Source organism: Dipodomys spectabilis, unplaced genomic scaffold (assembly GCF_019054845.1).
Source record: "Dipodomys spectabilis isolate Male_0828 unplaced genomic scaffold, ASM1905484v1 ptg000227l, whole genome shotgun sequence".
NCBI lineage: Eukaryota > Metazoa > Chordata > Mammalia > Rodentia > Heteromyidae > Dipodomys > Dipodomys spectabilis.
In genome coordinates, this window is record NW_024870904.1 from 3,550,812 (window position 1) to 3,622,900 (window position 72,089).

The 72,089-nt window shown below is 39.2% G+C and overlaps 1 protein-coding gene and 1 long non-coding RNA gene across 2 annotated transcripts; both read right to left on the bottom strand.

Moving 5' to 3' along the window:
* Positions 1 to 20,871: 20,871 nt before the first annotated feature.
* Positions 20,872 to 47,476, bottom strand: LOC122123248. Its single transcript, XR_006150359.1, has 3 exons — positions 47,441 to 47,476; positions 39,769 to 39,858; positions 20,872 to 20,896 (listed from the first exon to the last, which is right to left on the bottom strand). It is a non-coding gene; the product is annotated as an uncharacterized LOC122123248 (long non-coding RNA).
* Positions 47,477 to 68,133: 20,657 nt separating this feature from the next.
* LOC122123326 (zinc finger protein OZF-like) lies at positions 68,134 to 69,747 on the bottom strand. The gene is given in 1 exon segment (XM_042697679.1): positions 68,134 to 69,747. A coding segment is annotated over 1 exon segment (1,614 nt).
* Between the last annotated feature and the right edge of the window lie 2,342 nt (positions 69,748 to 72,089).

A 72,089-nucleotide genomic window follows, 5' to 3' on the forward strand; every position in this document is an offset into this window, starting at 1 on the left:
TTTTAACTGGGTCTTTAGCAGGTCTATGTGATTATCAACATACATCACTGCTGTTTCTAAATCATAAAACATATCACAATCATTTTATCCATTCCTATATGCATCCCAAGGTACCAGAAATGTTTCAAACTAAAGTATTAACATGTTGTGCTGTATATATTGTCTCTGCAAGGATGATAGGAGAAGCAGGAGCACTAGCAAGAAGAGTCAGGGTAGCAATAATGAGGGCAACCAATATTCCCCAAAATCTGCAGCAATGGCTAAGAGTCCTCTAAACCTCAATAGCAAACAGAGACCCAAACTTATTAAAGCATAGTTCTATCAACTGAACATGCAATGTAAGTTAAGGGGATTGCACAGTAAGCTAGGATTACTCATGCAGTTATTGAGAACATAATTTTTCCTGCAAAAGGCATGAAACACCACCCCACCCTTGAAAACCATACCCAGCCCAACTACTAGCATGTATGGATACATAACACAAGCTTGCACAGTAAATGATACAAAACCATGAAACAGGACAGGTCTCTGAAACAGAGGTAGGGGATGGTCAGAGGCATTAGTTCAAATAGGCTTCATGGCAGCAGTCAGGCTCAAGTTGTCAGGGTGAGCTTGTCCACACAAACTGACAAACATGGGAGCCAGCAAGGTACCACTGATCACATCACTCCTCTGAGACCAGTCCTACCTTCCATACTGGGAGACTCCTACCACCAGACCAGTGGACAAGATGTGAAATCCACAGGCCCTCCAGGACGATGGATTATCACAACCATGGGAATCGCTGGGCATAGTGGAACCCAAGAGGGATGCACCACATCTCCTGCCAAAGAATTTTTGCAAGTGTTATGCTTAAGCTCCATCTTTTTCCATTGTTTCACCTTTTCTTTCAAAGGAAGTCAGACCCATAATCTATCCCTGAATACCTTACATATTTTTACCTTCTACCTCAGGATCTGCAATAGTCAATAACTGTGATCAATGAAGTAAGAGGATATAATATTTGTATAATAATGAGACACGTCTGTGAGCAATGAACAATTCAAAAATAATGTAAGAAGTAAATTCTATTTATACTAGTACAATAAACATAATACTTAGAAATGAATGTTTGAAAAATGTAACCAAGAACAATGACAACTATGGGACACAGCTAGTCTAGGAAGCAGCTATTTTTACCTGATCCTTATGTCCTTGCCTCACAGGAACTTACTTTTAACTTTTACAGAAATAAAGAATTATTTTTCAAACATATTTTATGGGTGCTCCAGTGTTGCCATCTATACATCCAAATGTGCCTCATGATCTCCATTTTCATGAGGAATAGCTCAGGTCCACTAAAAGAGGGATGGAAAACCCTTACACTGGAGGACTGAATATCAGGCATGAAAATTTCCTACACAATCCTTCCCAGTCATGATGTGGGGAAAGGATCATCAACAATCACACCAAACCCTTAGGAGACAAGCTTAGGATGTCTGTTATGAGGGAGGGAGGCAAAAGATTTATTCCACAGTGTAATGGATGCAGTCTGGGAAGACAAGTCTGAGGACCCCTAGATATGTGGCCTAGACTTGCTGACAGGAACTTCTAGGGTCAGAGAAGAGGTAGAAAATCAAAACAAAATAGGATATGCAAAACAGAAAAGTAAAAACAGACTGCATTGGAGCAAGTAATCAAGCTTCACATGAACCTGGACCTGCCCTGAACTCTACCTCTTCCCACATTCATCCTGATCTTCCTAGACAACCATTTTTTTTTAACAGTCTTGGAGGAGGAGTACCATTTTCTAAGAAACCCCTGGGAGGAAACTTTTCACGAGTCCCCCGAAGCAATTATTAAAAGAAAGGCAAGTAGAGCACAGCAAATGCTCACAGACAGTGCCCAAGCTTTGAGTTCAAGCCACAGGACCAACAACAAAATGAGGGAAAATCTTTATAAGGAGAGGCAAATTTCAGACACAAATAACCAAACACTCCTTAAAATTTCATAGATGGAATTTGGGAGTTTCTGGGAAAGTAATGAGTAGAATTTGACAAATCAATTTAATTCAAAGATTATAAAGTATATCTGTCTTTAAATTCTGTTATTTTATTCCAGAATATATATTAGAGCAGGGGAAGATGATGCCAGAATCAATCAGTTACTGTCTGCAAGTACTTTATTTTTTTTGGTCGATCTTGTGGCTTGAACCCAGCCTGAGTGCTGTTCCTGCGTTTTTCAGTTCAAGTGAGCTCTCTACCACTTGAGCCACAAGCCACTTCCAATTTTTTGGTGGTTAGTTGGAGATAAGGCTTATGAAATTTCCTGCTCAGGCTGGCTTTGAACGGGGATCCTCATATCTCAGCTTCCTGAGTACCTAGCATTACAGGCATGAGCCATTGGCACCCAGCTGCAAATACCTTTGTAAAGTGAGAGGGGAGATATTCAAAACTTTAAGAAGAAACAGAGACATAATTTACATTCAGCAGAACGTACTTTTTGAACAAAAACAAAAATAAAATCTATGTGGATTCATAACCTCAATTATATTAAAAGAACTAAGAATTAAAAAGCCAAATTATACAATGCTTCTAATATATTTGTGTTTTTAATTGGTCTCACAATATTTCTGTTGGTAAACTGAATTTTCAAGAAGAAACTCACCTAAGTTCCCTCAGCTGGGAGAGAAAGGTTCCCATGCATCCTTGCACACTTAGGACCAAGTGTCTTGTGCAAGTCAAAACCCTGTAACAAGCCCACTTCCTCTAGGTGAATTGTGCATCACATTCTGGGAATTGTAGTTTCTATCGGGGCATAGATCCTTTGAAAGTGTGTGGGGGGATGGGGGATTGGGGGTTGGGGGGGGCAGAGGTGCCAATGCCTCCTTGTCCACTGTTTGTGTTTTTAGTTTACAAATTCGGGTTACTTTGCTTTTGTTTTGCTGCTGGAAGGGCTCTGAAGTACAGCTTTGCACACCATAGTCAGAGCCAAGAGGTAGAAGCCCAGATTCTCTTTTTCAGGGGAACTTGAGAGCTGAAACATGAAGGGATCTGAGGCTCCTAGCAAGAGTCTGCCCTTACCATTTTTCCCCAGGCTGGAGTGGATGATATTTTAGGGCTCATAGGTTTGTGCTGCCATTGGCACTTGTTCCTCCAGGTGCCAGAAAGTGGCTACAAACCTCTGATTTTCAGACAAGGAGAGTCAGGAGTTGTGCGTTTATATTCCTGAACCTAGAGATTCTGGTACTCACCCAGGTGACTTTATTAACTTGCTTTTTGTGAATTGAAGCCAATGAATGGTAAACATTCCTTGAAAATGTCTTATATAAAAATACTGATCCTCTTTTCATCATCTGAATTTCCTATGGCTTTTGAAACTTTCAAAATGCTGCTGGCACAGATATACTCCAATTGATGTGTCTGTTCTGACAAATTACAATTTCTCTACTAATTTAATTAGCCTATTTTACATCACTTAAAATGAGAGAGACTGGCTGGGCAGGTGGTTCAGTGGTAGAGTGCTTGCCTTGTGTGAATGAAGCCCTGGTTTGATTCCTCAGAACCAAATAAGCAGAAAAAGACAGCAGTGTACTGTGGCTCAAGTAGTAGAGTGCTAGCTTTGAGCTGCAGGTCAGAGGGACAGTGCCCAGGCTCAGAGTTCAGGCCCCACACCGACAAAAAAAAATGAGAGAGATTTCCTATACATGTATACCAAAAACAATTGTTAAAATATAATTTGAATACAATAAAATGCCCTTGATATGTGTCTGCCTGTCCTGATTCTTGAACTCAAGGTCTGGAACTGACCTTGAAATTATTCCGTTCAATGATAATGTTCTACCACTTAAGCCACATTTGCACTTCCCACTACTTTGGTAGTGTATTGGAAATAAGTCTCTCAGACTTCCATATCCCTCTGGCTTCAATCTGTTATCCTTGTAGGGTTCCTTCATGTCCTTCCCAGGGGACCACAAGCAGGCACAGGAGAAAGATTAGTATAAGGTTTATTAGAAGGATCATATTTCCTAGGACAGGGAGCACAAGCATTTGTCCCTCTTCTGGTTGCAACAGGATCTGGGGGGCAGGAAGTGAGTTAAGTACTTGCTCAGGTGAGTCTGAGATGAGAGAGGGAGTGGCCAGCTGTGTGGAGGGAACTCTAGGTCTGGGAGGAGCTCAGGTCTGGGTGGAGCTGAGGACTAAAGGTGAGGATAATACTAACTTTCCTCAGATCTCAGCCTTCTGAATACCTAAGATTACAGCTCTTAAACATGATAGCCCACTTACAATGCTCTTTTTAAAATTCAGATTATATTCTAATGCAATAATATGAAATAGAAAACTTGAAATTTTCAAGGCAGGATGATCAGTTACTAAGGTGTATGAGGACAGTCCAAATCCCAAAACACACAAAAAATGCCCCCACCTTGAAATCTGTAACACTCCTGATCTTAAGTATTGTGAATGTGAACACTTAGTCTATAATGAATTCTTTTAAGTTTTTCAAAGTAAGAAAACATTCTTGTGACAATAAAATGCAGTAGTAATGTGCAAGTATTGCTTTTAAAGGATTCATAGTGTCTTTCTGAGCAAAAACAACCTCAATGATGTATACAGAATAGATTTTCACTTTTTGTATATGTCACTGTAAAGGTCATGTATTTTATATTAACAATTACCTTTCTAAGTAATTGTAAAAACTACATCACTACTCGATAACAGAATATCTTGTGTAATCAACCAATAAGTACAAGCAAAAGCACATAGGGATATAATTTGTTGGTTTTAATTTTGATGGATCTACATTTTGGGGTGTTTTTTCTTTTAATATTGTGTAGTAACACATAAGACTTCAATCTACTGGTGCCTTGGCTGGGGATGGTTGACTGGGATTTTGTCACTCCTCTGACCAGCATTTTATCTTGCATCTTTATTAGGCCCTGTATCTCCAGCAGAATGGACATGATGCTTAATATGACTACTTAGGAAAGTGAGGGACTTCTCAATCTGTGTTTATGTCATCATTACTGATGTACCTTTGGCCAAAGCAGGTTCAAACTCAAATTGCAAGTCATTGTACAAGGTATGCTAATTATTTGCATAAAGGGTAATGTGCCATATGACAACCATTACTGAAACATTATAAAACAAAAATATGTGTTGTATATATTTTATCTCTGTAACTTTGTGTGAAAATACTGTTCATAACATACATGTGTTTGAATATGTAAATAAATGAGGTAGAGTACAAATAATCAATGGATTCCTAAGATATCTTTACATTAATAGAAAAATAGTTTACATATCCCTAGGTGTATTTCAGTGATAATTACTTTTAGTGAACAAGTGACATGTTTTCCTTTTTTGGGTTCAATTTTTCAACAATCTTTTGTAGGAGCTTTAGGTTTTTTTTCTGTTCTTTTTTTGGGGGAGGGTCTGGTCTTGGGGCCTGAACTCTGGGCCTGGGCCCTGTACCTTAGCTCTTCAACTCAAGGCTAGCGCTCTACTACTTGAGCCACAGCGCCACTTGCAGCTTTTTTCTTTTTTCTTATGTGGTGCTGAGGAATCGAACCCAGGGCCTCAGGCATGCAAGGCAAGTGCTCTACCACTGAGCCACCTTCCCAGCCCCCATGCATATGTCTTTAGTGGACACTTTAATGCTCTTCTTAAGACAGGAATGATTCTTCTCCCATAGGAAGGCTCTTCCAGCCCACATATCATGTTTTGTACAGGAACATCTAGGGTAAAATCACACAGGTTCTTTTCTGACTCCCTTATTTGCCTTCGTTCATAGACATGGTTCCAGAATCTTTATTCATTGTCAACAGCAAGAAAGCGTGAAAGGATCTCTAGTGAGATTCTTTTATTTTTCACTTTGTTTGACATTCCATTATGAACCTAAGGGTGTCCAAGATGAAGAGAAAAAAAAAAAAGATTCAGCTTCAGGAACATGTTTCTAAAAATGCTAAAGATGTAGCCAGGCGCGGGTAGCTCACACCTGTAATCCAAGCTACTCAGGAGGTGAGAGCTGAAGACCAGGGTTCGGAGCCAGCCCGAGCAGGAAAGTCTGTGAGACTCTTTTATCCAATAAACCACTAGAAAAAGGGAAGTGGCTCTGTGGCTCAAGCTGTAGAGTGATCACCTTGAGCTGAAGAGCACAGGGACAGCACCTAAGCCCAGAGTTCAAGCCCCACAATGGACAAAAAAAAACAACAACAACTAAAGATGGCTTGGAGATTTAGCAGATTATAAAATCTGGCATTCCAAGTTAAGTGCAGATATGCTTGTTTGTTTCTACATTTTCTCGTGTGAGAGAAAGTTGTCCCACTAGTTATGTGATTCAGTGACACCCAGGAGATGACTTCTCATAGAAGGTGAAGGATGGCTAGCAACTGCTCAGACATCACATCCTCATATGGAATAGTAAACTATCCTAATGAAATTTTACTGGATTTGCTGAAATAGTGTGGTCAAACATAACTTCAAATATTCTACAGGACTGAGTGAGCTTTAAGTACTTCAATTAATCTCTGTAAATACTCATGGACTGCTTTGTGGTCTTGGTTTTACTTGAAACTTAGGCTGAGTTTGATGGTATTTATAGAAATCTCTGTTTTTCTCTATGGTGCTCTCATAGGAGTTCTCTTACCTATTTTCCCAATTCATTCTATTTTTCATGTTTTTAGCTTTCTTTCTTTTGCATTACATTTATTTATTGTGAAAATACCATACAGAGAGGTTACAATTACATGGTCAAGATAGTGAGTACATTTCTTATCACACATTGTTGCCTCCTCCTTTGTTTCCCTTTACCATCCCTTCTTTCTTTCTTTTTTTTTCAGTCGTGGTTCTGGAACTCTGGGCCTAGGTGCTATACTTAAACTCTGCAGCTCAAGACTAGTACTCTATCACTGGTGCCACATCATCACTTCCAATTTTCTAGTGGTTAATTGGAGCTAAGAGGCTCACAGATGGTCCTGCCTGGGCTGGCTTTGAACCTCTATGCTCAGATCTCAGCCACCTGACTAGCTAGGATTGTAGGCATGAGCCACCACCATGTGGCTTCACTAGTTTTATCTCTCTCTTTCTTCTCTCATTGTCTATTTCTCTCTGTGTCTCTTTTTCTCTTTCATTCTCTCTGCTTCTCTTTCCTCCATTTTTCTCTTAATTTTACTTTTCTTCAAATGGTTTATCTGGGAAGTAGATTTTCTTACTGATCAGTTTTCTTTTGGTGACATGGCTCTTAAAATTGACATTTTTCTCACTCATTATACAGGAAAATTGTTGCTAAACATAAAATAATTTGAGTTTCCCAGATTCTATTATCTTTCTCTGGTTTAACCTCATTTGATGTGGTTCCTGCAGTTTTCCTTTTTCTTCTTGTTCTGCTTGCATATTTGTGTTCACTGACATTATAAGATAGAAGCTGGTTGTGAAAATAAACAATACAGTGACTATGGTTTTCATATTTGAAATATCACTAATGGCAAAATCTGACATACATTTGCTAAGTAGTAAACTTTAATCTTTGGAATGTCAATACTAAATAGCATGTGTGGCGATGTATCCTTGGGAATCTAGTGGGAGAAATGGTTCAGGAATATGTGACACATTTGAGCAATAGTCAGTGAAATCATCTGCAAAACCTACACAGATTATAATAATTTGTATTTTTGTCCATGTGTGTTTGTTATTAGTGCTATTTGTAGTGTGTATTTCCAACTAAACACTGTTTTAGCATGTGCTCAAACACTTTCAGTTTGTTTGTTATTTTAGTAGGTAAAATAGATATGTCTGTCACCCATATGTCCTCACACAATCCAAAATTTGATTTTTCCATGTTCCTTTTGATGACAGGTCTTGCTATGTAGTGCAGCAAGCTCTTTTTTGTTAAATAAGTTTATTTATTGTGAAAATACCATACAGAGGGGTTACACATACATGAGCAAGGTAATGAGTACATTTCTTATTAAACATTGTTGCCTCCTCCTTCTTTGATTTTCCCCTACCATCCCAGCGCTCCCAGCTCCTCGACTACACTCTCCTACCCACCTCCAGCAAGCTCTTCATCTTCTTATGTAGCCTAGGCTGGCAACTAACCTTTCTTGAGTTTCCCAAGTCCAGGGAGAATAGTTGTGTTTCAGACTGTGTGTGGCTACATTAGCCATTCTTATGTGTACAGTTCATTGATAAAACACTGGGCCACACTGTTGTGAGGCCATTCCATCCATCCATCTACAACACTTTTCATCTTCCATCTGTGAAGTTGTTTAATCATTGAATAGGCAGCTCCTGTTCCTCTCTATCCCAGTGTCTGGAATCATCCTATATTTGGGCTCCACAAGTTTGTCGGTCCTTGAAAGGTCAGTAAGGGAAATTATACCATGGCTGTTCCTTTATGACTGGTGTGTTTTATTTAGCTTATTTTACTTAAAGTTCATCCCTGCATTTGAACATATTTATAGTTTTACATGCTTCGATGTTTTGCTTATTGTGAGTAGATTTTGAGAAGTGATTCTCCAAGCATGTGTTGTACTCCCTGCTTTATCTGCTGTTGCACACAAGTGTAGAAATGCTGGACCATATTCCTATATAATTCTATATTCAGTTCTTTTTAGGACTCTACGTACCATCTTTGATCATTTGTTTGTTTGTTTGTTTGTTTGGTCGATCAAGGGGCTTGAACTCCAGGCCTGAGCGCAGTTGCTCAGCTCTTTAGTTCAAGGCTAGCACTCTACCACTAGAGCTACAACACCACTTCTGGTTTTCTGGTGCTTGTATTGAAGATAAGAGTTTCATGGATTTTCTTGCCCATGCTGGCTTTGAACCGTGATCCCCAAATCTCAGCCTTCTGAGTAGCTATGATTACAGGCATGAGCCCTGGGCACCTGGCTTCATCTTTGATAGTTTTACATACCTGAGAGAAATGAACCAAGGTTCACATTCTTTTCACATCTTTCCTAGGTTTTTTTAGACTTTGGGAGTATTTTTGTTTTTTTTATTTAAAACTATGTCCATACTAGCATGTGTAAAATAGTTATTTTAATGGAATTTTGATTTGAATTTTTCTCATGACTACTGATATTAAACTACTTTTATATTTTAATGTACTACATGTGTATGTCCTTTTTAGAAAAGTCTCTTCAATCTTTTTCCCATTTTAAAATTAGATTTTGTTGTGTGTGGATTACTTGAAGGATTTTCTTTATATTTTATAATTCATATTGGTTAGCAATCTATTTAGAGTTCTGCAAGTTCTCTCATACCATGCTATTTTTTCTTTGTTGGTAGTGTTTTTCAATATACACAGTTTTCATGTGTTTTATTTATATATTTATTTATTCATTCATTCATTCATTGTACGTCATGGGGCTTGAACTCTGGGCCTGAACACTGTCCCTCAGCTCTTAACTTCAAGACTAGCACTCTACCACTTTGGCCACAGCACCACTTCCGGTTTTCTGGTGATTTACTGGAAGTAAGAGTTTCACAGCTATACCTGCCCAGGCTGACTTTGAGACCCGATCTTCAGATCTCACCCTCTTCAGTACCTAATATTACAGGTGTGATCCACCAGAGACTCACATTGTTTGTTTGTTTCTTTGTTTTTTCCAGGAGGTACTTTTGGAGTTGAATTTCTGGGGTTACAGTCAAATCTTTCTTTCGTTTTTTTTCTTTATTTTTTTTTGCTCACACGGGGGTCCTGAACTGTGGGACTGGGCACTGTTGCTCAGCTCTTCAGTTCTACGTGAGTACATTACAAATTGAACCAAAGGAACACTTCCAACGTTTTGCTCATGTGGTGCTTAGGAATCCAACCCAGGGTCTCATGCATGCAAAGCAAGTACTCTACCACTGAGCAATCTTCCCAGACCAGTTACTGTCAAATCTGATGCCATGAAGCTTTCCTCCCCTCCTCCCTCCTTCTCCTCAATTCCTTTTCCCTCTATTCCCTTCCTCTCCACGACTCTCTTGTCCTCTCTTCTTCCTTCTTATTCCTGACCTTTTGTTTACCTTCTTTCCCTCCTCCACTCATCTTCTTTTCCCTTTATATCTGAGATGAAGACTTGCTAGTATCACTACAGTTAGGTTTCTAACTTAGAAACACAGTAATACACATACTTCTTGGTTTTCTTGAGCTACTATTGGAGCTTGAACTGCAGGTCTCACAGTCAGTCAACTTCCTCACTCACTGTTGGTACTAGAGCCATACCTCTAACCTGTTCATTAGCTGCTTAGTTTGAGTTGTCTATCCAGGCTGGCTTCCAGACCTCAGTTTCCTCCTTAGTAGCTAAGCTAAAATGACAGTCTTGAGCCAAAAGTACTTGCCTTGGTTTTTCTTACCTCAACATTTAACATTAACACCTACTTGGATACTACAATGAAACAGTTCATTGTTACTGGTTTATGTAGAATTAATATTCATCCTAAACTGAAATAGTTTATCTTTCAAATTAAGTGTTGTATTGTGTTTCTAACAATTGTAACTGTTCTAACTGTGGTAGATTTTCTTCACTAAGCAAATCATTTATGCTGGAGGTATTGTTTTATAACTAAGGTAATTTGATGTTATTATAGAAGTCATGTATACAGAGATTATAATGACATGAGTCAGGTAATAAATACCTTTCCTTTCATACAGTGTCTTCCATGTTTTCACTCCCCCAATCCCTCCCTCCTATCTCTACTCTTGAGTTGTATGCTTCACTTTCATCGCCCTCTTTCCCTCACATTCTATGGCTCTGCCACACCCACCAGAAGATATTCATATGAAAACACCATACATAATTGAAAGCAACTGTTTTCATTTCGCAAGTGAAGTAAAAATGTAGCTCCCTTTAATATTGAATAAATCACAATGAGAGCATACATAAATTTTTACATATTCATTCTAGTTTCCTTCTGTTTGTTTTACTGTTAGATTATTAGAAACATATTGTTGGCTTTTATCCTGTATTTATATCATATTTATTTGTCATACTGATTTCTAGACAATTTCTCTTCAGATCTATTCTCAGTGTGTCTGTCTTGGTTAATATGACAGCATAGTGCTTTATAAACAGCATTTAGTAAAGATAATGCTATCCATGTGTGTGTTTCTACTGACCGTTTGTCTAGTTATTCAGACATTAAGAGGAGTATTAGTTCTCCAATCATAATGACAGATTAAACAAATTATCATTCTTTGTCCTTTTAATCATGTCTTTGGAGACTTTACTTTTCAGAATAGAACTTTTGTTCTACAGATTTATAATTTGCCTGTTATTGTCAATGCTCTGTGTCTGTGGTAACACAATTGGTGCTGAGGTTCTTTTGCTTTCATATTATAACTATTTGTATTTTTCAGTATTCACTGTTGCTTATGGTATTTTTATATTGATTTATTTTTATTTCTTGATAATTAATGTATGTCTTTTTGGCTTATTGATTTTCTTGAGTATGTTTTCTTCTGTTCAAATCAGACAGTACCTGATATATTTACTATTTTTATATTACAATATTAATATGGTTTCATTTTAGTGATTACTTTACTATTTATTATATTTGTCTCATCTGATGTATATTTCTTAGTTTGCTTTCATGTAACCTGCACACATCGTTCTATACAGTGCAAATCACCTCTAATATAATCTCCAGGCAATCTTCTATACACTCTAAATCACCTCTGATACCTATTACAATTTAAATCCTACTAAATAGTTGTGACAATGCATTGTTCATAGGATAATGCCAGTTTTTTCAAAGACTGCATGTTTACTATGGGTGCCATGCTTTTTCAAGTATTTTGGTTCTATGGTTTGTTGAACTTGTGCAACAAACAAATATGTAAGGCCTAATATATTCCTTTGAAAATGCTACTGAAGGGGCTGGAAAGGTGGCTCAGTGGTAGAGTGCTTGCCTTGCATGCATGAGGCTCTGGGTTAGGTTGCTCAGCACCAGATACACAGAAAAAGCTGGAAGTGGTGCTGTGGCTCCAGTAGTAGAGCAGTAGTCTTAAGCTGAAGACAGAGCCCCGGCCCAGCATTCAAGTTGTGTGAATGATGAAAAGAAAAACACATACCACAAATAAAATAGTGCATATAATAATATTTAAAGGTGCTGGACACAAGTGTCTCATGGTGGTAAACCTGAGATCTGAGGATTGAGCTTTCATCCAGCCCTTTCAGAAAAGTCAATGATACTCTTATCTACAATTAATCACCTAAAAATCCAGAAGTAGAAATTGATAGATGGCTCAAGTGATAGATCCTTAAGATAAAATGTTCAGGGACAGCACCCAGACAATGAGATCAATACCTAATACTGGTATACTTTACTGTTATATATGGGAAAAAAAGGCTACTTTTAATAAGTATGTGGAATTGTGCAAAAATGCAAACTGTTCAATAAGTAATGAAATCCATACCTGGCTTATGTATCTTTGACATATATATATATAGATATCTATATCTATATATATATATATATACACATATATATGTGTCACCTTCACAATAACTTTTTTAAGAATGCAGAAACAACAGAATTATAGAATAAGTTCTCCGGTGGATGTAGGTAGCATTTGGAGCAGGGAGGGTGAGCAGACACAGTAAAGGAGGTGAATACAGTTTAAAAAAGGGTGTGTGTGTGTGTGTGTGTGTGTGTGTGTGTGTGTGTATCAATGAAACTTGCTGACACTGGTCTTTTTGTTTTCATTTGCTCATTTGTTGTTGTTGTTGTTTGTGTTGTTTGACATTCCTGGGGCTTGAACTCAGGGCATGAGAACTGTTCCTGAATTTCATTATGCTGAAGGCTACAACTCTACCACTTGAGCTACAGCACCAGTGCTTCTAGGGGTGTTTGGTAGTTTTTGTTGTTTGTTAGGTACTGAGAAATCAAACCCAGTGCTACATGCATGCTAGGCAAACACTTTATCACTAAGCCACATTGCCAGCCTCAACCACACTGTTTTAAGAAAGGAGGCAGGGCTGGGAGTGTAGCTCAGTGGTAGAGTGCTTGCCTTGCTCATATGAGGCAGGGGATTCCATTTCTCAGCACCACATCAGCAGAAAATTCATTGTGACTTATCACCAATTAAATACCAGAAAACTAGAAGTGACATCGTGCCTTCAAGTGGTAGTATGGTAGCCTTTAGTGAAAATCTTAGGGAATATGCCAGGCCCTCCCTGAGTTTAAACCCCACAGCCAACAATTAAAAGAAAAAAGAAACAATCATGAACAAACAAAAAACTAAATGCTTGCTCATTGCCTTTGTTCTTCTATTTTTCTTTGTTCTTGTAACTGTATACTTCATATCATTCCATTTTCTACTTTCTTCCTTTCACCTTCGGGGATTGAACCTTGGGACTTGCACATGGAAGGTGGATACTACATACCAACCTATTCTTTCTTCTTTTAAAATAAAAAGTCTGCTTATAGGACAGGCAAGGTAGGGAAGTGGTACATTGCTTGCATTGCATGAATGAGGAGCTGGGTTCTATTCCTCAGGTCCACATGCACAGACAAACCTGGAAGTGGTGCTGTGGCTCAAGTGGTAGAATGTTACACTTCAGCAAAAGCAGCACAGGCACAGCACCTGGGCCCTGAGTTCAAGCATGAGGACCAGCAAAACAAAAAGTCTGCTCATTTAGTCAAGGCTACCCCTGCAATTTAAAAGATAAATACTTTTGAGCAACTAAGAATCCCGATGTGAAGCACCAGTGCCATTAAATCAGGAGATCTTTTTTTTCTTTTTTTTTTTGGGGGGGGGTCTAGTCATGGGGCCTGAATTCTGGGCCTAGGTGCTGTCCCTCAACTCTTCAGCTCAAGGCTGGCGCTCTACCACTTGAGCCACAGTGCCACTTCTGGCTTTTTTCTTTTTGTTTATATGGTGCTGAGGAATGGAACCCAGGGACTCAGGCATGCAAGGCACACGCTCTACCACTGAGGCACCCTCCCAGCCCCTAGATCATGAGATTTTTAACTACTTGATCCAAGCAGGACTCATGGTTTCCACAGAATAGGATATAAAATTCATAACATCATATAGACATATGCAAAGGTCCTTTTGAAATCACTTGGTAAAGGACTGTTTACCTATCATTCTGCAAACCACACCCAAATTCTTCCACTAAATATTTGGAAGAATGTGCTGTTGCACAGATAATATTAGTGGTCCTCAGGTTGAATTCAGGGGCAAAAATTTGTGAGGCTTCCTTTACCTTCTATACCAGATGCCCTTTTGTATCACTCATTTTGCACCTTAGGGTTTTGCTTCTTTGTCTGGGCCTTTCTACACACTAATTGTTATAATTACATATCACAAGTAGCAAACAAGATAGGCACATATGACCGGATCCATCTTTTATTGGCTAAGATACCATTTTCATGAAGCTTTTGCATGGGATGGCCTACAAATACTGTCTAATTTCAGCTTCCTGAGTAGCTAAAATTCCACACATGAGGGAGTGTAATTGCTCATTTCTAATTGCTGGTTTTAAATTAAAAGGAGGAAAGGGTGCTTTACCAATTCAGTGAGCAGTAAGACCCTTAAATTTTGAGCTCAAGCAATAGTGTCGGCCAAATTATACTAACAAAAATAATAAAATCAATAATAAAATGGTATCACCAGGGATACTTCGAATGAATATGGTATGTTGGTTCATGCCTTTTATACTGCTATATGACAGGCCTAGCTAGAAGGATTCCAGTCCCTGAACCATCCTTTATCAGAAAGCATCCAATTTGGAAAAATAGAATGAGCTATATCCAAAAGGCCGGTGTGTGTGTGTGTGTGTGTGTGTGTGTGTGTGTGTGTGTGTGTGTGTGTGATAAGTAGGAAGGCCAAGGGCCTCCCAATCCCTCTATTTTTTTTTACTAGACCTCTGTAGATAAGCAGAAGGGTGAACAGTGTGAGGGAAGGGGTTAAGCTAGGAACCTAGCTACATCTACCAATGTGAAATCCACTGTCCTTATCTCGTAAATGGAGTCATAGGCAGGATTTAAGGATTCTCTTTCAACAATTAAAATAAATATTGAAATTGTTGAAGGGACAGGAAGCCGGAGGCGAAGCACTGAATGAAACCTCTTGTTCCCAGACAGAAATTTCTTCAGAACAGCCCACAGGGGTCTTTCCTTGCTTCCTAGCTTTTATGGAGGCCAAGATGAGAGAATGTCCTTTGAAGCCAGTTCTGACTGGCTTCAACTCAGTTCCTGAGTTCAACACCTCATATTGGCACAAATACATTCCTTCATGCAAGTGTGAAAGTAGAGCTCTTCATGTAACCAAACAGCTCTGGACATACCTAGAATGACTGGCTTATATAAGATCTGGACTCTTGGTCTTGATTTACTTATTAGGCACTTTCTGATGCAACAGACATTTTTTCACAATGCTGCCAGGATACCTTTAATTACATAACTATACAGGGGCATCTATCTTGGCTCTAGAAATTCTAATGTTAGGTCAACCTTTGTGTTTCTGTAAAAGAAGACAGTATATTTGTTGGAAGCCACATTTTGGAAGATGGAATACTGGAGTCTATTACACAGCTAGCAGTCTCCAAGCAGCCTGTTTTGACAAAGACTTGCAGTCCACAAATATACTTAGGCACCTTGGAAACATGACAGAAAGGAAAAAACGAAAAAAAGCAACACCAAGAAACCAATGAGCACCAAGAGAGTGCTGAATTGGGACACTATGATGACCAGAGACAAGCCAGGAGACAGGACACAGGACATGATCACAGAAACATGTGGCATGGTGTCTGGTGCCACTGCTGGTCCAGCCTAAATAGGGCCTAAGCAGGAGGCAGGTCCACAGGAAATTCCCACTCCCAGGCACTGGACTAACAGATTGAGTAACATATCAGCCAAATGCTCACCCCTGTTTCCAGGGATCCAACCACACCCATCAGTTGGGAGGCAAGTGATGGATGGGGCATTTCCTTCCACCTGCATGAAAACAAGATGCCAGACCCCATCATCCACCATGTGTCCAATAGGGCACCAGCCACACCTTACCTCCTTACTTAATATTACTGAATTAGTAAATCAATTTATAAAATGTTACAGCATCTGTATCATTTTCTAAACAGCTCAAGAATTTGCTTTTTGTAAAAGCCATTTTTCTTGAGCCCCACCTCTGAAAGAATAATTCTCACATTCACCAAATATTAAACATTCTTCTTTTGAATAGTTTGTTTCTTCCTTCTTCTTCCTTCCTTCCCTTCCTCTTTCCCTCTCTCACTTCCCTCTTTCCTTCCTTCGTTCCTCTCGGCCTACAAGTGATGCTATACCTCAAGTAGCAGATAGTTTTATTCTTTAACTTAAATATTTGCGAGTGATTGGAAAATGTCTTATTTCTCCTAATGTCTTATCTATCTTGGTCCTTTATGAGATAGCAAATGAAAGCCTTCTTCTCATATCAAAGTAATATATGTATTCGGGGCTGGGAAGATGGCTCAGTGGTAGAGTGCTTGCCTTGCATGCATGATACCCTGAGTTTGATTCCTCAGCACCACATAAGCAAAAAGAAATATGTCGGAAGTGGCGCTGTTGCTCAAGTGGTAGAGCACTAGCCTTGAGCTGAAGAGCTGAAGGACAGTGCAAAGGCCCAGAGTTCAGGCCCCACAACTGGACCCAAAAAAAAAAATACCCACTTCAGAAATATATGTGTTCTGGGTTTTGGATATATACTCATGGCTTGGTTATAAACTCATTGCATAAACAAAATATGGAACATCATATTGTATTTCAAAGTAAGGGCAATAAAATTTGTAATCAGCCTCTAGAACATTGAGAAAATGCAGGCTCACAACATCGTCCACACTGGTGTTTTATCACAGCTCACTCAGCAGAACAACTAAATGGGCTAAGAGTGAATCAATCACAAGTTGTTCATCACCAGTAATTAATAAAAGAAAAAAGCAAGGGCTGAAGACATTTTGGGGTTCTCCCCCAAGACAAAATACAGAGATTCTTGTTTTTATTTATCCACCACATTTTTGAATTTTTATTGTAAAGATACTGTATAGATTGATTATACAATTATATGAGGAAGTCATGAATACATTTCCTATCAAGCATTGTTACCGCTCTGGGAAAGATTTTACTACCATGGATGTACTGCAATAAGGAGTAATATCTTCCATCACATCTTCCATTCAAAAATGAACTGGAGTAAGTAAGTCATTTGTACTATAAGGCATGGATCACACATACAGAGGGAGACATAAGGGAGCAGTAGAAAACTGGTTGTTCTCATGTTCTTGCCTCCTATCATAACAGTCTTTACCCATCTATTGTTCCCCTAGCCATGTTGGAGATGATCTGAATCCAGTACCAAAGGGCCAGAGCTCATTTTTCTAAGAAGAGTTTATCAAATTACCCTAACAAACTATTTCTTAGTATAAAAACCACAACTTAATAACTTCAATCTCTGAATTACTGTCGAGACTGGTTGTTTCTACATGCTTTGGATAATATTAAATGACACCATCCCCACTCAACACAATGAAAGGATGAGAAATGTTGGCTTAGAGAGCTGAAGAGTGAAGAATGGTTTCCCATCACACCCAGCTTACCTCTGCCATGAAGGATTTCTCTGTATAATTTACAGAGGTTTTCTTTTTTTTTTTTATTGTGAACATACTGTACAGAGGGGTTACAATTACATGGGTGAGATAATGAGTACATTTCTTATCAAGCATTGCAGCCTCCTCCTTTGTTTACCCTTCACATCACTTCTCAGCCTCCCCCGGCCTCCTATGCAATCTGCCACCCCCTACCAAAGTTTAAAGTTCATTTTCGACATGACAACTTGTACTTCTCATCGTTGCAACAGGTCCACCTGTAAACTTAAACGACTTGTTTTTCCCCTTCTCCTCCACAAATTATATTGACATCAAATACAGTGAAAGCAGGGGTTATACTGTGGGGGAGGGACATACAAAGCAACAAAGAAATAATTTTATAAATGCATTAGAAACAAATGTATGAAAGAAAAAAGCCATTTAAATACATATCGAAGGGTTCATTTTCCTAACATCACATTATCTGACCTTTTCTGCTTGACTCATACATATACTAGATATTACAAATAAGGGAAACCATGGGACCTATGTTTCTTTGGGTTTGGCTTACTTCACTTAATATAATTTTTTCCAAGCTTTTCTATTTCCTAACAAATGGGCAAATGTCATTCTTTCTGATGGAGGCATAGAATTCCATTGTGTATATATACCACATTTTCTTGATCCATTCTCCTACTGAGGGGCATCTGGGTTGGTTCCATATCTTAGCTATGGTAAATAATGCTGCAATAAACAGAGTTGTGCTGGTAGCTTTAGTGTGATCTTGTTTGTAAACATTTGGGTAAATGCCCAAAAGAGGGATTGCTGGGTCATAGGGGAGCTCTATGTGAAGTCTTTTGAGGAACCTCCATACTGCTTTCCAAAGTGGTTGAACAAGTTTACACTCCCACCAACAATGAAGTAAGGTTCCCTTCTGTCCACATCACCTCCAGCATCTTACAGACGTTTTCTGACAAAGGTTTTCCTACATTGGGCTTCTTTCCTGGGTGAATGTTTTAATAATTGCTGAAGGTTGGCCTCTGGTTGAAAGACTTCCTCTCATGTTTATATTTACAGAGATTCTGTAATGTGTCCATGTCTCTGATACCTGTACAGATGTGACTTCTGGCAAAATGTTTTCTATACACATAATTTCTCTCCTGTGTATGCTCTCACATGTGCTGAGGCTTCAATTCTGATTGAAAATCATTTCAAAAATGTTCTGTGCACTACTTTCTTTTTTCCTATGTGAGTCAGTTCTCTGATGAACACTGAGCTATTCCTTTCAGATCAAAGGCTTTCCACATTTGTAATATTTTTAAGATTACTCTGCTGTGTGTCCTATGTCCCTGGATCCACGACTACTTGGTAAAGCACTATCCACATTTTTTTGGGGGGGGTCCGGTTGTGGGGCCTGAACTCTGGGCCTGGGCGCTGTCCCTCAGCAATTCAGCTCAAGGCTAATGCTCTAACACTTGAGGCACAGTGTCATTTCCAGCTTTTTTCCTTTTGCTTATGTGGTGCTGAGGATTGAACCCAGGGCCTCATGCATGCAAGGCAAGCACTCTACCACTGAGCCACCTTCCCAGCCCCCTATCCACATTTTTTACATTTATATTTTCTCACTTGTGTCTGTTCTCTGATGCAAACTGAGTTATGACTTTTTCTTTAAAACCTTTCCTTTTATTTTTCCTACATATAATTTCTCTCCTCTTGTGTGAGTGGGTGTGTGTGTGTCTGTGTGTTTTGTGATGAACCCTGAGCTGTGTGTTTTGGTTGGAGGACTCAATATCTGCTATACCATAAGGTTTCTATGCCGTGTGGGTTCTGTGTTGCAATTTCAATTTTCTTACAGATGAAAGACTTTCCCCACTTGGTACGATCCTAAGTTATTTCATTTGTTACATTCCGTGCCTGCTACATACATTTCTCTCTGGTGGGGTTTTTTCTGATGGACAGAAAGGTGTATGTTCTGGGTGAAAGAATTTCCACATAGGTTCCATTCATAAAGTTTCTCCTGTGTGTGCTCTCTGGTGGACAGTAAGGTCTGGCTTCTGGCTGAAAGACTTTCCACACATATGACATTCATAAGCTTTCTTTCCTGTGTGTTTTCTGATGTACAGTAAAGTTTGACTTCCAGGTGAAACACTTTCCACACATGTTACATTCATAAGGTTTCTCTCTTGTGTGTGTTCACTGGTGGTGAATAAGGCTTGACTTCTTGGTGAAAGAATTTCCACAAATGTTACATTCGTAAGGTTTTTCTCCTGTGTGTGTTCTCTGGTGGAGAGTAAAGTATACCTGCTGTCTAAAAGACTTTCCACACATATGACATTCATAAGGTTTCTTTCCTGTGTGTTCTCTGATGGGCAGTGAGCGATGACTTCCAGGTAAAAGGTTTTCCGCACAAGTTACATTCATAGGGTCTCTCTCCTGTGTGTGTTCTCTGGTGGACAGTAAATTGTACCTTCCTGGAGAAAGACTTTCCACACGTGTTACATTCATAAGGTTTCTCTCCTGTGTGTGTTCTCTGGTGGAAAGTAAGGTATGCCTTCCGGGTGAAAGACTTTCCACACGTGTTACATTCATAATGTTTCTCTCCTGTGTGTATTCTCTGGTGGACAATGAAGTTTGACTTCCAGGTGAAAGATTTTCCACACATGTTACACTCATAAGGTTTATCTCCTATGTGTGTTCTCTGGTGGCCAGTAAGGCCTGGCTTGCCAGAAAAAGACTTTCCACACATGTTACATTCATAAGGTTTCTCTCTTGTGTGTGTTCTCTGGTGGACAGTAAGGTGTGTCTTCCAGGTGAAAGACTTTCCACACATGTTACATTCATAAGGTCTCTCTCCTGTGTGTGTTCTCTGGTGGCCAGTAAGGTTTCGCTTCTGGGTGAAACACTTTCCACACACGTTACATTCATATGGTTTATCTCCTGTGTGGATTCTCTGGTGGACAGTAAGATATGCCTTACAGGTGAAAATCTTTTCACACATGTTACATTCATAAGGATTCTCTCCTGTTTGTGTTCTCTGAGGGAGAATAAGGTGTGTCTTCTCGGTGAAAGACCTTTCACACTGTTTATATTCTTCAACTACAGAAGACACATGAGGTCTATATGCAGCACATATCTTACCAGGTTCACTGAAAGCATCCATGTTCTGACACCCAGTGACCTTTTCTGTCCTCATCCCTAAGGAGTTCCCATTATTCTTAATCAGTTCTGACTTCTGTTTTGAGCTCAAATTATAGCTTCTTATAAGTCTCACTTTTTCCTCCCCTTGGTTACTAGTCAGGACTTCAGATAGATATTCATTGTGATTTTCCTGACAGGTGCTAATCACATCCTCTATTTCTTGGACATCTAAAATGAATAATAGAAAAATAGACAAAAACATAAATGAGATCCATAAATTCCTTACTGTAAAGGTATTTCCTCACATTCTGTTACAAGATTTTCAAATATTAAAGCATTGTTTTATGCAGAATATATACTTTTCTACACAATGTAGTAATGAAGAAAGTAGTACTGCCATTTTACAATAGAAAACAATGTTTTCTGTTTTTCAGATTTTTCTTTTTTTCTCCAGGAAATATTTACTCAAATTATTCATCTATGTACTCTTAATGCTTCAATTCTGAATCTCACTCTAAGCCTAGCACCACTGACAAGAAATTGTCCTGATCAGAGGATAGCAGCCCTAGCATACTCCTATTTTCCTCCTACCTGCATCATACTAATTTAAAGGAAAATGAGATCTCCTTTTCTACATTTCTCATTGTGTTTCTTTCTTCAAGAAGGACTTCTCTAAAGACAGGAGAATTGCTAACATTAACTACACTGGCATACCAAATTCAGTTTGTCTCCACGTGAATTCTGGATTGACAATTCCTTGAGACAAAGGATCACCTAGTTCTCTTCCATACATGACTCAGCAGCACTAGGAATACTATTGCTCTGTACAGCTCAAGTTAAACAGACCAACTGGGCTCTGGACCCATCATTACCATTCAAGATGCTTTAACTCACCTGTGAAATTCTCTTCTGAGCCTTCTCTTATCCATAGTTCTGCACCTTGCTCCAGCTTGACAATCAATTTAGGTTTAGGAACACAGAACCCTGTGATTAAGAAATACTGGAGAACTATTGCTCTTGCTGGGTCATCTTTAATGTAAGGTCGCAGACATCCTGTTTCCAAGGTTGCTACTAAATCTTATTTCTCAATTGTTATTTTTTTTGGGGGGGGGGAGTGTTGGGAGCCAAAAGTTAAGTCTCTCAACATAATAGGCTGAACTATCTCACTGGAACATCTTGAGGCTGAGTCTACACAATCCCACCTTTTCACCATGCCCTAAGTAAACACCCTACAGCTTAACAACCACCTTTTCACCTTGCCCTAAGCAAGCACCCTGCAGCTGCTTCGGCCAATGAAAAAGCTTACTTATTCCAAGCATATAAATACCCTTGTGTGAAAAATAAAAATTGGCAGCTTTATCAGAATCCCTGTCTTGGTATCATTCTACCACTTGAGCCACAGCGTCACTTCCGGCTTTTTTTTCTGCTTATGTGGTGCTGAGGAATCAAAGCACAGGGCCTCAAGTATGCAAGGCAAGGACTCTACCACTGAGCCACCTTCCCAGACCAGGGTTTCTCAATTCTTAACAGCCCAATTGTAGAGTTTCCCCACCTTTCCTTTATTGTGCCAATTGTGTGGTTGAACTCAGCTCTTTTCCTCAAAGATAGCATTCTACTAGTTTGAATCTTAGCTACATTTCTAGTTTTTGAATGGTTAATTGAAGATAAGAGTCTCATGGTCATTTTTCTACAGTTGCTGGCTTCAAATCAAAATCTTCAGATTTCAGCCTCCAGAGTATCTAGAATTCAAAGCTTGAAGCACTAAACTCTATATCGGGTTTGGTGTACAAATACACACTTTCAACTACTGATTTCCACATCATAATCAGTTGTAATGTATATTCTATCTAGACTGCAGATCCACCTCAATAATCATTCCAAGTCTGGGAAGTCAGTCTCGTATTAGTGGAACATAGTTTAGGATTTTTTTCCAACTACTGATTTGCTTTCTTAAAGAGTGAGAATAAAATTAGCTCTTGAGTTACATATAATCAAGTTGAAGTTTCCCTTAGAAAGAAATGAAACTTCCAATGGACTGGAATCTTATCCCTAAATAACCTAAACAGTCTAATGTCTAATAAAATAAAAACACTTGAACTTCCAAGTAAAAATGACCTTTGTTCACCCAAGGACATGAGGTTGCTATAGGTCTCCAGCATCACATCTCTATGAAGGGTCCTCTGACCAGTATCCAGATCCTGCCACTCCTTCCAGGTGAAGTCCACAGCCACATCCTCAAATGATATCAAATTCTGTAATGGCACATGTCCATCAAGAAATCAGACCTGGGTTATGAGAACTCCAATCTGGAATTTCATTATGCTGAAGGTATGCTTTTGTCTTACATAAAATGTTTGTAGCTTGCTGTGTTATCTATTCACTGGGAGAATTAAATAGCAAATTAGAAATATTTGACAATATATAAACCTGGTCATTAAAATACACAGATTTGTAGGGCCCTGGTGGCTTATGCGTGTAATCCATGCTACTCAGGAGGCTGAGTTCTGAGGATCAAGGTTCAAGGCCAGTCCAGGCAGGAAAGTCCATGAGACACTTATCTCCAATAAACCACCAGAAAACTGAAATTAGCACTGTAACTCAAGGGGTAGAGCACTCACCTTGACCCGAAGAGCTGATTGACAACAGCCAGGCCCAGAATTGAAGCCCCAAGACCAATAAAAAATTACAGTTTCCCTAATGCATGCAAACACATTTCTGCTGCTAGCAATAGAGACAAGGTAAAAATTCTATGGACGGCTGGGAAGGTGGCTCAGTGGTAGAGCACTTCCCTTGCATGCATGAGGCCCTGGGTTCTACTCCTCAGCACCACATAAGCAAAAAGAAAAGAGCCAGAAGTGGTGCTATGGCACAGGTGGTAGAGCAATAGCCTTGAGCTGAAGAGTTGAGGGAGAGCGCCCAGGCCCAGAGTTCAGCACCAGGACCAGACCCCCTGCCAAAAAAAAAAATTCTAAGGAGACAATAATCTGTCATGACAACAATAAGTCTAAGGCGGTATCTTAAAAATTATATTATCATTTTTTGATAAAATTTTAGTACATATTAGGGTAACAATGAATTACACAAATATTTTTCCTGCATTTACATGTACTACATCACCATACATCCTATTTAGATCTTCTATTAACAAGTACTATAATAAGCAAACAGAACATATTCAGAATATCACATGGAATACAGAACATAGAACATGACCAGATCTATGAAAAGTAGTGTCCACATGAATATTAAAAAACAATAGCAGTACTGCAGAAAGAAGCTCATGATTTTTGGGGCCCTTATAAGATTTGATTTAGTTCCCATATAAAAATATCCTAGGTTGGGCTGGAAAGGTGGCTCAGTGGTAGAGCGCTTGCTTTGCATGCATGAGGTCCTGGGTTTGATTCCTCAGCACCACATAAGCAAAAAGAAAAAGCCCAAAGTGGCGCTGTGACTCAAGTGGCAGAGTGCTAGCCTTGAGCTGAAGAGCTGAGGGACAGGACCCATGCCCAGCGCTCAGACCCCACAACTGGACCACCTCCCCAAAAAAAAGAAAAAAAAATCCTAGGTTAACCATGTTTGGTTCAAATACTAAATATTGAAATGTGGTCATAGATACCCTGGTATTTCCTTCCTACATAAAAAAGAACTGCTACCATGAAGTTTTGTAAAGTTTGCCTACATTATACAATACAAAATTTAGGTAGGAGGGGAATAAAATGTTCCTTGACACGATTTTCATTTTAATAGGCCTTCATGGAAGGTGGAGGCTAATTTATGCAGGCTCAAGGAACACTCAAGATGACAAAAATGATAAATATGACCAAATGCTCAAATGTGGCACATATTCCTGAGTCATTTCAACAGTAGATCGCTAAGGATATATTTCCAGTTTTGTTAGTTAATAGTGAAATTCCTCAGAGATCAAAATAAATTCCTGAGCAAACATCTGTGAGATTTTGCAACAAGTGATATTTCTAATAGAGAAAAACTCATCACAGTATTATTTTTTTTTATCAAAAGTACTTCAAATCTTAAACTGGCAGTGAATTAAAATATCCAAAAATAGTGGGAAGGAAAAACAAAACTGAATACCACATCAAATGAAGTTAGACCAAAGATAACAGAAGCAGGAGAAATCAGATTTTCTTGTAGAGTATCAATTGGGGGAAGGAACTACTTTTCTGTATGGAACTCTGAAGTTGAGCTGAGGGGGAAAAGGATGGAGAGGTTGGAATTCCAACCTGACAGCACTGAGAGCACTGAGAGCTGGCTGCAGAAGGCTTAAAAGAGAATTCTGGAGAGGGTTCAGAACCTGGAGTGCAGGCCTTTTCCTTAGTTTTGGAAAGATAGCAGCTGAAACTGAGGTGCTGTTGACCTTGAGGGCTAGGTAAGGTGAACTCCATGTCTGCATTTTCTCTGGGTACCAGTCTTCTGTCTCAGGAGAATAAGGAAATATGTTTCCCCCACAACCTGTTGTGGCTCTGATTGTAATATTATTATAGATACTTCATTTTTACATGTTATCAATAGTAATCTTCCCTATGTGCACTCAAGGAAATATTCTTGCTTGCTGGCACCCAGGGACCAAGTGCCAGAGAGCCTTCAAAACCCTAATTTCCCCTAAGTCTATCTGTTTATGTTTTTGTGTTTCTCTAATTGTCTTTGGTTCTGGAATCCTGTAGAACTCTCTAGGAAACAATTTTCCTATACAATGAGTAAGAAAAATGCTAATCATAGGAGCCACGTCTGCAATGGAAAACTGATCACTAAGAAAAACTAGCTCCCAGATAGATCATTTGAAGAAAAGGAACAACTGAGACACATATGGAGGAAAGATGGAATGCAAAAAGTAAAAAAAAAATGATTCAAAGATAGATACAAAGAGTGAGGAATAGAAAAATAACCAACACTGGTGAGTAGAAAATCAAGAATGGAGGGAGAATATATAGGAAAGGAATCTTGTGAGGATACTTTAGAAAACAAACAGGGTTTTGTAGAAAGACCATAAAGTTTAGCAACAAATATAGTTTCAAGTAAGACCAAGACCATGAAGTAGCTCAAAAAGTAGATATGGAGATTAATTTAAGGACATATAGGTTAATCATTCCTTAAGAACACATGAATTTGTGTGTGACCAGACTATTTCAGCAATTCCAGGAAAGTTTCATTGAGATAGTTTAATGTTACTCCTGAGGATGTGATCTGGTTGCAATCCATCCTTCACCTTTCATGAGATATAACCTCCTTGGTGTCATTACATCACATAACAAGTGTGAATCAACTTTATGACAACACAAAACATAGACATTCTGAAGCAAATCTGCATTCAACTTAGAAAGAATATAACCATTTAATCTGCTAAATCTACAAGCCATCTTTATCTGATTTAAGAATATGTTCCTGAGGCTGAATCTGTGTAGCTAGTATTGTTTTCAATTCTTTTTTTTTTTTTTTTTGGGTCCAGTCGAAGGGCCTCAACTCTGGGCCTGGGCACTGTCCCCCAGCTCTTCAGCTCAAGGCTAGCATTCTACCACTTGAGCCACAACTTCCGGCTTTTTTCTTTTTCCTTATGTGTGCTGAGGATTGGAACCCAGGTTCTGATGCATGCAAGGCAAGCACTCTACCACTCAGCCACCTTCCCACCACCTTGTTTTTTAATTCTTGAACACCTTTAGGTTTATATAATGGAATGGAAAACAAATAAGAAAAATTGAAAAAAAAAAAACAACTCACCAGAGATCCTTTCATTCTTTCTTGCTGCTGACAATGAACAGAAAATTCTGGAAGGATGGCTGAGATATAACGCAAATGACATATTCACAAAAGAATCTGTGAGTATTTTGCCCCAAAATTTCCTTTTGCAAACATGATACATGGTCTGGAAAAGCATAAAGCTTTCTAATAAGTGAAGAATCTTTAATGTCTCAAGAACATTAATGTCTCCTATAAACACAAATCCAGCCCATTTCCTGGTACATAGATATCATTAAAGCAACTAATTTCCATGTTTATGTACTCACTAAATTTGTAAAAATGAAAGTTTCCCCCCCAAAAAATGAATAATTGAAAGCAAAAACATATCACATTTCCACTAAAAGTAGTTATTACTGAATGTACTTCAGGATGTATGAACTGCTTTCTTTTAATGCAAAGGTATCCTAGGAATCTATTGGAATTTATGTTCCACCTCATTGATGTACATATTTAAAGTCCATGGAATGCATGTCTGATGTAACTCAGTAGTTTTTTTATTAAATGTTATAAAGGAAAATATATACAGAACATATTTCTGGTGTGATATTATTTCATTAATGATTGTCAAATGGCAAGTTTCACTGTACCCATTGCACCCCTATGCAATGACTTGTAATTTGACATTTAGCATGCTTTGGCCACAGGAACATGAGTAAAGATGATGTAAACCCTAGTTTGAGAAGTTCCTACTGGTCACTTCCTAAAGAGTCATGGGAAGAACCTTGGCCATCCTACTGGAGATACAGGGCAAAAAAATGTACAACATAAAATACACAATATAGGAGTGACACAACTGATGATAGGCAACATCTACAAAGCATACAACCTTGAGAAGACATATTACCTCAAGGTCTCTTCTGTGATTTTTCTTATAAGACCAAAGGTCCCTGACCAACACTTTCTGAATTACCAGGCACAACCAACTGATTAGAGCTAGCATTAGCAAATCCACAGATGGCACCTTTAAGATAAGTTTCAATGATTACACACTAAAAGTCTTAGTGGAAACAGGCTGCATAATTAGCGAGATGATTAGGGATTAGTACATAAATAAACACTTTCAGTCAAAATAATTGCCCCACCATTTCAAACCACTGCCTCAGGTACCTTGTGATAACTACGCTCTGGTTTTTTCCTCAATCCAGCACATCACAACTCCCAGAAATTAGTTTAAATGTTTCAACAGCAAAAAGTGATTGAGAGTGGTGTAGGAAAGAGTACCACGTGAATCTGGTGCTCAGGGAAGTGGCAACAATTTTTGCATAAGGCAAAGGAAGCTAGCAACATCTTCCCCTTCCTGTGCTTTTCTGCTTGTGCTTATATGGCTTCCCAGAACTGACAAGGTCTGTTCATTGAGGATGGAGATTCCTATTCATAGGGTGCTCTGCTTCAAACATTGCTAAATGTACAGGCCCAGTACTCACTACTCCAATATCCCATGTAAAACTGTCTCTAGAAACAGAATCCTGTACAAACGCTTGGGAACTCAAGCCAGAAAAATAAAAACTCAAGCCAAACAGAATAAAACATCTCTAAGAGAAACAAAACAGAAGCCCCAAATACAACTGCAGTGTAAGAGGACTCAGGCAGGCACACACCTCACAATTTCACTAGAATCCTTTCTGTACTCCTCTTACACCTGGGCAAAGCAAATAAAGTCACATGAGTTAAGAGAAGAATCCCTTGGCCTTGGAGTCCAAATGCACAGCTCTCCGGCTCTCCTAGTCTGGCCAATCACCCAGCTTCCTCTCCGACATTTGGGAATCAGGTTCTTGCATGTGAAGGCCCAGAGGCTAATGGCAGCACAAACTCCTGAACCTCAAGCAAATTATCAACCCCAGACTGGAGAAAAGCATGGAGAGGGAAGTAGGCACTTTGGCTCAAGTATAAAACTCTCCCTCTGAGCTGAGGAGCTCAACAATGCTGCTTGCAGGCCCAGAGTTAACACCCCACCAAACTAATACGAACAGAAAAAGAAACAGAAACCCATGGAGGGGAGACTCCCCCAGCAATTACACAGTTCCTACCTGACATAAGTTCCAAAGCCTGAGATTCGTTGAAGTTACAGCTCCCAAGCTCCACTGCACAGAGCTGGGCGCCATCCTCCTGGCTCCCTAAGGCCAAACTGTACTTCAGGGCACTTCCAGCAGCAAGGCAAAGAAAAGAATCCGGAAGAGGCAGACTTAAAACGCCCTTGGTGGGCAGGGAGACGCTTGCACAAAAGCATCTTCTGCCCCACCTCCACAAAACAACCCAGGTCTTTCAAAGAAAATATCCCTATGGAGACTACAATTCCCACAATGCTCGGTGCCACCTGGCTACATACCTGGGAACAAGTGTGCTTCTGTGCATTAGGACTTTTCTCTCCCTGCTGTGGCAGTTAAACTCAGTTTCTTCTTGAAAACCCCTGTTTCCTCTTGAAATAATAAGACCACCCTGAAAAGGGATATATATGGGGAGAATTGGATACATTGGCTTTTTGATTCTTAGTTCTAAAAATGAAATTGAGGTTATGAGACGGCCTTGCTTATACCTTTCTATTTATTCAATGCCTGCCTTCTGCTGAATGTAAATTATATCTCTGTTTTGTCTTAAATTTTTTAATACATCCCCTCTTACTTTACAAAGGTACTCGCAGCCACTAAACTTATACCTGGGTCATTTGCCATTGCTGTAATGTATACACTGGCATAAAATAGTGAGATTGTTATGTAAATATGCAGCATAATACTTCTGGTGATTTGGATTTCACAAAATCTAACAATTAGTTTTCCAGAAACTCCCCAATTCTATCTATTTAATCAAATGAATTTTTGTTTTTTTCTGAATTTTGCATTTCATTTAAGGATTTTATGTTTTGTTTTGTTCTTGGTCCTGTGGCTTGAACTCAGAGCTTGGGCACTCTCTATTTATAAATTCTATTTATACTAGTACAATAAACATAATACTTAGAAATGAATGTTTGAAAAATGTAACCAAGAACAATGACAACTATGGGACACAGCTAGTCTAGGAAGCAGCCATTTTTACCTGATCCTTATGTCCTTGCCTCTCAGTAACTTACTTTTAACTTTTACAGAAAGAAAGAATTATTCTTCCTTCATATTTTATAGGTGCTGCAATGTTGCCATCTTTACATCCAAATGTGCCTCATGATCTCCATTTTCATGAGGAATAGCTCAGGTCCAATAAAAGAGGGATGGAAAACCCTTACACTGGAGGACTGAATATCAGGCATGAAAATTTGCTACACAATCCTTCCCAGTCATGATGTGGGGAAAGGATCATCAACAATCACAACAAACCCTTAAGAGACAAGCTTAGCATGTCTGATATGAGGGAGGGAGGCAAAAGATTTATTCCACAGTGTAATAGATACAGTCTGGGAAGACAAGTCTGAAGACCCCTACATATGTGGCCTAGACTTGCTGACAGGAACTTCTAGGGTCAGAGAAGAGGTAGAAAATCAAAACAAAATAGGATATGCAAAACAGAAAAGTAAAATCAGACTGGTTTGGAGCAAGTAATGAAGCTTCACATGAACCTGGACCTGCCCTGAACTCTACCTCCTCCCACATTCACCCTGATCTACCTAGACAACCATTTTTTTGAAGATTCTTGGAGGAGGAGTAACATATTCTAAGAAACCCGTGGGAGGAAACTTTTCACTAGTCCCTGAAGCAATTAAGAAAAGAAAGACAAGTACAGCACAGCAAATGCTCACAGACAGTGCCCAAGCTCTTGAGTTCAAGCCACAGGACCGACAACAAAACGAGTGAAAAACTTAATAAGGAAAGGCAAATTTCAGACACAAATAACCAAAAACTCCTTAAAATTTCATAGATGGAATTTGGGAGTTTCTGGGAAAGTAATGAGTAGAATTTGACAAGTCAATTTAATTCAACGATTATAAAGTATATCTGTCTTTAAATTCTGTTATTTTATTCCAGTATATACATTAGAACAGGGGAAGATGATGCCAGAATTAATCAGTTTACTGTCTGCAAGTACTTTTTTTTTTTTGATCAGTCTTGTGGCTTGAACCCAGCCTGAGCACTGTCCCTGCATTTTTCAGCTCAAAGTGAGATCTCTACCACTTGAGCCACAAGGCCACTTCCATTTTTTTGGTAGTTAGTTGGAGATAAGACTTATGAACTTTTCTCCCAGGCTGGCTTTGAACTGGGATCCTCATATCTCAGCTTCCTGAGTACCTAGGATTACAGGCATGAGCCATTGGCACCCAGCTGCAAATACCTTTGTAAAGTGAGAGGGGTGATATTCAAAACTTTAAGGAAAAACAGAGACATAATTTACATCCAGCAGAATGTACTTTTTGAACAAAAACAAATATAAAATCTACGTAGTTTCATAACCTCAATTATATTAAAAGAACTAAGAATTAAAAATCCCAATTATGCAATTTTCTTAATACATTTGTGTTTATAATTGGTCTCACAATATTTATGTTGGTAAACTGATTTACTTTTTTTTTTTTTTTTTGGGGTCCGGTCATGGGGCCTGAACTCTGGGCTTGGGCACTGTCCCTCAGCTCTTCAGCTCAAGACTAGCACTCTACCACTTGAGCCACAGAGCCACTTCCGGCTTTTTTCTTTTTGCTTATGTGGTGCTGAGGAATAGAACCCAGGGCCTCGAACATGCAAGGCAAGCACTCTACCACTGAGCCACCTTCCCAGCTGGGTAAACTGAATTTTCAAGAAGAAACTCACCTAAATTCCCGCAGCTGGAAGAGAAAGGTCCCCATACATCCTTGCACACTTAGGACCAAGTGTCTTGTGCCAGTCAAAACCCTGTAACAAGCCCACTTCCTCTAGGTGAATTGTGCTTCGCATTCTGGGAATTGTAGTTTCTATAGGGACATAGATCCTTTGAAAGTGTGTGTGGACGGGGGAGGGGCGAGGAGGATGAATCGGGGGAGGAGGGGAGGGAGAAAGAGGCGCCAGTGCCTCCTTGCCCACTGTTGGTGTTTTTAGTTTGCAAATTCGGGTTTCTTTCCCTTTGCCTTGCTGCTGGAAGTGCTCTGAAGTACAGCTTTGCACTCCATAGTCAGAGCCAAAGGTAGAAGCCCAGCTTGTCTTTTTCAGGGGAACTTGTGAGCTGAAACATGAAGCAATCTGAGCCTCCTAGCCAGAGTCTGCCCTTCCCATCTTTCCCCAGTCTGGGGTAGATGATATTTTATGGGCACATAGGTTTGTGCTGCCATTAGCACTTGTTCCTCCAGGTGCCAGAAAGTGGCTGACAAACCTCTGATTTTCGAGACAAGGAGAGTCAGGAGTTGTGCGTTTATCTTCCTGACCCTAGAGATTCTGGTACTCACCCTTGTGACTTCATAAACTTGCTTTTTGTGAATTGAAGCCAATGAATGGTAAACATTCCTTGAAAATGTCTTATATAAACATATTGATCCACTTTTCTTCCTCTGCACTTCCTATGGCTTTTGAAACTTTCAAAATACTGCTGGCACAGATATACTCCAATTAATGTGTCTGTTCTGACAAATTACAATTTCTCCACCAATATAATTAGGCTATTTTACATCACTTAAAATGAGAGAGCCTGGCTGGGCAGGTGGTTCAGTGATAGAGTGCTTGCTTTGTGTGAATGACGCCCTGGGTTTGATTCCTCAGAACCACATAAGCAGAAAAAGCCAGCAGTGTACTGTGGCTCCAGTAGTAGAGTGCTAGCTTTGAGCTGAAGGTCAGAGGGACAGTGCCCAGGCTCAGAGTTCAGGCCCCACACTGACAAAAAAAATGAGAGAGATTTCCTATACATGTACACCAACAACAATTGTTAAAATATAATTTGAATACAATTCAATGCCCTTGATATGTGTCTGCCTGTCCTGATTCTTGAACTCAAGGTCTGGAAACTGACCTTGAAATTATTTGGTTCAGTGATAATGTTCTACCTCTTAAGCCACATTTGCAATTCCCACTACTTTGGTAGTGTATAAGTCTCTCAGACTTTCAGATCCCCCTGGCTTCAATCTGTGATCCTTGTAGGGTTCCTTCATGTCCATCCCAGGGGACCACAAGCAGACACAAGAGAAAGATTATTATAAGGTTTATTAGAAGGACCATATTTCCCAGGACAGGGAGCACAAGCATTTGTCCCTCTTCAGGTTGCAACAGGATCTGGGGGGCAGGAAGTGAGTTAAGTACGTGCTCAGGTGAGTCTGAGATGAGAGAGGGAGTGGCCAGCTGTATGGAGGGAACTCTAGGTCTGGGAGGAGCTCAGGTCTGGGTGGAGCTGAGGACTAAAGTTGAGGATAATACTAACTTTCCTCAGATCTCAGCCTTCTGAATACCTAAGATTACAGCTATTAGACATCATAGCCCAGTTACAATGCTCTTTTTTAAATTCAGATTATATTCTAATGAAATAATATGAAATAGAAAACTTGAAAATTTTTTTTGGGGGGGGGTCTGCTTGTGGGGCCTGATCTCTGGGCCTGGGCGCTTTCCCTCAGCTCTTCAGCTCAAGGCTGAGAACCCTACCACTTGAGCCACAGCGCCACTTCTGGCTTTTTTTCATTTGCTATGTGGTGCTGAGGAATCGAACCCAGGGCTTCTGGCATGCAAGGCAAGCGCTCTACCACTGAGCCACCTTCCCAGCCCCAGAAAACTTGAAATTTTTAAGGCAGGATATTCAGTCACTAAGGTGTATGAGGACAGTCCAAATCCCAAAACACACAGAAAATGCCCCACCTTGAAATCTGTAACACTCCTGATCTTAAGAATTGTGAATGTGAACACTTGGTGGCTCAGTGGAGAGTGCTTGCCTTGCATGCATGAGGCCCTGGGTTAGGTTGCTCAGCACCACGTAAACAGAAGAATCAGGAAGTGGTGCTGTGGGTCCAGTAGTAGAGCAGTAGCCTTGAGCTGAAGAGCTGAGGGACAGAGCCCAACCCCAGAGATCAAGCCACGTGAATGATGAAAAGAAAAAACATACCACAAATAACATAGTGCATATAATACTATTTAAAGGTGCTATACACAAGGGTCTCATGTTGGTAAACCTGAGACCTGAGGACTTAATTTCACCTAGCCCTTTCAGAAAGGTCAATGAAACTCTTATCTACAATTAATCACCTAAAAATCCAGAAGTAGAAATTGATAGATGGCTCGTGATAAATCCTTAAGATAAAAGATGGTCAGGGACAGCACTGGGACAATGAGATCAATACCTAATATTAGTATGTTTTACTGTGATATATAGAAATAAATGCTTTTTAAAAAGTGGGTGGAATTGTGCAAAAATGCATATTGTTCAATAAGTAATGAAATCAATCGAGTAATCAATCAAGTAATGAAATGAATACCTGGCTAATGGAACTTGGACATACATATATATGTATAAATACCCATATGTATATATGTATACATACACATGTGTATGTATACATATACTCACATGTGTATATATAGACATATATGTATGTACGTATACATACATATGTATATGTATCACCTTAACAATAATTTTTTGAGAATGCAAAAGCAAAAGAAACATAGAATAAATTCTCCTATGGATGTAGGTAGCATTTGGATCAGGGAGGGTAAGCAGACATGGTATAGGAGGTGAATATGGTTTTAAAAAGTGTGTGTGTATGTGTGTGTGTGTGTGTGTGTGTGTGTGTGTGTGTGTGTGTGTGTGTGTGGTGTGTTTATCAATGAAACTTGTTGACATTGGTTTTTTTGTTTTCATTTGCTCATTTGTTGTTGTTGTTGTTTGACATTCCTGGGGCTTGAACTTAAGGTGTGAGAACAGTTCCTGAATTTCATTATGCTGAAGGCTACCACTCTACCCCTTGAGTTACAAAACCAGTGCTTCTAGGGGTGTTTGGTAGTTGTTGTTTATTCAGTACTGAGAAATCAAAACCTGTGCTACATGCATGCTAGGCAAGCACTTTATCACTAAGCCACATTGCCAGCCCCAACCACACAGTTTTAAGAAAGGAGGCAGGGCTGGGAGTGTGGCTCAGTGGTAGAGTGTTTGCCTTGCTACATGAGGCACTGGGTTCCATTTCTCAGCATCACATTAGCAGAAAATTCATTGAGACTTATCACCAATTAAATGCCAGAAAACTAGAAGTGACATTCTGGCGGGAAGTGGTAGCATGCCAGCCTTTAGTGGAAAGATAGGGGAATATGCCAAGCCCTCCTGAGTTTAAACCCCACAGCCAACAATTAAAAGAAAAAAGAAACAATCATGAACAAACAAAAACCTAAATGCTTGCTCATTGCCTTTGTTCTTCTATTTTTCTTTGTTCTTGTATCTGTATACTTAATGTCATTCCATTTTCTATTTTCTTCCTTTCACTTTGGAGGATTGAACCTTGGGACTTGCACATGGAAGGTGGATACTACATACCAGCCTATTCTTATATGACAAGCAAGGTAGTGAAGTGGTACAGGGCTTGTATTGCATGGCATGAGGAGCTGGGTTCTATTCCTCAGGTTCACATGCACAGGAAAACCTGGAAGTGGTGCTGTGGCTCAAGTGGTAGAATGCTACACTTTAGCAAAAGCAGCTCAGGGACAGCACCTGGCCTCTGAGGTCAAGCCTAAGGACCAGCAAAACAAAATGTCTGCTCATTTAGTCAATGCTTCCCCTGCAATTTAAAAGACAAACTTACAAGTGACTTTAGTTCACTTTCAATACTACTGTCCTCCTTTCCAGTGAGTGCAGGGGCCGCATACAGAAGAGACTCTATGCCTCTGCTGTCACTTGTAAACTGGCTGTTGTACAACAGTAAGCATCAACACATACATTTCTGTTCTTATTATCTTGAACACAATGGGCTTTGTGAAGGTAGGTAAAAATAAGTGAAGGAAACCTTTCCTTTTCACTTATTGGTTGTGATTGTAATGGATCTATCTTGCTGAGGACTTAAGTCTGACACTCTTGTCATTTGAGTTCTCTCTGAACTACTTTTCAATTTGTTTTCTTCTTAGGACACACACACACACACACACACACACACACATATCCTGAAGAATTTTAACTAGTTCATCAGATAATAGTTTTACTAACAATTCTTCTTGTCCACAGCAATTGTATCATCTACATAAGACAAGACAATTACATTAGGCCACTGGCTTAACTTGGCTAACAGGTCCCTGTGTGAACAGTCAGCCCTTCTGAAACCTGGGCACACTATGTCCCATGCTAGATTTGCCATGTGGTGCTGGTGGTGTACTGATGGGTAGCACAGGCCCTCTTCTGGGCTCCTCACTCCTGTTCCAAGGGGCTTGCCAGGTTTGCATATTGCATGAAGACTTTGGCACTGCACTCCTCTCCTCGGCTGGCTCCTCACCAATCTTTCCTTTCCTGTACCTTCCATTTTGAGTTCTGGCCTAGACTATGAGCCCAGACAACTTCCAACACACCTGATGAAGTCTCCACATCAAACTATTGGTAACAAACATTTAAGTTAGAATGCACATATAAAGATTTGGCTTGGTTTTGCATGACCCCATGGACAAGTGAAGAAAAGATGGTTAGCTGTGGATGCCCCAGGTAGTGATTTTCTCAAAGTACTGACAACTCTATAACAGGGACTTCATATAAGGAAGTTTCTGAACAAGAAAACTGAAAGAAAAAAATGTAAAAGAACCTCACAATTCATTGAGGAAACTGAAAAGAGAGGTAAGGGTAAGATGTTTCTCAAAGGAGCAGGAAAAATGTACACTTAATACTATGCTTATTATGGGAGGAAAATGACCTTGAGGTGGACAACAATAAAGATATAAGTGCTCAATGTAATGGAAGGAGGCCTTGGGTGGGACCTGAGGTTCTAGTGAAAATCCTATGATAGCCTTGTTCAGTACACACTGTGCTCAGTATCCCAGCTTCTGTCCCTTCCAGTCACTCTGAGATGCCTCATTCCAGGTTAACCTCAGGAAGAAAGAAGGATTCACCTAATATCCTGCTCTCTCATTGGGATCAAGATTGCTTGGGAACTGGAGGTTTTTGGTTAAATACTTAGATTCCTGGAGAGCAGACTCTTCAGGGTCATGACTTTGGGTCATATGAACTGCCCCTGCTGATGATATCACAATGTTCTGTAACATAGATATGACTATGTTTGTATACTTTATCCAGTAACATTCAATGAATGGCTATTGAAAATAATCTAATTTAGAGTTGAAATCTTTGAACAAAGGCAGAATTTTCTAAAGCCTAACTTTGGATATTGCTACAGGATTAACCTTGTGGTAGGACCTTTGACATTCTGAAAAACTATATAACTTAACCCACTCTTAGTGATTAGGTCTAGGGTGGATATGTACCCAAGTCATGGTTCACCACTTCTCTTCTCAGGACATAGGAGCTTTTAGAATGAGCTGAAACTAAAAATGTGTGTTTGTGTGTGTGTGTGTGTGTTACAATTAGGAAGCCAAGGGCCTCCCAATCCCCCTATTTTTTTTAAGTAGGCCTCAGTAGATAAGCAGACAGGTGAACAGTGTGAGGGAAGGGGTTAAGCTAGCAACCTAGCTAAATCTGGCAATGTGAAGTCCACTGTCCTTATCTCGTAAATGGAACCCTGGCCAGGATTTAAGGATTCTCTTTGAAAAATAAATATAAATACCGAAATTGTTGAAGGGACAGGAAGCCGGAGGCGAAGCACTGAATGAAACCTCTTATTCCCAGAGAGAAATTTCTTCAGAAAAGCCCACAGGGCTCATGCTTTGATTCCTAGCTTTTATGGAGGCCAAGAGGAGAGAATCTCCTTTGAAGCCAGGTATGACTGGCTTCAACTCAGCTCCTGAGTTCAACACCTCATATTGGCACAAAAACATTTCTTCATGAAAGTGTGAAAATAGAGCTCTTCATGTAACCAAACAGCTCTGGACATATCTAGAATGACTGGCATTTATAGGATCTGGAGTCTTGGTCTTGGTTTACTAATTAAGCACTTTCTGATGTAACAGATATTTTTTCTAAATGCCTCCAGGATATCTTTAATTACATAACTATACAGTGGCATCTATCTTGGTTCTAGAAATTCTAATGTTAGGTCAACCTTTGTGTTTCTGTAAAAGAAGACAGTATAGTTGTTGGAAGACACATTTGGGAACATGGAAAACTGGAGTCTTTATTACACAGGTAGCAGTCTGCAAGCAGCCTGAGGTAACAAAGACTTGTAGTCCACAAATACACTTAGACAGCATGGAATCAGGACAGAAAGGAAAAAAAAGAATAAAAACAACACTAAGAAACCAATCAGCAAAATAAGGATACAGGTGGAACCATTTCAACAATGAGAAGTACACGTTGTCATGTCAAAAACGAACTTAACAACTTTGGTAGGGGGTGGTGGAGGATTGGGTGAGGGGGCAGAAGGCTGGGAAGGGATGGAAGTGGAAACAAAGGAGGAGGCTACAATGCTTGATAAGAAATTTACTCATTATCTTGCCCATGTAAATGTAACCCCTCTATACAGTATTTTTACAATAAAAAATAAATTAAAAAACCCAATACAGTGAAAATCTAAAAAAAAAAAGAAAAAAAAAAAGCAATCAGCACAAGAGAGTGCTGAATTGACACACTATGATGACCAGAGACAAGCCAGGAGACAGGACACAGGACATGATCACAGAGACATGCACCATGGCATCTAGTGCCACTGCTGGTCCAGCCTAAATAGGGCCTAAGCAGGAGTCAGCTCCACAGGAAATTCCAGTTCCAGGCACTGGACTAACAGATTGAGTAACATATCAGCCAAATGCTCACCCCTGCTTCCAGGGAACCAGCCACACCCATCAGTTGGGTGGCAAGTGATGGATGGGGGAATTTCCTTCCCCCTGCATGAAGACAAGATGCCAGACCCCACCATCCACCATGTGGCCAATAGGGCACCAGCCACACCTGACCTCATTACTTAATATTACTGAATTAGTAAATCAATTTATAAATTGTTACATCCTCTTTATCATTTTGTAAACAGTTCAAGAATTTGCTTTTTGTAAAAGCCATTTTTCTTGAGCCCCACCTCTAAAAGAATAATTCTCACATTCACCAAAAATTAAATATTCTACTTTTAAAAAGTTTATTTCTTCCTTCTTCCTCATTCCTTTCCTTCCTCTTTCCCTCTCTCACTTCCCTCCTTCCCTTCCTTCCTTCCTTCCTTCTTTCTTTCCTTCCTTCCTTCTTTCCATCCTTCCATACTTCCTTCCTCTCAGGGCCTAGAAGTGATTCTGTAGCTCAAGTGGCAGATGGTTTTATTTTTTTGTTAACTTCAATTTTTGTGAGGTTTGACTTCGAGGTGAAAGACTTTCCACACATGTTAATTTCATAAGGTTTCTCTCCTGTGTGAATTCTCTGAGGGAAAGCAAGGCGTGTCTTCTGGCTGAAACAGGTGTCACATTGTTTATATTCCTCAACTACAGGAGAGACACTAGGACTATATGCAGCACACATCTTACTAGGATCACTGGAGACACTCATGTTCTGACACCAGTGACCATTTCTGTCCTCATCCCAAAGGATTTTCCATTATACTTAATCAGTTCTGACTTCTGTATGGAACTCAAATTAAAAGTTTTGATAAATCTCAATTTTTCCTCCCCTGGGTTACTTTTCATGATTGCTACTTCAGAGAGATATTCATTGTGACTTTCCTGACAGGTGATAATCATATCCTCCATTTCTTAGACATCTAAAATGTTAGAGAAAAATGGACAAAAACATAAATGAGATCCATAAATTCCTTAATGTAAAGGTATTTTCTCCCATTCTGTTTCAATATTCTCAAATGTCAAAGCATTTTTATGCAGAATATATACTTTTTTTTCACAATGTAGTAATTAAGAAAGTAGTACTGATGTTTCACAATGGAAAAATATGTTTTCCTGTATTTCAAATTTTTCTATTTTTATCAAGGAAATATTTACTGAAGTTATTCAGCGACACACTCTTAAAGCTACGATTCTGTATTCCACTCCATGGCCAGCAACACTGATAAGAAATTGTCCTTATCAGAGGATAGTAGCCCTAGCATACTCCTATTTTCCTCCTACCTGCATAGTACTAGTTTAAAAGAAAATGATTTCTCCTTTTGTACATTTCTCATTGTCATTTTCTCTTTTAGAATGACTTTTCTAAAGACAAAAAGAATTACTAACATTAACAATACTGGCACACCAAATTCAGTTTCTGTCCATGAGAATAATGGATTGACAATTCCTTGAGACAAAGGATCACCTAGATCTCTGGCACACATGACTCAGGGGCACTAGGAATACTATTGCTTGGTACACCTCAAGATAAACATACCAACTGGCTCTGGATCCAACATCACCATTCAACATGCTTTATCTTACCAGTGAAATACTTGTCTGAGGCTTCACTTATCCATGGTTCTGTACCTTGCTCCAGCTTGACAATCAATTTAGGTTTATGAACACAGTGCCCTGTGATTAAGAAATAGTGGAGAACTATTGCTCTTGCTACGTCATTTTTGCTGTAAGGTTTCAGACATCCTGTTCACAGGATTGCTCCAAAATCTGGTTTCTCAATTAACAGCTCCATGGTGGAGTTTCTGCCAGCTTTGGGTTTATTTTGCCAATTGTGTGGCTTGAACTCAGCTCTTTTGCTCAAAGCTAGCATGCTACTAGCTAGCATGCTACTAGTTTGAGCCTTGGTTACAGTTCTAGTTTTTGAATGGTTAATTGGAGATAAGAGTCTCATGGTCATTTTTCTGCAGTTGCTGGCTTCAAACGAAAATCTTCAATTTCAGCCTCGGGAGTATCTAGGATTCCAAGCTTGAAGCACTGCACCCTATATCAGGTTTGGCTTACAAATACACACTTTTAACTACTGATTTCCAGATCATACTGTCAGTAGTAATGTATATTTTATCTGGACTGTAGATCCACCTATAATAATCACTCCAACTCTGGGAAGTCAGTCTTCTATTAGTGGAACATAGTTTAGAACTTTTGTCCAACTACTGATTTGCCTTCTTAAAGAATAAGAATAAAATTAGCTCTTGAGGTACATATAATCAAGTTGAAGTTTCCCTTAGAAAGAAATGACACTTCCGATGAACTGGAATGTTATCCCTAAATAACATAAATAGTCTAATGTCTACTAAAATAAAAGCACTTGATCTTCCAAGTAAAAATGACCTTTGCTCACCCAAGGACATGAGGTTGCTATAAGTCTCCAGCATTACATCTCTATGAAGGGTCCTCTGACCAGGATCCAGATCCTGCCACTCCTTCCAGGTGAAGTCCACAGCCACATCATCAAATGACATCAGCTTCTGTATTGGCACATTTCCATCAAGAAATTAGACCTGGGTTATGAGAATTCCAACCTGGAATTTCATTATGCTGCAGGTATGCTTTTGTCTTACATAAAATGTTTGCAGCTTGCTGTGTTATCTATTCACTGGAAGAATTAAATAGCAAATTAGAAATTCTGGAAAATATATAAACCTAGTCACTAAACAACAAAGATCTGCAGTGCCCTGGTGGCTTATGACTGTAATCCTAGCTACTCAGGAGGCTGAGTTCTGAGGAATGTGGCTCAAAGCCAGCCCATTCAGAAATGTCGGTGAGACCCTTATCTCCAATAAACCAACAGAAAACTAAAAGTAGCACTGTCACTCAAGTGGTAGAGCACTCATCTTGACCTGAAGAGCTGAGGGACAACAGCCAACCCCAGAATTTAAGCCCCAAGACCATTAAAAAATTACAGTTTCCCTAATGCATGCAAACACATTTCTGCTGCTAGCAATAGAGACAAGATCACAATTCTAAGGAGATAATAATCTACCATGACAACATTAATTCTAATGAGGTGTTTGAAAGATGATATTATCATATTTTGATAAACTTTTAGTACTTATCAGTTTGAAAATGAATTAAACAAATACTTTTCCTGCATTTACATATTCTCCATCAATATAAACCCTATTTAGATCTTCTATTAACAAGTGCTCTCAAAAGCAAACAGAATACATTCAGGACCTCACATGGTATACATAACATAGCACATTAGTAGGTCTATGACAGCACAGTGTCCCCATGAATGTTAAAAACAATAACACTACTCCAGAAAGTAGTTGATGATTTATTTGGTCCTTATAAGATGTGATTTAGTTTCCACATAAAAATATCCTAATTAACCATTTCTTGTTTAAATACTAAATATTGAAATGTGGTCATAGATACCCTGGTATTTCCTTCCTACATAAAAAAGAACTGCTACCACGAAGTTTTGTATACCCTGCCTACATTCTACAATAATAAATATAGGTGGGAGGGGAATAAAATATTCCTTTACAAGATTTTCATTTCAATAGGCCTTCATGGAAGGTGGAGGCAGATGTATAGAGGTTCAAGGAACATTCAAGATGACAAAAATGATAAAGATGAGCAAATGATCAAAAGCGGCACATATTCCTGAGTTATTTCTCCACTAGATCCCTAAGGATATATTTCCACTTGTGTTAGTTAATAGCGAAATTCCTCAGAGATCAAAATCAATTACTGAGCAAACATCTCTGAGATTTTGCAACAAGTGATATTTCTAATAGAGAACACCTGTCACTGTATTTTTTTTTTTATATCAAAACCAGTTCCTATCTTACACTGGCAGTGAATGAAAATATTCAAAAGTCGTGGGATGGAAAAACAAAACCATACTACATCAAATGAACTTAGACAAAAAATATCACAATCAGGAGAATCACATTTTCTTGTAGTATATCAATTGGGGGAAGGACGTACTTTTCTGTAAGGAACTCTGACGTTGAGCTGAAGGGGGAAAAGGTTTGAGAGGTTGGAACTCCAGCCCGAGAGCACTGAGAGCCCTGAGAGCACTGAGAGCTGGCAGCTGAAGGCTTAAAAGAGAATTCTGGAGAGGGTTAAGAGATCAGATTACAGGCCTTTTCCTTAGTTTTGGAAAGATAGCAGCTGAAACTGAGATGCTGTTGACCTTGAAGGCTAGGTAAGGTGAACTTCATGTCTGCATTTTCTCTGGGCAGCAGTCTTCTGTCTCAGGAGAATAAGGAAACATGTATCCCTCACAAACTGTTGTGGGTCTGATTGTAAAATAAATGTAGATACTTCATTTTAGCATGTTATCAAGGGGAACCTTCCCTGTGTGAACTCAAGCAACTATGCTTGCTTGCTGGCACCCAGGGACCAAGTGTCAGAGAGCCTCCAGACCTCTGGTTTCACCTAAGTCTGTTTATGTTTTTGTGTTTCTCTAATTTTCTTTGTTTCTGGAATCCTCGAGAACTCTCTTGGCAAAAAATTTTCCTATACAATGGGTAGGGAAAATGTCAAACATAAAAGTACTGTGTTTTCACAAGAAAAAAAAGAACCACATCAGCAAATTAAAACTGATCACTAAGAAAAACCAGTTCCCAGATAGGTGATTTCAAGAAAAGAAACAACTGAGAGACATATGGAAGAAAGAGGGAATGAGGAAAGTAAGAAAAAATTAATAGAGATACAAAGAGAGAGTAAGAGAAAAATAATCAAAACTAGTGAGTAGAAAATCAAGAATAAAGAGAGAAAATAGAGGGAAAAAAATCTTGTGAGTGTACTTTAGAAAATACACAGAAATTAGTAGAAAGACCTAAAGTTCAGCATAAAGTACAGCCTAAGTTTCAAGTAAGACCAAGACCATGACGTAGTCCAACAAGTACATATGGAGAGTAATTTAAGTACATATAGGTAAATGATTCCTTCAGAATACACGAAAGTGAGTGTGACCACACTATTTCAGCAATTCCAGGAAAATTTTGTTGAGATAGTTTAATGTTACTAATGAGGATGTGATCTGGTTCAAATCTATCCTACACCTTCATGAGATGTAACCTCCTCCGTGTCATTACATCACATAACAAGTTTGACTACATTTTCTCTTTTTTTTTTATTTTTTATTGTGAAAATACTGTACGGAGGGGTTACAATTAGATGGGCAAGATAATGAGTACATTTCTTATCAAGCCTTGTAGCCTCTCCTTTGCTTCCCCTTCCCATCCCTTCCCATCCTCCCCCAGGCCCCACCCCCAATCCTCCCCACCCCCCTCACCAAAGTTGTAAAGTTCGTTTTTGACATGACGACTTGTAATTCTCATTGTTGCAACGGGTCCACCTGTATCTTTAAACGACTTGTTTTTCACCTTCTCCTCCACAAATTATACCGATATCAAATATAGCTAAAGCAGGGATTATACTGTGGGAGAGGGACATACAAAGCAACAAAGAAATAATCTTATAAATGCATTAGAAAGAAATGCATGAAAGAAAAAAAAACATTTAAATACATAGCTAAGGGTTCATTTTCCCAACATCACATTATCTGACCTTTTCTGCTTGACTCATACATATACTTGATATTGCAAATAATAGGTCCCATGGTTTCCCTTATTCACATTTGTAATACTTTTAAGATTATTCCACTGTGTGTGTCCTATGAACTTGGATCCATGAATACTTGGTAAAGGACTTTCCAAAATTGTTATATTTGTATTTTCTCACCCATGCCTGTTCTCTGATGCAAACTGAGTTAGGACTTTTTCTTGAAAACCTTTCCATTTATTTTTCCTACATAGGATTTCTCTCCTCTATGTGTGTGAGGGTGTGTGTGTGTCTGTGTGTCTGTGTGTTTTGTGTGTTCTGTGATGAACCCTGAGCTGTGTCTTGTAGTTCGAGGACTCCACATCTGCTATATCATATGGTCTCTATCCTGTATTGGTTCTGTATTGCAATTTCAATATTCTTACAGATCAAAGACTTTCCCATTTGGTACAATCCTAAGTTATTTCATTTGTGTGAATCAACTTATGTGTGTTAAGCTGTGATCTCCAGGTCTTTCCACACTGGTTGCATTCATAAGGTTTCTCTCCTTATGTTCTGTGATGGATGTTAAGTTGTGCCTTCCAGGTGAAAGAATTTCCATGCCTGCTATATACATAACATTTCTCTCTGGTGGGTTTTTTTCTGATGGACAGAAAGGTGTATGTTCTGGGTGAAAGACTTTCCACATAGCTTGCATTCATAAAATTTCTCTCCTGTGTGTGCTCTCTGGTGGACAGTATCATATAGTTCTTGACTGAATTACTTTCCACACATATGACATTCATAAGGTTGCTTTCCTCTGTGTTTTCTGATGGACAGTAAGTTGTGACTTCTGGGTGAAAGACTTTCCACACATGTTACATTCATAAGGTTTCTCGCCTGTGTGTCTTCTCTGGTGGACAGTAAGGTTTGACTTCTTGGTGAAAGAATTTCCACACATGTTACATTCAAAAGGTTTCTCACCTGTGTGTCTTCTCTGGTGGACAGTGAGAGTTGACTTCTGGGTGAAAGACTTTCCACAAAAGTTACATTCATAAGGTTTTCTTCCTGTGTGTGTTCTCTGGTGGTCAGTAAGATATGTCTTGCAGGTGAAAGACTTTCCACAAATGTTACATTCAAAAGGTTTCTCTTCTGTGTGTGTTCTCTGGTGGACAGTGAGGCTTGACTTCCAGGTAAAAGACTTTCCACAAATGTTACATTCATTAGGTTTCTTTCCTGTGTGTGTTCTCTGGTGGAGAGTAAGGTTTGACTTCGAGGTAAAAGACATTTCACACATGTTGCATTCAAAAGGTTTCTCATTTGTGTGTCTTCTCTGGTGGACAGTAGGATACTAGTGAAAATCTCTCCACACATTTTACTTTCATACGGTTTCTCCCCTGTGTGTGTTCTCTGAGGGACAATAGGGTATGTCTTCTCAGTGAAAGACCTTTTACATTGTTTATATTCTTCAACTACAGAAGACACAGGAGGACTATATACAGCACACATCTTACCAGGTTCACTGAAAACACCCATGTTCTGACACCCAGTGACCTTTTCTGTCCTCATCCCTAAAGAGTTCCCATTATTCTTAATCAGTTCTGACTTCTGTTTTGAGCTCAAATTAAAACTTCTTATAAGTCTCACTTTTTCCTCCCCTGGGTTACTATTCATGACTGCTACTTCAGAGAGATATTTATTGTGACTTTCCTGACAGGTGCTAATCACATCCTCCATTTCTTGGACATCTAAAGTGCATAACAGTAAAATAGACAAAAACATAAATGAGATCCATAAATTCCTTACTGTAAAGGTATTTTCTCACATTTTAATTCTTACAACATTTTCAAATATCAAAGCATTGTTTTATGCAGAATATAAACTTTTCTCTGCAACTTACTAACTATGAATGTAGTACTGACATTTTACAATGGAAAATAATGTTTTTCTGTATTTCAGATTTTTCTAGGAAATATTTACTGAAATTATTCTTCAACAAACTCTTAATGCTTCCATTCTGAACGTCACTCTATGCCCAGCACAACTCATAAGCTATTGTCCTGATGAGAGAATAGCAGCACTACCATTCTCCTATTTTCCTCCTACCTGCATAATACTAGTTTAAAAGAAAATGGGATCTCCTTTTGTACATTTCTTATTGTCGTTTTCTCTTTATGAATGACTTCTCTACAGACAAAGAGAATTGCAAACATTAAATACACTGGCACACCAAATGCAGTTTGCCTCCATGTGAATTCTGGATTGAGAATTCCTTGAGACAAAGGATCACCTAGTTCTCTTCCATACATGACTCAGGGGCACTAGGAATACTATCGCTCTGTACAGCTCAAGATAAACAGACCAACTGGGCTCTGGACCCATCTTCACCATTCAAGATGCTTTAACTCACCTGTAAAATTCTTGTCTGAGGCTTCTATTATCCATGGATCTTCACCTTGCTCCAGCATCATGATCAATTTAGGTTTAGGAACACAGTGCCCTGTGGTTAAGAAATTGTGAAGAATTATTGCTCTTGCTGGGTCATCATTAATGTAAGGTCGCAGTCATCCTGTTCACAAGGTTACTCCTAAATCTGGTTTCTCAATTGTTTTTTGGGGGGTGGGGATCCAGTTGTGGGGCCTGAACTCTGGGCCTAGGCGCTGTCTGGCAGATCTTCAGCTCAAGGCTAGCACTGTATCACATGAGCCATATCGCCAATTCCGGCTTTTTTTACCACTGCTTATGTGGTGCTGAGGAATAGAACACAGGGCCTCATGCATGGAAGGCAATTCCTCTACCACTGAGCCACCTTCCCAGTCCATGGTTTCTCAATTCTTAACAGCTCCTTGGTGGAGCAGCATCCAGCTTTGGGTTTATTTTGCCAACTGTGTGGCTTGAACTCAGCTCTTTTGCCAAAAGCAAGCATTCTACTAGTTTGAATCTTGGCTACATTTCTAGTTTTTGAATGGTTAATTGGAGATAAGAGTCTCATGGTCATTTTTCTCCAGCTGCTGGTTTCAAATTGAAACCTTTAGATGTCAGACTCCGGAGTATCTAGGATTCGTAGCTTGAAGCACTAAACCCTGTATCAGGTTTGGCTTACAAATACACACTTTCACCTACTGATTTCTAGAGCATACTGTCAGTAGTAATGTATGCTCTATTCTAGACTGTAGATCTACCTATAATAATTACCCAAGTCTTGGAAGTCAGTCTCCTATTAGTGGATCATAGCTTAGAACTTTTGTCCAACTACTAATTTGCCTTCTTAAAAAACGAGAATAAAATTAGCTCTTGTGTTACATATAATGAAGTTGAAGTTTCCCTTAGAAAACAATGACACTTCCCATGGTCTGGAATCTTTTTTTTTTTTTTTACAAAATGTAATGGTCCAAAGGCTTACACCTGTAATCCTACAGTTAGGAGGTGAGATCAGAAGAGGTAGGCTTTAAACCAACCTGGGCATGTAAACACAGAATATACCGCAAAACAAAAGTGAAAATAGAATTGTGGCTCAAGCACTAGTGTGAAAGACATACAAGACCATGCTCTCAGACTCAAATTAGACTGGCTTTTTTACTAGCAGTTTTTTACCTGAGAATGGACTGGATCTTCTCCCTAAATAACATAAATAGTCTAATGTCTACTAAAATAAAAGCACTTGATCTTCCAAGTAAAAATAACCTTTGCTCACCCAAGGACATGAGGTTGCTATAGGTCTCCAGCATTACATCTCTATGAAGGGTCCTCTGACCAGGATCCAGATCCTGCCACTCCTTCCAGGTGAATTTCACAGCCACATCATCAAATGACACCAGCTTCTGTAATGGCACGTTTCCATCAAGAAATTAAACCTGGGTTATGAGAATTCCAACTTGGAATTTCATTATGGTGCAGGTATGCTTTTTTCTTACATAAAATGTTTGCAGCTAGCTTTATTATTTATTCACTGGGAGAATTCAACACCAAACTAGAAATATTTGACAATACATAAACCTGGTCATTAAAATACACAGATTTGCAGGGCAATGGTGGCTTATGCCTGTAATCCTAGCTATTCAGGGGGCTGAGGTCTGAGGATCAAGGTTCAAGGACAGCCCAGGCAGGAAAGTCCATGACACACTTATCTCCATTAAACCACCAGAAAATGAAAGTAGCACTGTCACTCAAGTGGTAGCACTCACCTTAACCTGAAGAGCTGTGGGAATACAACCAGACCCAGAATTCAAGCCCCAAGACCAATAAAAAATTACAGTTTCCATAATGCATGCAAACACATTTCTGTTGCTAGCAATAGAGACAAGATAAAAACTCTAAGGCGACAATAATCTGGCATGATAACATTAAGTGTAAGGAAGTGGCTGAAAAATTATATTATCATTTTTGATAAAATTTCAGTACATACCAGGGTAAAAATGAATTAAAGTAATATTTTTCCTTCATTTACACATACTGCTTCACCATAAATCCTATTTAGACCTTCCATTAACAAGTACTCAAAAAGCAAGCAGCACACATTCAGGATATCACATGGAATACAGAACATAGGAAATTGCTAGATCTATGAAAAGCAGTCTCCACATGGATGTTCAAAAAACAGTAACAGTACTCCAGAAAGTAACTAATGATTGATTAGGCCCTTATACAATTTAATTGAGTTCCCACATGAAAATATCTGTGGTTCACCATGTTTGGTTTAAATACTAAATATTGAAATGTGGTCATGGATACCCTGATATTTCCTTCCTATGTAAAAAACAACTGCTACCATGAAATTTTGTAAACTTTGCCTACATTCTACAATACAAAATATGGTGGAGGGAAAAAATGTTCCTTGACAAGGTTTTCATTTGAATAGGCCTTCATTGAAGGTGAAGGCAAATATCGAGAGGCTCAAGGAACACTCAAGATGACAAAAATGATCAATATGACCAAATGCTCAAATGCATCACATATTCCTCAGTCCTTTCTCCAGTAGATCTTTAAGGATGTATTTTCACTCGTGTTAGTTAATAGTGAAATACCACAGAGATCAAAAACAATTAGTGAGCAAACACCTGTGAAATTTTGTGACAAGTGATATATTTCTAATAGAATACATCTCATCACTGTATGATTTTTTTTTCAACACTAGTTCCAATCTTATACTGGCAGTGAATTTAAATATTCAACAGTAGTGGGATGGAAAAAAAAAACTGAATACCACATCAAATGAAGTTAGACCAACACAAAATCAGGAGAAAACAGATTTTCTTGTAGTCTATCAATTGGTAGAAGGAAGTGCTTTTCTGTAGGGAACTCTGAAGTTGAGCTGAAGGGAAAAAGGTTTGAGAGGTTGGAATTCCAGCCTGACAGCACTGAGAGAACTGAGAGCTGGCTGCAGAAGGGTTAAAAGAGAATTCTGGAGTGGGTTAAGAGACTGGAGTGCAGGCCTTTTCCTAACAATTGGAAAGATAGCATCTGAAACTGAGGTGCTGTTGACCTTGAAGACTAGGTAAGGTGAACTCCATGTCTGCATTTTCTCTGGGCGACAATCTTCTGTGTCAGGAGAATAAGGAAACATGTTTTCCTCACAACCTGTTGTGGATCTGATTGTACTATTAATATAGATACTTCATTTTTGCATGTTATCAATGGTAATCTTCCCTGTATGCACTCAAGAAACTCTGCTAGCTTGCTGGCACCCAGGGACAAAGTGCCAGAGAGCCTTTGGAACCCTGGTTTCCCTAAGTCTATCTGTTTATATTTTTGTGTTTCTCTAATTTTTTTGTTTCTGGAATCCTATAGAACTCTCTAGGCAACAATTTTCCTATACAGTGGGTAAGAAAACTGTAAATCCTAAGAGCCATGTCTGCAAAGTAAAACTAATCACTAAGAAAAACTAGTTCCCAGATAGATCATTGAAGAAAAGAAAAAACTGAGAGACATATGGAGGAAAGAGAGAATGAGAAAAGTAAGAAAAAAATGATTCAAAGATAGATACAAAGAGAGGGAAAGAGAGAAATAACCAACACAAGTGAGTATATGACCAAAAGTAGAGAGAGATTGAGGAAAGAAATCTTGTGAGAATACTTTAGAAAATAATCAAGATTTCGTAAAAAGACCATAAACTTTAGCACCAAATATAGCCTAAGCTTCAAGTAAGACCAAGACCATGAAGCAGTCCAAGAAGTATATAGGGAGAGTAATTTAAGTACATATAGGTTAATCATTCCTTAAGAACACACGAAGGTGCGTATGACCACACTATTTCAGCAATTCCAGCAAAATTTCATTGAGATAGTATAATGTTACTCGTGAGAACGAGAGCTGGTTGCAATCTACCCTTCACCTTCCATGAGATGTAACCTGATCGGTGTCACTACATCACAAAGCAGGTATGACTACATGTTATGACAAGATGAAACCTAGATATTCTGAAGCCAATTTGAATTCAACTTAGAAAGAATATAACCATTTAATCTGCCAAACCTACAAGCAATCTTTATCTGCTAATTTACAAGCCTTCTTTATCTGATTTATGGATATGTTCCTGAGGCTGAATCTGTGTGGATGGTATTGTTTGTAATTCTTGGAAATCTTTAGGTTCATATAATGGAATGGAAAACAAATGAAAAATAAAAAAATCAACTCACCAAAGATCCACTCATTCTGTCTTGCTGCTGACAATGAGAAGATTCTGGAAGCATGGCTGGGATATAAGGGAAATGACACATTCAGAAATGAATATGTGAGATTTTGGCCCCAGAATTTCCTCTTGCAAACATGATACATGGACGGGAAAACCGTAAAGCCTTCTCTTTTTATAAATTTTTATTTATTTATTATTGTGATAACGTTAAGCCTTCTTACAAGTGAAGAATCTGTAATGTCTCAGGCAGAGCATTAAAGTGTCCAATAAGCACAAATCCAGTCCATTTCCCGATAGATAGATATTATTAAACCAACTAATTTCTCTGTTTATGTACACATTAATTTCAAAAAAATCAATGTTCCCACTGAAATTATTGAATAATTGCAAAAACATATCATATTTCCACTAAAAGTACCTATTACTGAATATACTTCGGGATGTATGAACTCCTTTTTTTTCCCTTTTTTTGCCAGTCCTGGTGTTTGAACTCTGGGCGTGGGCGCTGTCCCTCAGCTCTTCAGCTCAAGGCTCATGCTCTACCACTTGAGCCACAGCACCACTTCCAGCATTTTCTGCTTATGTAGTACTGAGGAATCGAACCCAGGGCCTCATGCTTGCAAGGCAAGAACTCTACCACTGAGCCACCTTTCCAGCCCATGCAATGCTTTTTTAATGCAAAAGTTTCCTAGGAATCCATTGGATTTTTTGTTCTACCTCATTCATTTACATATTTAAATACCATGGAAAGCATGTATGATGTAACTCAGTAATTTTCACCCAAAGTTAGAGAGAAAAATGTATATAGAATATATTTCTTATGATATACTATTTCAATAATGGGTGTCAAATGGCACATTTCAATCTAACCATTGCACGCTTATGCATTGATTAGCAATTTGCCATTTAAAATGCTTTGTCCAAACGGACATGAGTAAAGATGAGGTAAACCCAGGTTGGAGAAGTCCCTAACGTTCATTTCCCTAAACAGTCATGCGAAGAACCTTGGCCATCATAAAGATACAACATAAAATAATCGATATAGGCGTGACACACCTGAAGATAAGTAACACCTACAGAGCATACAATCTTGAGTAAAACATATTACCTCAAGTTTTCTTCTGTGAATTTTCTTTTTAGGCCACATGTCCCAGACCAACACTTTCTGTACTACCAGGCACAACCAATTGATTAGAGCTAGCATTAGCAAATCCATAGATGGCACACTTAATGTAAGTTTGCATGATGACATACTAAAAATCATTGTTAACAGGCTGAATAATTTAGCAAGAAGAGGATTAGGGATTACAACATGAATAGATACTTTCAGTCATAACAATAATTCCAACATCCCAAACCACAGCCGCAGATATCCTTTGATAACTATGCTCTGGCTTATTCCTCAATCCAGCTCATCACGCCTCCTAGAAATTAGTTTAAATCTTGCAACAACACAAAGTGATTGAGAGTGGTGTAGGAAAGAGTACCACGTGAATCTGGTGCTCAGGGAAGTAGCAACAATTTTTGCATAAAGCAAAGGAAGCTAGCAACATCTTCCCCTTCCTGTGCTTTTCTGTTTTTCCCTTTAGGGCTTCTCAGAATTGACAGGGTCTGTCCATTTATGATGGAGATTCCTATTCATAGGGTGCTCTGCTTTAAACATTGCTAGGCTTCATTCCTAAAAATAGGACCAATATCCAATATCCCATGTACAACTGTCTCTAGAAACAGAGTCGAATACAAACACATGTGAAATCAAGCCAGGAGATTAAAAACTCAAGCCAAACAGATTAAAATATCTCTAGGAGAAACAACACAGAAGCAATAAATTCAACTTCAATGTAAGAAGACTCAAGGCAGTCACACACCTCACAATTTCACTAGAATTCTTCCTCTACTCCTCTTAAACCTAGGCAAAGCAAATAAAGTCATATGGGTTAATAGAAGAATCCCTTGGTCTTGGAGGACAAATGCACAGCTCTTGGGCTCTCCTCATCTGCAGAATCACCCAGCTTGCTCTCAGATATTTGGGAACCAGGTTCTTGCACCTCAGGGCCCAGAGCCTAATGACAGCACAAACTCCTGAACCTCAAGCAAATTATCAACTCCAGACTGGAGAAAAGTGTGGAGGGGGCAGTAGGAGCTTTAACTGAAGCATAATGCTCTCGCTTTGAGCTGGCAAGCTCAGGAATAGTGCTTGCAGGCCCAGAGTTTAAGCCACACCAACGACCAAACAGAAACAGAAAAATAAAAAGATATCCGTGGAGGGGAGACTCCCGCAGCAATCGCACAGTACCTACCTGACATCAGTTCCAAAGCCTGAGATTCCTTCAAGTTACAGCTCTCAAGCTCCACTGCCCAGAGCTGGGTGCCGTCCTTGTGGCTGCCACCTATGGAAGTCCAAACTTTACTTCAGGGCACTTCCAGCAGCAAGGCAAAGGGAAAGAACCCAGAAGAAGCCGACTTAAAAGGCCCGTGGTGGGTGGGGAGACGCATGCGCAAAACGATCTTCTGCCCTCCAAAACAACAAAAACAACCCAGGACTTTCAAAGAAAATGTCCTTCTTGGAGACTACAATTCCCACAATGCCCGGCACGACCCTTGTCACAAGAGTGCTTGAATGCAGTGGGACTTTCCCTGCTGTAGGAGCTAAGCTGAATTTTACTTGAAAAACACTATTTCCTTCCTGAACCCCGCCACAAAAGATAAATATATGGGGACAAGTGCATGCATTGACTGTTTGGTTCTTAGTTCTAATAATGAAATTGAGTTTATGTGACTGTGTTGCTCATACATTTCTTCTTGTTCCATTCCTATGTTCTGCTGAATGTAAATTATATCTCTGTTTTGCCTTAACTTGTTTAATACCTCCCCTCTCATCTTACAAAGGTACTCACAGACACTGAACTTATACCAGGTCAATTCCCATTGCTGTGATGTACACAAGGGCTTAGACTAGGAAGATGGTTAAGTGGATATGCAGCATAATCCTTCGGTTGATTTGGATTTTGCAAAAATCTAACAATTAATTTTCCAGAAAATCCCCAATTCTATTTATTAAATCAAAAGGACTTTTAGATTGTTTCTGAAGTTTGCTTTTCATCTAAGGGTGTTATGATTGTTGTTTTTGCTATTGGTCCTGTGGCTTGAACTCAGAGCTTGTGCACTACCTGTGAGCATTTGCTGTGCTCTATTTGCATGTCCTTTAATAATTTCTTCAGGTAAGTAGTGAAAAGTTTCCTCACAGGGATTCTTAAGCACATGGCACATTACCCTGATTTTCCTACAAAGAGAGTGATTTGGGGGTCAGAATGAATGCAGGTGTGTAGAAGAGTGAAGTTTAGGGTAGGTCTATGTTGATGTGAAGCTTAATCACTTGCAAACCAGTCTGATTTTGTCTTTTCATATTTGCATGTGAAAATATCTTTAATATTCTTACCTCCTCTCTGAAACTTAGAGTTCCTCTCAGTAGCTTTAGGATACATATCTATGGGACCTCAGACTTGTCTTCTCAAATCTTATTCATTAAGCTGTGGAATAAATCTTTTGTCTCCTGCCCCAGTCTCATTAGAGCACAAGCAAGACTTCTGTGGGCCAATGGGATGATAATTAAGGAGACAGAGAGTGGGCTGATGGCACAATTCTGCTATGTCTCTCAAATGCTTGTGTAATATTGGTCTAAGCCCACTCTGCCAAAAAGGGCAAACAGCACACTTCTTTCCTCATTCTATTTCCATCTATGTTTTCCACCAAAGCTTCCCTTCACTTAAAGCCCCAGGCCAATCAGCTAGAACACACACTTCCTCAAACCATAAAGGGCAAGGACTTGCAGTCCTGAGGGTGGGAGTCAATAGCCCTGAAGCCTCTGCTCACATTTTGCCTGCTCCTGTAGGCACCACAGGGTCTGTAAGTCTCTCTCTCTCTCTCTCTCTCTCTCTCTCTCTCTCTCTCATAATCAGAGATCCTATACTTGTCTCCTAAAGTTTATTGTGATTTTTGGTGATCCTTTACATACAACATAATTGGGATGGATTGGATTGGAAACTTTCTTCCATGATTTTATTTCTCCGGTGTATGGGTTTTGCATGTCCATTTTGTGGAGCTGAACTATTCCTCATGAAAACTGGGAATCAAAGGCCATATTTGGATTATAGACTTCAACTGAAAAGCACCTCTAATAATATAAAGAAAAGCTAATTTCTTTCTGTAAAAGTAAATTCCTAAGAGGCAAGGAGAAAAGGATCAGGAAACACTGGAGTGCTTCCAAGACTATCTGTGAAGTGTAGTTTTCACTTTTCAAGCCTATATTTCTGATGCATTTATTTATACTTTTATCCTTTTTTTGTTTGTTGTTTGGTCATGGCACTTGGACTCTGAGCCTGGGAACCATCACTGAGCTCAAGTGCTCTACCATGTGAGCCACAACACACTTCCGGATTTTTAGTGGTCACTGGAGATAAGTGTCTCACACATGTTGCTGGCCAGTCTGACTTTGAACTGGGATCCTCAGTTTCAGCCTATTGAAAAGTGAGGATTACAGACATGAGGCTCCAGCACCCAGCACACACATTTCTTGTGTTGTTTGTCCCAACCCTGGGCTTGAACTCAGTGCATGGACACTGTCACTGAACTTCTTTTGCTCAAGACTAGCACCCTACTACCTGAGCCACATTTCCACATTCTGCTTTTTCTCTGTATGTGGTACTGAGGACTTGAACCCAGGGCTTCCTGCATTCTAGGTAAGCATACTACCACTGCTGGGGCCAGCCACAACTCCAGCAGTGCTCCAGAAGAACAAGGGGATGATAATGGAAGAGACAGAGACAAGGCCAATGATGAATTTCTCTTTATTCCAGCAATGACCTTAGCTATAGACATTTTCTATATCTGCACAATGCTTGCATCACATTGTTGTAGGACACAATGTGCCAGCAAGCACAGATCATATTCATGCTTCCTCATTCTCGTTCAACCTTTGTCCACCAAATTTCTACAGGTAAGCCTGCAAGGCCAGAAGTAATAGGAAAACGCCTTCCTATGAATAGGGCAGTGGTTGTGGAGATATTGCTCACACCTTGCCAGCTCCTGGCACCACTGTGTCTCCAATGTCTCTCCTTTATCATTTTGTAAATTGAGCAAGGGCCTATCAGCCTGAACTTTGAAAAAGCAGCTGATCATATATCTCAGGAAGAATGGAAGAAAAAGGCATACGAAAAGAAGGAGAGCAAAATGTGCAAGAAATAGCAAAAGGTGTGTTATTATCCAGGTTGAATCCCTGCAGGTAATGGAGAAGTGATGCAGCTAATTCTGGGGGTGTGCTACCTATAGGATGCAGTGACCAATATCAGATATCTGACCCTGAAGCTGCATAATGTCTAAGCTTAAATTATCAAAGGACCAGATTCCTCAAATAAGTCACTGGATAGTGGTCCAAGTCATATTTCCATCATATTTAAGAAGAATAACACAGATGTACTGACCATTAGCATGACACATCATTTTTAACCACATCGTTAGCAGGTCCACCTGATTATCAACATACATCACTGCTGTTTCCAAATCATAAAACTTATCACAATCTTTTTATGTACTCCCACCTGCATCCCTGGGCACCAGAAATTTATCAAGCTAAAGAATTAACATGTTGTGCTGTATATATGGTTTGCATAAGGTTCACAGCAGAAGCAGTAGCACTAGCAAGAAGAGTTGTGGTACAATAAGGTTGGCAACCAATATTCCCAAAAATTGGCAGCAATGGCTAAGAGCCCTCTAAAGCTCAATAGCAAACAGAGACCCAAACTTAATCTACCATCATTGTTCTATCAACTAAACAGGCAACATAAGTTAAGGTAATTGAATAGTAATCCCAGAGGATTTATAAGGTTAGTGAAAATACAATTGTTCCTGCAGGAGGCATGAAACACCACTCCACCCTTGAAAACAATACGCAGTTCAATTACCAGCCTGTACAGATACATAACACAAGCTTGCACTGTAAGTGATCAAAGAATCATGAAACAAAACAGGTCTCTGAATCAGAGGTATGGAATCAAGACAGGCATTCATGCAAATAGGCCTCAAGGCAGCATCCAGTCTACAATGTCAGGATGAGCTTGTCCACACAGGCTGACAAACATGAGGTCCAGTAAGTTACCACTGATCATGTCACTCCTCTGAGACCAGTCCTGCGGTGAATATTGGGAGGATCCTAACACCAGAACAGCGGACAAGAAGTGAAGTCCACAGGCCCTCCATGGTGGTGGATCATTACCAACAAAGGAATCTCTAAGAATAGTGGAACCCAAGTAGGGTGTAGCATATCTCCTGCCAAAGGAATTCTACAAGTGCTATGTATAAGCTAGATATGTTTTCCTTTCATTCACCTTTTCTTCAAGAGGAAGTCAGAGCCATAATCTATCCCTGAATACCTTACCATACTTGTACCTTCTGCCTCAGGATCTACAACACTCAATAATTGAGATCAATGCAATAAGAGGATATAATATTTGTATAAGAAACAGTCAGACAAGTCTGTGAGCAATGAACAATTCAAAAATAATGTAGGAAGTAAATTCTATTTATACTAGTACAATAAACATAATACTTAGAAATGAGTGTTTGAAAAATGTAACCTTGAACAATGAAAACTATGGGACACAGCTAATCTAGGAAGCAGCCAATTTTACCTGATCCTTATCTCTTTGCCTCTCAGGAACTTACTTTTAACTTTTACAGAAAGAAAGAATTATTTTTGCTTCATATTTTATAGGTGCTCCAATGTTGCCATCTATACATCCAAATGTGCCTCATGATCTGCATTTTCATGAGGAAGAGCTCCATTCCACTAAAAGAGGCATGGAGAACCTATGCACTGGAGGACTGAATATTAGGCATGAATATTTCCTACACAAGCCTTCCCAGTCATGATGTGGGGAAAGGATCATCAACAATCACAATAAACCCTTGAGAGACAGCTTAGGATGTTTGATATGAGGGAGAGAGGCAAAAGGTTTATTCCACAGTGTAATAGATACAGTCTGGGAAGACAAGTCTGAGGACCCCTAGATATGTAGCCTACAGTTGCTGCCAGAAACTTCTAGGATCAGAGAAGAGGTAGAAAATCAAAACAAAACAGGGTATGCAAAACAGAAAAGTAAAAACAGACTGGTTTGGGGCAAGTAATCAAGCTTCACATGAACATAGACCTACCCTAAACTCTACCTCCACCCACCTTCAACCTAATCTTCCTAGACAACCATTTTTTGAAGTCTTGGGAAGGAGTACCATTTTCTAAGAAACCCTGGGAGGAAACTTTTCACTAGTTCCCTGAAACAATTAATAAAAGAAAGGCAAGTAGAGCACAGCAAATGTTCAATGACACTGCTCATGCTCTGAGTTCAAGCCACAGGACCAACAACAAATTGAGGGAAAAAACTTTTTAAGGAAAGGAAAACTTCAGAAACAAATAACCAAAAACTCCTTGAAATTTCATAGATGGAATTTGGGAGTTTCTGGGAAAGTAATGAGGAGAGTTTGACAAATCAATTTAATTCAAAGATTATAAAGTATGTCTACCTTAAAATCCTGGTATCTTATTTCAGTATATATATATATATATGTATATATATATATATACATAGAGAGAGAGAGAGAGAGACAGAGAGAGAGAGAGAGAGAGAGAGAGAGAGACAGAGAGAGAGAGAGAGAGAGAGAGAGAGAGAGCAGGGGGAAATGATCCCAGAATCAATTGGTTAAATGTCTGTAAATACCTGATTGTGTGACTTCAACTCTGGGCCTGAGCACTATCCCTGATCCCTTCAGATCAAGGTGAGCTCTACACCAATTGAGCAACAAGGCCACTTGCATTTTTCTGGTGGTTTAATGGAGAGAAAGCTCATGAGTTTTCCGGCTTGAGTTGGCTTTGGACCAACATCCTCAGATCTCAGCCTCTTGAGTCCCTAGGATTACAGGCATGAGCCACTGGCACACAGCTACAAATACATTTTTAATGCGAGAGGGGAGATATTCAAAATTTTAAGGCAAAAGAGACATAATTTACATGTACCAGAACACACATTTTTAACAATAATAACAACAAAACCATGGAGTCTCATAACCTCAATTACATTAATAGAACTAAGAATTAAAAGGCCAAATTAGCTAATGCTCCTAATACATTTCTTTCTTTTGGTTGATCTCACAAAGTTTCAGGAGGTAAACTGATTTTTCAAGGAGCAACTCACCTTAGTTCCCATAGATGGGAGAGAAAGTTCCCCATGCATCCATGCACACTTAGGACCAAGTGTCTGGCACCAGTGAAAACCCTGTAGCAGGCCCACTTCCTCTAGGTGAATGCATCCCATTATGGGAATTGTAGTTTCTATCAGGACACAGATCATTTGAAAGTGTGTTTGAGGGAAAGGGGAGAAAAGAGGCCAATGCCTCCTTGGTCACTGTTGGTGTTTTCAGTTTGCAAATTCGGGTTTCTTTCCTTTTGTCTTGCTGCTGGAAGTGCTCTTAAGTATAGCTTTGCACTCCATAGTCAGAGCCAAGAGGTAGAAGCCCAGCTTGTCTTCTTGGGAGGTGTAACTTGAAGCCATCTGAGGATCCTAGGGAGAGTCTTTCCCCAGTCTGGGTTTGATGATATTTTATGTGCTGCCATTAGCATTTGTTCCTCCGGGTACCAGAAACTGGCTCACAAACCTCTGGTCCTCTAGACAAGGAGAGTCAGGAGTTGTGTGCTTATACTCCTGAACCTACAGATTCTGGTACTCACCCATGTGACTTTATAAACTTGCTTTTTGTGAATTGAAGCCAATGAATCTTAAACATTCCTTGAAAATGTCTTATATAAACATATTCATCCCCTTTTGACCCTCTGCACTTCCTATGGCTTTTGAAACTTTCAAAATGTTGCTGGCACAGATATTCTCCACTTTATGTATCTGTTCTGACACACTACAATTTCTCCACTAATATAATTGGCCTATAATCCATCGCTTAAAATAATAGAGTCTGTCGGGGCAAGTGATACAGTGGTAGAGTGCTTGCCTGCGTGAATAAGTCCCACGTTTTATTCCTCAGAACCACATAGGTAGAAAAAGCTTGCAGTGCACTGTGGCTCAAGTGGTAGAGTGCTAGCTTTGAGTTTAGGAGCTGAGGAACATTTCTCCAGGCTCAGAGTTCAGGCCCCATGTCCGACCAAAAAAAAAAATGAGAGACTTCCTGATTATGTGTTCCTAATCAATTGATAAAATAGAATTTGAATAAAATACAATGCCCTAGATATGTGTGTGCTTGTCCTGATTCTTGAACTCAAGGTCTGGAAAATGCTCATGAAATTATTTGGTTCAATGATAATGTTGTACCACATAAGCCACATCTCAACATCTAGCTACTTTGGCTACTTTATTGGAGATAAGTGTTTCGTATGTTCTTTTATCCATGGATTTATTTTGTGATCCTTGTAGGGATCCTTCATGTGTATCCCAGGGGACCACAAGCAGGCACAGGAGAAAGATTATTATAAAGTTTACTAGAAGGACCATATTTCCCAGGAGACAGAGCACATGCATCTGTCTTTCTTCAGGTAGTCACAGGAGCTGGGGAGCAGGAAGTTAGGTAGGTGCATGCTCAGGTAGGTGTGGGTAGAGAGAGGGAGTGGTAAGCAGTATGGAGGGAACTCTAGGTCTGGAAGGAACTCAGGTCTGGGTGGAGCTGAGGAGCAAAAGTGGGGATACAAACTTTTCCTCAGCTCTCAGCCTTCTAAGTAGCAAAGATTATAACCATTAAACATGAAAGCCCAGTTACAATGTCCTCTTTTAAATTCAGATTATATCCTAAAAAAATAATATGAAATAGAATACTTGAAAAATTTAAGGCAAGATATTCAGTCGCTAATGTGGATGAGGACAGTCCAAATCCCAAAACAAACAGAAAATTCGCCACCTTGAAATTTGTAACACTCCTCATCTTAAGTATTGTGAATGTGAACACTAAGCCTATAATAAATTCTCTTTAAGTTTTTCAAAGTAAGAAAACATTCTTGTGAATTAGAAAAACCCAGTACTAATGTGCAAACACTACTTTTAAAGGATTCATATTGTCTTTCTATCAAAAATACCTTACTGAAGTAAACAGAATTGATTTTCTTTTTTGTGAATGTCACTGCAAAGTTCATGCATTTTATATTAACAATTACCATTGTGGGTAAGTATAAGAAAATCCAGAATGCTGGATAAAAGAATTTCCTGTGTAATCAACCAACAAGTATAAGCAAAAGCACATACCTATATAAGTTGTTTCTCTTTAATTTTATGAATCTACATTTGTAGTGTATTTTCTGTTAATATTGTTTAGTAACACATAAGACTTCACTCTTCTGTGGATTTGTCTTTAGTGGAGACTTTAATGCTCTACATGATTCAGGAATGTTTCTTCTCCCATACGAAGGCTTTATGCTTTACCAGTCCAAGTATCATGTTCTGACCAGAAACTTCGAGGGTAAAATCACACAGGTTCTTTTCTGACTCTCATATGACTTCTCTCCAAGCCATGGTTCCAGAATCTTTACTCACTGTCAACAGCAAGAAAGAATGAAAGGATCTCTGATGAGATTCTTTTATTTCTCACTCTGTTTGACATTCCATGTTATGAAACTAACTATGTCCAAGATTGAAAAACAGAAAAAAAACAGATTCAGCTTTAGGAACAGGTTTCTAAAAAAGCTAAAGATGGCTTGTAGATTTAACAGATGATCAAATCTTGGCTTCTAAGTTAAGTTCAGATTTGCTTTAGTTTGCTTCTCATTTTTTACTTTAAGCACAATGTTGCCTCACTTTTTTGTGATTCAATGACACCTAGAAGGAACTTCTCATGGAAGGTAAAGGTTGCCTAGAATCTTGTCAGACATCACATCCACAAAAATAACATGAGACTATCCTAATGAAGTTTTAATGGATTTGCTGAAAAAGTGTGGTCAAACGTAATTTTGACTGCTGTACAGGACTGAGTGTGTTATAAGTAGTTCAATTAATCTCTGTTAATACTCTTGGACTTCTTTGTGGTATTTGTCTTTCTTGAAACTTAGTCCGTATTTGATGGTATTTATAGAAATCTTTGTTTTTCTCTAAGTTATGTACAAGTGTAGAAGTGCTGGACCATATTTCTATGTAATTCTATATTCAGTTCTTTTTAGGACTTTTTGTCCCATCTTTGATAGTTTTACATACCTGAGAGAAATGCACCAAGTTCACATAATTGTCACATCTTTCCTAGCTTTTGTTAGACTTTGGAAGGATTTTGTTGTTTTGTTTAAAACTATGGCCACACTAACATGTATGAAATGGTTATTTTATTGTACTTTTGATTGGAATTTTTCTCAGGACTATTGCTACTACTTTTATATTTTAATCTTCACGATAAATTTTTTTAAGAATGCAAAAACAGAGAAACACAGAGTAAGTTCTCCAGTGGATGTAGGTAGCACTTGGTGCAGGGACTGAGAGCAGACATGGTAAAGGAAAGGATTATGGTTTGATAAAAGTGTATTTGTGTATGTGTGTCTATGTGTGTGTTTGTGTGTTGTGTTTATCAATGAAACTTGCTGACATTAGGTTTTTTGTTTTCTTTTGCTCATTTCATCTTGTTTTTGTTGTTCTTGTTTGACATTCCTAGGGCTAGAACTCAGGGCTTGAAAACTGTTCCTGAAATTCATTATGCTGAAGGCTACCACTCTACCATTTGAGCTACAGCACCAGTGCTTCTAGGGGTATTTGGGGGCTGTTGTTGTTTATTATGTACTTTAATATAAAACATAGTGTTCCATGCCTGCTAGGCAAGTACTTTATCACTAACACACATTGCCAGCCCCAACCACACTGTTTTAAGAAAGGAGGCAGGCTGGGAGTGTGGCTCAGTGGTAGAGTGCTTGCCTTGCATACATGAGGCACTGGGTTCCATTCCTCAGCACCACATCAGCAGAAAATTCATTGCGACTTATCACCAATGAAATGCCAGAAAACTAGAAGTGACATTCTGGCTGGAAGTGGTAGCATGCCAGCCTTTAGTAAAAAGCATAGGGAATATGCCAGGCCCTCCCTGAGTTCAAACCCCACAGCTAACAATTGAAAGAATAAAGAAACAATCCCAAACAAAAACCTAATTACTTGCTCATTGCCTTTGTTCTAATTTTCTTTGTAGTTGTAACTGAATACTTCCTGTCACTCCATTTTCTACTTTCTTCCTTTCAATTTGAGGGGTTGAACCTTCAGACTTGCACATGGAAAGTGGATCCTACATAGCAACCTATTCTTTCTTCTTTTAACATAAAAAGTGTGCTTATAGGACAGGGAAGGTAGCTAAGTGGTAGAGTGTTTGCATCGCATGAATGAGGAGATAGGTTCTATTCCTCAGATTCTCATACACCAATAAAGCAGAAGTTGTGCTGTGGCTCAAGTGGTAGAGTGCTACCCTTGAGCAAAAGCAGCTCAAGGACAGCACCTGTCCCCTGAGTTCAAGCCTAAAGACGGCAAAACAAAAAGTCTGCTCATTTAAATTAGTCAATATTCCTCTGGAATTTAAATGACAAACTTAAAAGTGACATAAGTTCACGTTCAATAGTATTGTCCTCCTTTCCAGAGAGTTCAGGGACCGCACACAGAAGAGACCCTAGGCCTCTGCTGTCATTTATAAACTAGCTGTTGTACAACATTAAGCATCAACACATACATTTCTATTCTTATTATTTTGAACACAATGGGATTTGTTAGGGTTGGTAAAAATAAGTGAAGGAACCCTTCCTTTTCACCTATTTGTTGTGATAGTAATGGATCTATTTTGCTGTGCACTCAAGTCCCACACTTGTCATTGAAGTTCTCTCTGAACTACTTTTCAATTTCTTTTCTTCTTAGGGCACACACATTCACACACATCCTGAAGAATTTTTACTAGTTCATCTAGCAATGTTTTACTACCAATTCTCTAGTCCACAAGTAATTGTATCATCTACATAGGACAAGATTATTACATTAGGCCACTGACTTCTCTGACAGGTCCCTGTGTCAACAGTCAGCACTGCAGGAAACACGTGTGCAACTTGGCTCATGCTGCAGGTGCCATGCTGTGCTGGTGGTGGACTGATGGGTAGCATACACCCTGCTCTGGGCTTCTCACTCCTGTCCCAAGGGACTTGCCAGGTTTGCCTATTGCATGAAGACTTTGGCACTGCCCTCCTCTCCTCAGCTGGCTCCTTACCAAACTTTTCTTTCCTGTACCTTTCATTTTGAGTTCTGGCATAGACCAATCTTATCGTTCAAATATATTGGTATTCTGGGACCTTAAATCATCACTACTTGATACTTCTTTTCTTATGATACTGTTTCAAGTATACTGCAATATTTGGCCACATTTTATATGTTGAGATCTCTCTTTGAAGGTCTCATTCTGCACTTTACAGACGTGGACCACATTGTCCTGTATAGCATCTTGAACCTCTACAAGGACTTATGAACTAGTCAGAAACATAAAGGTATGTGCATGTGGATTCACTTGACAAAAGAAACCAAAATATTCGTACAATCTATCATTACCCTGGCTTATAAGACATTTCAATATCAACCTCAATTGAGGACAATGACTATACACTATCGAGGACTTTAGGCTTAAACAAGAATGGTAACTTTTCTGCACGAGGGCCAAAAACCCATTTTCCAGAATATCTTCCCTGGCCCTGGAGTTCTTTCTACTCAGGGCCCGGGTACTGTCCCTGAGCTTTGGTAATAAAGGAACAAAAGTGTTGACAGTCTATCAACTTCATTCACAGCATTACTTGTGGGAAATTTGGTGATAATTGGCCATAACATTTTTACAGCTATTCCTACCTAGTTTGCCTTTCAATTGTGATCTTTAAACCTCATGCTCTTGTGCAAGTAAGAATCCCGATGTGAAGCACCAGTGCCCTGTTAGATCAGGAGATCTTAATTACTTGATCCAAACAGGACTCATGGTGTCCACATAACAGGATATATAATTCATAACATCATATAGCCATATGCAAAGGTCCTTTTGCAATCACTTGGTAAAGGTCTGTTTACCTATCATTGGGTAATCCACACCCAAATTCTTCCACTAAATATTTGAAAGAATGTATTGGTTACACGTACCTCATTATTGGTCCTCAGGTTGAATTCAGGGGCAAAAACTTGTGAGGCTTCCTTTACCTTCTATAGAAGATGACCATTTGTATCACTGATTTTTCACCTTAGGGTCTTGCTTCTCTGCCTGGACCTTTCCATACATTAATTTTATAATTACATATCAGAAGTAGTAAAAAGGTAGGTACATATAACCAGAGCCATGCTTTTATTGGCTAAGATACCATTTTCATGGAGCTTTTGCATGGGATGGCCTACAAAACTATCTAATTTCAGCTTCCTGAGTAGTTAGGATTCCACACATGAGGGAGTGTAATTGCTCATTTTTAATTGCTGGTCTGAAATTAAAAGAGGAAAGGGTACTTTACCAATTCAGTGAGCATTAAGTCCCTTTACTTCTGAATTCAAGCAAAGTGTTGGTCAAATGATATTAACAAAAATAATACAAAACATTAATAAAATATGTTATCATCAGGCATAATTTTAATGAACGTGGTATTTTGGTTCATAATTTGAGGTATATAACAGGCCTAGGTAGGACTCCATTCTGTGAACCATCCCTTCTCAGAAAGCATACAGTTTGTAAACATGGGAGAATGAGCGATTTCCAAATGGATAGTGTGTATGTGTGTGAGTGTGTGTGTGTGTGTGTGTGTGTGTGTGTGTGTGTGTGTGTGTGGTACAAATAGGAAGGCCAAGGGCACAGGTGCCTCCCAATCCCATTTTTTTTACTAGGCCTCTGTAGATAAGCAGAAGGGTTTGCCTGGGAAGGTGGCTCAGTGTCAGAGCACTTGCCATGCATGCATGAGGTCCTGGGTTCAATTCCCCAGCACCACATAAGCAAAAAAAAAAAAAAGCTGGAAGTGGCACTGTGGCTCAAGTGGTAGAGTGCAAGCCTTGAGCTGAAGAGCTGAGGGACAGCACCTAGGCGCAGAGTTCAGGCCACAAGCATGGACCCTCCCACCCCAAAAAAGTAGAAGGGTGAACAGTGTGATGGAAGGCGTTAAGCGAGCAACTAGCTAAATCTTGCAATGTGAACTCCACTGTCCTTATCTTGTAAATGGAATCATAGGCAGGATTTAAGGATTCCTTTTTTTATTGTGAAAATACTGTGAAGAAGAGTTATTATTTTTGAACTATTGAAATAAATACTGAAATTGTTGAAGCCACAGGAAGCCTGAACTGAAGCACTGAAGACAACCTCATGTTCCCAGAGACAGATTTCTTCAGAACAGCCCACAGGGCTAGCTTTTATGGAGGCCAAGATGAGAGAATCTCCTTTGAAGCCAGCCTCTGGCTGGCTTCAACTCAGTTCCTGAGTTCAAAACCTCATATTGGCACAATAACGTTCCTTCATGAATGTGTGAAAGTATTGCTCTTCATGTAACCAAACAGCTCTAGACATATCTAGAATGACTGGCTTATATAGGATCTGGAGCCTTGGTCTTGGTTTATTAATTAAGCTCTTTCTGATGTAACAGAAATTGTTTCTAAATACCTGCAGGATATCTTTAATTACATAACTATACAGTGGCATCGATCTTGGCTCTAGAAATTCTAAATTCAGGTCAACCTTTCTGTTTCTGTAAAAGAAGACACTATATTTGTTCAAAGCCACATTATGGTAGATGGAATACTGGAGTGGATTTCACAGCTAGCAGTCTGCAAGCAGCCTGTTCTAACAAAGACTTGCAGTCCACAAATACACTTAGACAGCTTGGAAATAGGACAGAAAGGGGGGGAGAGAATAAAAACAGCACTGAGAAACCAATCAGCACCAAGAAAGTGATGAATTGGGACACTAGATGACGAGAGACAAGCCAGGAGAAAGCACACAGGACATAATTACAGAGACATGTGGCATGGCATCTGGTGCCACTGCTGGTCCGGCCTAAATAGGGCCTAAGCAGGACGCAGGTCTACAGGAAATTTCCATTCCAGGCACTGGACTTTCAGATTGAGTAACATCAGCCAAATGCCCATGCCTGCTTACAGGGATCCAGCCACACCCATCAGTTGGGAGGTAAGTGATGGATGGGGCATTTCCTTCCCCCTGCATGAAAACAAGATGCCAGACCCCACCATCTACCATGTGGCCAATAGGGCACCAGCCACACCTGACCTCCTTACTTAATATTACTGTATTATTAAATCAATTTATAAAATGTTACATCCTCTTTATCGTTTTGTAAACATTCAAATATTTGCTTTTTGTAAAAGCCATATTTCTTGAGCTCCACCTCTGAAACAATAATTCTCACATTCACCAAAAATTAAACATTCTTCTTTTGAATAGTTTATTTCTTCCTTCTTCCTCATTTCTTCCCTTCCTCTTTCCATCTCTCACTTCCCTACTCCTTCCTTCCTTCCTCTCAGGGTCTAGAAGTGATGGTGTAGCTCAAGTGGCAGATGGTTTTATTCCTTTGTTAACTTCAATTTTTGTGAGAGATTGATCAATATCTTTGTGTGCTTGATTATTTCCCCTAATGTCATATCTACTTTGGCCCTCTATGAGATAACACACGTGCGACACATCGTCCACACTGGTCTTTTATTATAGCTCACTCAGCAGAACAACTAAATGGGCTAAGAGTGAATCAATCACAAGTTTTTCATCACCAGTGATTAATTAAAGAAAAGTGCAAGCACTGAAGACACTTTGGGGTTCTCCCCCAAGACAAAATGCAGGGCTGCGAAGGTGGGTCAGTGGTAGAGCGCTTGCCTTGCATGCTCGAGGCCCTGGGTTCGATTCCTCAGCACCACATAAGCAAAAAGAAAAAAAAAGCCGGAAGTGGTGCTGTGGCTCAAGTGGTAGAACGCTAACCTTGAGCTGAAGAGCTGAGGGACAGCACCCAGGCCCAGAGTTCAGGCCCCACGACCGGACCTCCCCCCCAAAAAATGCAGAGATTCTAGTCTTTATTAATCCATCATATTTTTTAAATATATATTTTATTGTAAAGATATTGTATCGATTGGTTATACCATTATATGAGTTAGGTCATTAATACATTTTCTATCAAGCATTGTTACCCCTCAAGAAAGACTTTACTACTGTTATGACTTTTTCTAGAAAACCTTTCCAATTTTTCTACATATGATTTTTCTCCTCTTTGTGTGTGAGGGTGTATGTGTGTCTGTGTGTTTTGTGTGTTCTGTGATGAACCATGAGCTGTGTCTTGTAGTTCGAGGACTCCACATCTGCTATATCATAAGGTCTCTATCCTGTATTGGTTCTGTATTGCAATGTCAATTTTCTTACAGATCAAAGACTTTCCCATTTGGTACAATCCTAAGTTATTTCATTTGTGTGAATCAACTTATGTGTGTTAAGCTGTGTTTCCACATTGGTCACATTCATAAGGTTTCTCTCCTTGTGTCTGTGATGGATGTTAAGTTGTGCCTTCCAGGTGAAAGAATTTCCATGCCTGCTACATACATAATATTTCTCTCTGGTTGGTTTTTTTCTGATGGACAGAAAGGTGTATGTTCTGCATGAAAGATTTTCTACATAGGTCACATTCATAAAATTTCTCTCCTGTGTGTGCTCTCTGGTGGATAGTAAGTTGTAGCTTCTGGCTGAAAATCTTTCCGCAAACATGACATTCATAAGGTTTCTTTCCTGTGTTTTTTCTGATGGACAGTGAGGCTTGACTTCCAGGTGAAAGTCATTCCACACAGGTTACATTCATAAGGTTTCCTTCCTGTGTGTATTATCTGATGGACATTGATGCTTGACTTCCAAGAGAAGGACTTTCCACACATGTTACATTCATAAGGTCTCTCTAATGTGTGTGTTTTCTGGTGCACAGTAAGGTTTCTTCTTTGGGTGAAAGACTTTCGACACAAGTTGCATTCATAAGTTTTCTCTCTAGTATGTGTTTTCTGATGGCGATTAAGATTTGATTTCTTGGTGAAAGATTTTCCACACATCTTACATTCATAAGGTTTCTCTCCTGTGTGTGTTCTCTGGTGCAGAGTAAGATATGCCTTGCAGGAGAAAGACTTTCCACAAATGTTACATTCAAAAAGTTTCTCTCTAGTATGTGTTCTCTGATGGAGATTAAGATTTGATTTCTTGGTGAAAGATTTTCCACACATCTTACATTCATAAGGTTTCTCTCCTGTGTGTGTTCTCTGGTGCAGAGTAAGGTATTCCTTGCAGGAGAAAAACTTTCCACAAATGTTACATTCAAAAGGTTTCTCTTTTGTGTGTGTTCTCTCGTGGCGAGTAAGGTTTGATTTCTCGGTGAAAGACTTTCGACACACGTTACATTCATAAGGTTTCTCTTTTGTGTGTGTTCTCTGGTGGTGAGTAAGCTTTGATTTCTCGGTGAAACACTTTCGACACATGTTACATTCATAAGGTTTCTCTCCTGTGTGTGTTCTCTGGTGGAGAGTAAGCATCGATTTCTGGGTGAAAGATTTTCCACACTTGTTACATTCATAAGGTTTCTCTCCTGTGTGTGTTCTCTGGTGGAGAGTAAGATATGCCTTCCAGGAGAAAGACTTTCCACACATGTTACATTCATAAGGTTTCTCTCCTTTGTGTGTTCTCTGGTGGACAGTAAGGTATGTCTTCGAGGTGAAAGATTTTCCACACATGTTACATTCATAAGGTTTCTCTCCTGTGTGTGTTCTCTGGTGTCTAGTAAGATATTCCTTCCAGGAGAAAGACTTTCCACAAATGTTACATTCAAAAGGTTTCTCTTTTGTGTGTGTTCTCTGGTGAACAGTAAGCTTTGATTTCTGGATGAAAGACTTCCCACAAACGTTACATTCTTAAGGTTTCTCTCTAGTATGTGTTCTCTGGTGGACAGTAAGCTTTGATTTCTCAGTGAAAGACTTTCCACACTTGTTACATTCATAAGGTTTCTCTCCTGTGTGTGTTCTCTGGTGTCTAGTAAGATATGCCTTGCATATGAAAGATTTTCCACAAATGTTACATTGAAAAGGTTTCTCTTTTGTGTGTGTTCTCTGGTGGACAGTAAGCTTTGATTTCTGGGTGAAAGACTTTTGACACATGTTACATTCATAAGGTTTCTCTCCTGTGTGTTTTCTCTGAGGGACAACAGGGTGTTTCTTCTCAGTGAAAGACTTTTCACACTGTTTACATTCGTCAACTACAGAAGACACATGAGTACTATATGCAGCACACATCTTACCAGGTTCACTGAAAATACCCATGCTCTGACAGCCAGTGACCTTTTCTATCCTCATCCCTAAGGAGTTCCCATTATTCTTAATCAGTTCTGACTTCTGTATGGAGCTCAAATGAAAACTTCTTATAAGTCTCACTTTTTCCTCCCCTAGGTTACTATTCATGATTGCTACTTCAGAGAGATATTTATTGTGACGTTCCTGGCAGGTGCTAATCACATCCTCCATTTCTGGGACATCTAAAATGAATAATAGAAAAATAAACAAAAACATAAATGAGATCCATATATTCCTTAATGTAAAGATATTTCCTCACATTCTGTTACAATATTTTGAAATATCAAAGCATTGCTTTATGCAGAATATATATATTTCTCTGCAATGTAGTAATTAAGAAAGTAGTACTGACATTTTACAATGGAAAATAAAGTTTTTCTGTATTTCAGATTTTTATATTTTTCTCAAGAAAATATTTACTCAAATTATTCATCTCTGTACTCTTAACGCTTCCATTCTGAATCTCCCTCTATGCCCAGCACCACTGATAAGAAATTGTCCTGATCCTATTTTCCTCCTACCTGCAAAACACTAGTTTAAAATGAGATCTCTTTACTACATTTCTTATTGTCTTTTTCTCTTTATGAATGACTTCTCTACAGACAAAGAGAAGTGCTAACATTAACTACACTGGAACATCAAATTCAGTTTGTCTCCACGAGAATTCTGGATTGACAATTCCTTGAGACAAAGGATCACCTAGTTGTCTTCCATACATGACTCAAGGGCACTAGGAATACTATTGCTCTTTACAGCTCAAGATAAACAGACCCACTGGGCTCTGGACCCAACATCACTATTCAAGATGCTTTAACTCACCTGTGAAATTCTCTTCTGAGTCTTCTCTCATCCATGGTTCTGCACCTTGCTCCAGCTTCACAATCAATATAGGTTTAGGAACACAGTGCCCTGTGAGTAAGAAATAGTGGAGAACTATTGCTCTTGCTGGGTCATCATTAATGTAATGTTGCAGACATCCTGTTCACTGGGTTGCTCCTAAATCTGGTTTCTCAATTGTTTTATTTTTTGGGGGGTGGGATCGGTTGTGGGGCCTGAACTCTGAGCCTAGGAGCTGTATCACACCTCCTAAACTCAAGGCTAGCACTCTACCATTTGAGCCACAATGCCAATTCTGGCTTTTTTTTTCTGCTTTTTTGGTGCTGAGGAATCGAACACAGAGCCGCAAGCATGCAAGGCACGGGCTCTACCACTGAGCCACCTTCCCAGTCCATGGTTTCTCAATTCTTAACAGCTCCATGGTGTACTTTCCCCCAGCTTTGGGTTTATTTTCCCAATGTGTGGCTTGGACTCAGCTCTTTTGCTCAAATCTAGCATTCTACTAGTTTGTGTCTTGGCTACATTTCTAGTTTTTGAATGGTTATTGGAGATAAGAGTCTCATGTTCATTTTTCTACAGTTGCTGGCTTTAAACCAAAATCCTCAGATTTCAGCCTACAGAGTATCTAGAATTCCAAGCTTGAAACAATGCAACCTATGTCAGGTTTGGCTTACAAATACACACTTTCACACTTTCACCTACTGATTTCCAGATCATGCTGACAGTAGTAATGTATATTCTATCTAGAGTGTAGATCCACCTATAATAATCACCCCAAGTCTGGAAAGTCAGTCTCCTATTAGTGCATCATAGTTTAGAACTTTTGTCCAACTACTGATTAGAAATCTTAAAGACTGAGAATAAAATTAGCTCATGAGTTACACATAATGAAGTTGAAGTTTCCCTTAGGAAGAAATGACACTTCCCATGGACTGTAATCTTTTTTTTTAAAACAAAATGTAATGGTCCAAAGGGTTACATTTCTAACCCTACATTTAGGAGGTAAGATCAGAAGAGCCAGGCTTGAAACCAACCTGGGCATGGAAATTCAGAATATACCCCAAAACAAAAGCCAAAATAGAGTGGTGGCTCAAGCAGTAGTGTGAAAGGCAAACAACATCAAGCTCCCAGACCTGAATTTGGCTGGCTTTTATACTAGCAGATTTTTTTACAAGGGAATGGACTGGAACCTTATACCTAAATAACATTGTCAAATGTCTACTAAAATAAAAGCACTTGATCTTCCAAATAAAAGTGACCTTTGCTCACCCAAGGACATTAGGTTGTTATAAGTTTCCAGCATTACTTCTCTATGAAGGGTCCTCTGACCAGGATCCAGATCCTGCCACTCCTTCCAGGTAAAGTACACAGCCACATCATCAAATGACATCAGCTTCTGTAATGGCACATTTCCATCAAGAAATTAGACCTGGGTCAAGAGAATTCCAATCTGGAATTTCATTATGCAGCAGGTATGCTTTTGTCTTACATAAAATGTTTGCAGCTGG